The following is a 72,089-nucleotide window of genomic DNA, read 5'->3' as shown; positions in this document are numbered from 1 at the left end:
CCAACTTAGCGCATTATTTTCACAAAAGACTTGCAAAGTTTTCTGTTTTATCTACATTACAACACTCAGATTTTGACAATCTGAACAAAGGTATGTTGTAGCTGTAGACATGAGCCAACCATATAGTTGAACCATGCGCGGTTCCAGGGGGGGGGGGACTTTTTTTGTATTGACTGTAATGAAGTATATAATACTAATCTACATAGTAGTTTCTTATCACACAACGGATTTTTACTAATTTTTAATTTTTCTTGCTTTTTTACGTTATTATTATATATATTTAAAAACAATGCCCCCCCCCCCCCCCCCTAGAACGTAAAAAAGAAGAAAAATTAAAAATTAGTAAAAATCCGTTTTGTGATAAGAAACTACTAAGTATGTAGATTAGTATTATATATTTCATTACAGTCAATACAAAATACAGTTGCCCCCCTGGAACAGCACATGGTTGAACCATGATCAAAATTAAAGCAAAAGGAGGTAAAAATCATTGTAGATAAGTACACATGGTACAATGGTAAACGTTTTAAGATTTTTCATGACCTTCACAGACGACCTAGAAGGTTCAAAGTGGCCTTATCAAATCATTTCCGACATTGTCGAGCTGCGACATTATTGGTACTCGTTCCAAAATACGGCAAAGGACTATCAACACCGAAAGGAATGCTTGTTATCGTTGTTATTTTGACGACATAGGCTCTTCCCATTAGCTTTGGTGTCTCTCTTCCAATCATTCTTAATGAATAATGTGTCAGGCTAAAATCTTCAGGTATAGACAACAACATTTTGCTTAATACCGTCAACGGGGAGGCTCAATTTTTGTTTGGAGCGATCATTGGTCACACCAGGGAGCTTCCATAATTGGGTTCCGATACGAATTCTTCTTTCGCATAACATGACCTAGCCAGCATAGCCGCTCTCAATGTGAATTAAGACCCGAAATTATAAGGTACCTATTAAGTTGACCTCGTGATTTTATAGTTCGCTGTAACCCTTACATAAGGGGCTAGAATGATGTTGTGCTGTTCCTTTAGTACATATGTCAACTAGTAGCAAATATAGTCTGCTTGCACAGGGTTCATGAACTCTACCTTCAAACCCTAAACTCTTTTTCGATCCCTCTTTTGTGATCTCATCAAGATTCTTTCATTCACCAGTTATGCTTAATTATTATACTAGGTCTTTAGGATTTAATTTGAGAAATTACATAGTAGCTGGTACACATTGGACCTCATATATGTAGAGGGGTGGCCAAATGGCTGAACGAACCGGCTAAGTCATCGTGATACAGGCTACGCGCTGGCTTCGTGAGATATGAAGTATGCTCCAGCTATTAAATGGGGAACAACTATCAAATGCAAGTATGATAGGTCTCAAAAAGCGTTTCAGTAGTTGCTATGAGGGCAGAGTTGTTTGACAATATACATTCAAGTCCTTGAAACCGTTTTTCAGTTTTTAAGTTGAACAGACTACTGAGAAAAATATGGATAGATACTTTCAGTCAACAAAAGGCCAGGTGCTTACGAACCAGACAGATCAGTCTCACCAATACCTTGTCCCATTTCGTGCATCATAGTAGTCCATTTTTTCTGAAGTTAAATCCAAACCTATTCTTGTAACTAATTTGTTAGTTGCTTACACGAATGCTTGGATCAATCCAAATTCTATGAAAAACGTAAAGCGATTCAATTGTTCAAAAGAAACAATCGATGGCGTAAGCGGGGCATCTCCTTAGTGCCGACCAAATATGGTATTGCGTTTGAAACTATGCACTTAAATCAATCCGGTGCCCTTGTTAATATCTACCTCGATGGTTCAGTGTTGCTCACACATGGAGGTGTTGAAATGGGACAAGGTCTTCATACCAAAATGATCCAATGTTGTGCGCGCACATTAAATATTCCACCAGAACTGGTACATATATCCGAAACACCTACCGATAGAGTACCTAACACATCACCAACAGCAGCTAGTGTGGGCCCAGATTTGAATGGTATGGCTGTGCTAAATGCCTGTGAAAAATTAAATCAACGTCTGAAACCCATCAAAGAGGCTAATCCGCAGTGTACTTGGAAAGAATGGATCAATAAAGCATATTTTGAGCGAATAAGTCTTTCTGCAGCAGGCTCTTATAAAATACCCGATCTCGGTTACCATCCCATAACGAATCCATATGCACGCCAATATAATTAATATACAAATGGTGTTGGTGTTTCGGTAGTTGAAATTGATTGCCTTACTGGAGATCATCAAGTTTTGAGTACAGACATTGTTATGGATATTGGAGTTTGAATCCAGCAATCGATATTGGCCAAATTGAAGGCGCATTTTTGCAAGGTTATGGGTTGTTTGTGTTGGAAGAGCTTATTTACTCACCACAAGGCGCACTCTACTCCCGAGGACCTGGAATGTATAAAATACCAGGATTTGCAGATATACCGGGAGAGTTTAATGTTAGTATACTGACCGGTGCACCTAATCCCAGAACTGTTTATTCCTCAAAGGTAGGTATACTTAAATATTTTCTGTAATAACCTCGTATTTGTGAGTCAAAACTCCTGAAGAACTCTTGTATGTTTACTTCCTCTCTATATCGCTCATTTTACTTCTCAGGCAGTTGGAGAACCGCCGTTATTCATTGGTAGTGCCGTCTTTTTTGCTATTAAAGAAGTGATAGCTGCTGCTTGTGCCGAACGTGGTTTGAGCTCTAATTTCAAACTGGAAGCTCCGGCAACGGCTGCAAGAATCCGCATGGCATGTGAAGATGAATTTACAGAATTGGTAATAGTCATTAGTACTTTATTGCAATTATTATAATATTAATAATAATTATTAAATGAATTGACATATTATTTCAGATCGATCAACCACCGCCTCATACTTTTACTCCCTGGAACGTTGTGCCATGATTGTACCAGAATGTATTGGAAAAATTAAACTCAGAATTTTTGTTAAGATCTTAACAGCTCATTTTCTTCATTAATTAGCTCTAAGTTTAATTAGGCTTATGGAATCTCCACAGCAATAAATTGTAGAAGTCCGACCATAGATTAGGCTGGCTGAAACCTCACATAAACTGTATGAGCTCATAGCGTTACCGGACGTATGCTCAACGACAATACAAAAAAACCAGGACCTATGAAATAATTGCTTCCTCTTGACAAATACTAAACGCGTTCTAGGCTCTATGCTACTTACTAATTCTAATAGGCGAGTCACTCCAAATAGCTGGAGTCTTATCCTGGCGAGCGCAGGACACGAGCACAGAACGTGTTCGACCGGTTCGTCCTGCAGCCCGCATTTCCTGCATCTTATATCACTGACAAAGTTTAATTTAAAAGCATGTGATGCAAGAACCCAGTGTCCACTCAGAGTACTCATCATGAAAAGGTTGTGCACACATCCCCATTCTCATTGCTGTTCTTGTAATAAGCAGTGGAAACGATCTGGATAGTCCGTTGCCGGATTTAGATCCGAACTCTTCGGTACAAGCCCGACTATCTTGATTTAATGTTTCAAAACACACAGTGCATTAAAATTTAAATACCACAACCTGCAAATGTTTAGTGGTGCTCAGCTATGCTAGGAAAATGCCATTGCCGAGTTGAAATAAAGTTTTGAAAATTAAGTACGCTGTTCCCAGCTACGCCAACGAGTTGTATAGGTAGGTGAGGTTAGGTTAGGTTGAAGTGGCTGCCTCCACTGTCCAAGCGGAGACTCACGTAGGCCGTTGTGGCCCGTTGTGCTACCACGCGGAGGGCCCCTATTTGAGTTGTATAGTTATGTCTAAGATTGCTTTTGAGTGCAACTTCTTATTTTTTGCACTGAGGCGAGTGCGCAGTTCCCATTAGGAGCTCTAAAGATATGGGCGTGTTCGGACATTCACCACGCTCGGTGGTCCAGAAAAAGACAGCCATTATTATCTATCCGACTGTCGTAGTAGCGTGCTCCGGGAAAACTACATAACAATTTAGAAAACAAGTTGTTTTCAATTATTAAACAGTTTTTCTAAAGGGGGTGATTTGGTAAACACTCCCAGTGTATTTCTGCGATGAAAAGCTTCACAGTGTCTATAAACAGTTAGGTACCCCAGCGGGTTATGGGGCTTAGTATATACCCACGGTAGGTATGCCTGCCGTAAGAGGAGACTAAAATACCAAATTGATTCAAGGGGTTGCTAGCGCAATATATAGCTTCTCCAACCCAATTGTCAATCTTACCTACCCGTGGCGAATCCCGTTTCTTTAACAGGTGAGGCTTTGGCAACCCCAAACTCCTCATGGATCTAGGGGGTGGGAGGGCGTTATAGCCTAGAAGGTTTCATGTGTCATATCAAATCGTTCCCGAGATGGTCGTGCTAGTACAGTAATTGTGGCTCCCTAACGTACCGGATCTGCATCGGGCAAACGACTATCAACATCGATAACACTCCCCAAGATCTTCGGGGAGTGTCCTTATCGCTACAACAACAACAACATTAAACATGTGGGTCCAATCTCGTGGGAAAAATTAAAAAGAAGCACCACGTGAATTGAAAGCTCTTTGACCTAAATATCCTAGGAGGTAAAACACCCCAAGTATTTCTTTTTATAATTTTTTTTAAGTTTATATCAGCTTCCAGATGTTTCAGAGGCACATTCGTTGTGGACTTTAACTTAAAGTCACCTAGAACAATATTGTCCTCAAAAGGTCTCTATCACTGCTGATTTCCCTAAGGACAAGGGATAAGAGATTTGTAAGGGAGGCCTAGAAGGATCAATGCTGTTACATAGAAACTTAATAAAGTGGAATACCAAATGCACCCTACCTTACTTAGTAAGGATTTTACGGAAGTACATACATAAGTAATATCATTCCCAGCATGCCACGCACATAATTGGACTTGTTCGGAGCCTCAATCACTGCAGAAATACTGCCAAAAAAAAGTGTTATTCCTGAGTCGAATAGGATGAAACATTTGAGTCATATCAAAACGCTCTCGAGATGGTCGGGCTAGTATCTTACTGGTGCTTGTTACCGCAACATATCGGTCGATAACACTGCCTAGCAGCTCGCAAAATTTACCTATTTTCTGCCAACACGTAAAAATTTCCAGAGTTTAGTTCAGCACTAGCGAAATTAAAGCGAAATGTTTTTTTTCAAATATTTAAATAGAGACCAGCTTTTTATTTTCATCAATTCCTTAAGTTCAAGCAACTAAAGAAATATTTAATCCGATTAAACGATTTTCCGTCATCCCTTGTCAAATTTGGTTTCGAGACAATCCGGTTTCGGCGTTGTGCCATCATCAGTGTCGATTTTCGTTCTGATATGTTGTTGGCGTTTTTCCTGTATTTATAGTTCGTAAGTACATGGACAGGTATTGTCAAAATTGATGCTTGTGTATATTTAGGTATGTGTATGTGCTGTGTGCTCATTCACAACCGAGGGTGGGTTATACTGATCGATTTGTGTGGCTGACTGAGGCAGGTAAAAGTCCGTGATTTTAGTCATTTGACCTTCTTCAACAACAAATAAACACAAAACAATAAACACTTAAAAACAACAAACCCACAAAGAATACTCACACATACACACGCATATAACTCAATTACCAAGGCCTCAATTACGAGGCCACAGAGAGAATAAAAGCAGCGCAAGCTAAGGAATGACTATTCAGTTTGATTTTAACACGCTATCAGTTGCGAAGTGAAGTATAATTGTACTACTTCCGAAGTAGTCTAATGAAGACCATTTTGCAATACAGAATAATGGAGTGATTTATTCAACAGATTAGCGATTCGAACGTTAGCAGAAGGTTTGAAATAAGCGAAATTTCGCTAAATTCCTTACAATATTGACACATCGAAGGTTCCTCGCCCAAATCGATGATAAGCACATTGCGTTCTCCTTTCAAATTCTTGTCTAAACCGTACCCTAGTGCTGCCGCTGTTGGTTCATTTATAATACGTAGAACATTTAAACCAGCTATGGCACCAGCATTTATGATTAAAGTGGCAGGTGATACAGTTAATACCCTTTATAAGGTTCCAACATGAAATAAGGGCACCTTTTATACAAAAATTTACTTGTAGTGTTTCTACAGAACATCGAGGAGCTCAATGAATAAATCGCAAAGAGACTACATTTGAACGGAATTTCGTATTATTATCCAGGCATGCTTAACCAACGAACCGATATCATTTCGTTACGATAATTAACGTTAATAAACGAAACAAAGTCATTTCGTTTCGTTTATTAACGTTAAGAACGTCAAATTAACCAAATGATTTCGTTTCGTTTTCTACCATATCAAAACGAAATCAAATCGTTTATGTTGATTATTAATTTCAAACTATGCTGGCAAAGCTGATTGATGGCGGAGTCATTAAAGCTGAAAGCATTAGCCAAGCTGATTGCAACTTTTCTCATGAATTTTGACAGTACGAACATTTCTCAGAGTATTTTTGACATTACCACCAACGAATTACACAAACAAACTACATGGAGTTTGTGTGTGTATGTCTGCTCGCTGTTAGCACCTTACGGCTTCACCACGGCTATAGCATTGCCAGCACAATTCAAACATAAAGTATCACGTTTTTGTTAACGTTTTTAACGTTAACGAAAGCTTTTCGTTTCGGTTAAAAACGAGATACAATTTATCTTGGTAATTTTTTTATCGATAATATTTCGAAGTGTTTCAACGGAAACGGTGGAAATTTTTTGATAAACGATTAGCTTAACGTTAAGGTGCATCCCTGTTATTATCATTTATTTGCAATCTAAATTTAAACATACATATGTAGGTATGTAGGTATAGTTTGTATATCGAAGTCTAGAAGCCTACGTCATACTTATAAAGTACACAAGTAGACGATTTGAAATTCACTGACACAGATGACTTCACTGAGATAATAAGAGAGTGCTTGCAGCAGTGTTTGGCAAGCGCTCCGAGTGTATTTCTGCCATGAAAAGCTCTCAGTGAAAACCACTAATGACCTGATATGAAACTTCTCGCTCTCTGAGAGCGCGTGAAAATGTGCATTTTTTATAACGTTGGCCATAGATGCCATCATGCTCAAAATCAAATTTGGGCATTTCAGAAAAACTTTGGGGTATTTTAGATGGTAAAGGTTTAATTTATGATTTTCACCGAAAATTTACTCAAGATTGTCAAATGGAATATCAAAAAACTTGAATTTTTGTCAGTATTACAAATCTGAAGAAAAAAATAACTCTTTTTCATCCAGGGAAAATTTATCAGTGACAACACCTTTCAGCGAAGGGCTGCACACGAAACGGGTTTTGGTAGCAACTTTCGATTGGTGAAAAAGTCAGCTTCTTAGTCTTCGCATTGATGTAAATGGATGCATAAAGGCCATGTTTTTGAGGAGCGTTGCGACATTCCATTTTTGACAGCTGAGATAAATTGCAGGTATACGTATAGGTTAACGCAACATGTTTAATTAACAGTCTTTTGCGGACGACAACGCAGATACTTCATCAAGTGATATAATTTCGTAATTTCTTATACATTTTTTGCGTTTTTTATTGTATGTGGATATACATATGTATGTACATAAACGTTTTGGTCGCATCAAAGTGAAAAAAGGGACTAGCCGCTTATTGTTATCTTATGGCGGTGCCAGAGCAACAAAGCAAAGCAACGCAATTGAAATATATAATTTCATATTTTTTCACTTATCTACCACAAATTATTTCTACAAAACATATATTTTAAAATTTTTGAGCTGAAGGCCAATTTAAATAAAAACACAACTTTTTGTATTATAGTTGTATAATTTATTCTTGTCGATCGACCATATTTATATGATCCCGAAGATGGCTTTAGAATAAAGCCGAAATATCGACAAGAATAAATTATACAACTATAATACAAAAAGTTGTGTTTTTATTTAAATTGGCCTTCAGCTCAAAAATTTAAAAATATATTATTTAATATAAAGGCTATTAATTCTTATCAAAATTTCTACAAAACTTTACCTTTTTTATAAATTTTAATAAGTTTTTATCAGCTTACTTGCTGATTTATTTGAAAATAATGAAACCGAACGGATTTCTTGGAGAATTTTTTTTGCGGATTTAAGACAACTCTATAGCCATCTGACTTCAGACCCCATTCTTGGAAACGAATGAACTTTTGTTTACAAATGAATGAACAGACAGCTGATTTCAAGCCCCTTTCCTGGAAACAAATTGAGAGAGAATGAAAGTTTCGTATCAGGTCATCAGTGGCAATGATGACATGATACGAAACATTAATTCTCTCTCAATTCGTTTCCAGGAATGGGTCTTAAAGTTCATTCAATTGTAAACATTGGTTCATTCGATTGTAAACAAACTTCATTCGTTTCCAAGAATGGGTCTTGAAGATCAGAGTTTCGTAAACCGCGCAAAAAAAATTCCAAGAAAATCGGTGCGTTTTCATTATTTTTCATTTTAAGTGTATTCAACTACATAAGCGGATCAAAAATTTGTAAAAAAGGGACAAGAAATAACAAAATTAAATGAGCTGTTATATTAACGCACGAAAAGAGATAAGTACATTTTATCTTAGCTATCAAAAAATTAAATTTCACGTGTTGTCACGGAAAAATTTTTAACGGGTAAAATAAGCTTTTTTTTGTATTTGTGATCCTGAAAAAGTTCGAGTTTTTTGATATCCCATTTGACAATCTTGAGTAAGTTTTCGGTGAAAATCATAAATTAAACCTTTACCATGTAAAATACCCCAAAGTTATTCCGAAATGCCCAAATTTGATTTTAGGGTTATGGCATCTATGGTCAATGTTATAAAAAATGCACATTTTCACGCGCTCTCAGAGAGCGAGAAGTTTCATATCATGTCATCATTGATCAGTGATGAAAACTCATCTGCCTTGAAGATGCCGTTCAGAGTCGGCATAAAATATGTAGGTCCAGTCCGGCCAATTTGTAGGGAAAATCAAGAGGAGCACGACGCAAATTGGAAGAGAAGCTCGGCCATAGATCTCTTCGGAGGTTATCGCGCCTTACATTTATGTATTTATTTATTATGAGAGTTGGGTTCATTTAATGCTCTCATCTGTCAGCATCGGCAATTCAAAAGATGTCGGGATAGCAATGTGAAATGTTTCAAGTTTCTACATATATACCTACATTAGGACAGTTCTTACAAATAGTATGGACGATATTTTTCAGGCTTACTCCTTAAAACGGCAATACCACGTTCAAAGATATAACATATAAGTTTTAATTTCGTTTGGGTATGATAAATGCCGCACAGGGCTAGAAGCTTAGATTACAGTACGCGAACGCGGTTTAAAGTTAGAGCCTATGCATGTAAAATTTTAAGCTTGAAGTTGTTTTCATGGTTTCAAATATAAAATTTGATTGTAGCATACGACATACGTTGAATAGGAGACCTTGTGAATTGTATTAGAATTTACTACTACATTTTTAAACTCAGAGTGCTTTGCACACAGAGTATATTAACTTTGATTGGATAACAGTTGGTTGTACAGGTATAAAGGAATCGAGATAGATATAGGCTTCCATATATTAAAATCATCAGTATCGAAAAAAAATTTGATTGAGCCATGTCCGTCCGTCCGTCTGTCCGTTAACACGATAACTTGAGTAAATATTAAGGTATCTTCACCAAATTTGGTACACGAACTTATGTATATGGACCCAGAACAAATTGGTATTGAAAATGAGCGAAATCGGATGATAACCACGCCCACTTTTTATATATATAACATTTCGGAAAACACAAAAAAGCTGATTATTTCATGAATAATTCACCTAGAATGTTGAAATTTGACGTGTGGACTTAATATTGAGACTCTTGATAAAATTGTGAAAACATTTTTTAAAATGGGCGTGGCACCACCCACTTGTGATTAAATCAATTTTACAAATATTATTATTCATAAATCAAAAATCGTTAAACCTATCGTAACGACATTCGGCAGAGAGGTTGCCTTTACTATAAGGAATGCTTTGAAGAAAAATTAACGAAATCGGTTAAGGACCACGCCCTCTTTTGTATAAAAGATTTTTAAAAGGGTCGTGGACGAATAAAGTAAGCTACATCTTTGCAAAAAAGAGCTTTATATCAAATTCAAATTTAAAAAATGGGCGTGGCACCGCCGCTTTTATGACTAAGCAATTTTCTATGTTTCGGGAGCCATAACTCGAAGGAACATTAACATATCGTAATGAAATTGTGTACACATATTTTCCTTATAGCAGAAAATATTTCTAGTAAAAATGGACGGGATCGGTTAAAGACCATGGCAACTTAGTAGATATAAAGCAAGTTTAAAAGGGTCGTAGGCTAGAATAATAAGCTATAACTTAGCAAAAAATAGTTTTGAATCAATGATATTTCACTTATCAAGTTTTATTGTAAGAGGAAATGGGGAGAGATTTTTCTTCTAAACGGGCGGTGCCACGTGTTATGTAGAAAAGTAATTTATCTGAAATGAAATGTACACTTGAAGCTCACGCTGGGTATATAATGTTCGGTTACATCCGAACTTAGACACCTTTACTTGTTTTAAATTTTATTCGGTTTAAAATATAAGCTTAACTGAGCAGTTAGTATAAATTTTTAAAATGGTTTTAATAAAAAAACCCAAAAAAATTAAAATAGACAAAAATAGAAACTTGAAGAAATTTCCGGTTTTGAAAGGAAACCAAACCTTTTCAAATATCTTAAGTTAAAAAACAATTGTTTTTATTTCATTTGCCTATTGATAAATGATTCAAGGTTCGATTCAAGCTCAACACCTGAACAATAATTTTTATGATAATTATGGTTTTTTTAATTTTTCTATAATTGTATTTTGTTTTTGGAATAGTAGGTAGACAATTTTTCAGACAACCTGACATAACTATGCAGATAGATCCATTTCGAAGGGTGCTAAGCTTTCATCATCAGTGCGCTTTAGGTAAAGTAAAGAAATTGTATACAGTTCACGTTTTAAAACAAAACCCGAAAGTTCTAGCTTACAGCGGAAAATCTAAAAACGAAAAATCTCCTATGTGAAAATTGTTCCAAGTCAGAAATTCTATTTCACCTTTCTTAAGTTAAAAAACAATTGTTTTTATTTCATTTGCCTATTGATAAATGATTCAAGGTTCGATTCGAGCTCAACACCTGAACAATAATTTTTATGATAATTATGGTTTTTTTAATTTTTCTATAATTGTATTTTGTTTTTGGAATAGTAGGTAGACAATTTTTCAGACAACCTGACATAACTACGCAGATAGATCCATTTCGAAGGGTGCTAAGCTTTCATCATCAGTGCGCTTTAGGTAAAGTAAAGGAATTGTATACAGTTCACGTTTTAAAACAAAACCCGAAAGTTCTAGCTTACAGCGGAAAATCTAAAAGCGAAAATCTCCTATGTGAAAATTGTTGCAAGTCAGAAATTCTATTTCACCTTTTTTTGTTTAGATACGGACTGCTACATATGCTATATTTTGTAACACAGATGTAATAGCTCAGTGGGTAGAGCAAAGTACTAGAGCACCGCCCACTACTCTTTTTTTTTTATAACTGCAAGTCGAAACTTGGCTGGTTTAGAATTGAAACGCAGCTCTGTGCACTTATTAAACGGTTTTATTTAGCTTGAGTTGACAGGCCTCATGGCCGCATGCACTGCTACACGGCCCTTGTGAACGAATCTTGTAATTGAAATTTAAGTAACTTCCCGATAAGCTACAAACATGAAACTTGGAATATAGTTCAGAACCCGATGACATTGCAATAATAAGAAAAAAATCGCCGCTAGGTGGCGCATGGATCTAGATATTCACAACAATCGTATTTGTGGCCCGATTTGGCTCATATTTGGAACAAATATTGCATACAGTCCGGTAAAGTGGCATCAAGATATGTTGGAGTTGGAGGAGGGACAAGCACACGTGGCGCAGAGTCGAGTAAAGTCTTTGGAAGGATTATGTATTGAGGACTTAGGTTGTAATAAATTGTCAGGAAAGAGTCCTTGTAATAATGAGTCACTAAATGAACTAAATAGAATGAGAAATAATAGGCAGTTAAATAAAGACTAAAAACTTGAAAATAAAATAATTAAAAAAAATTTTTTAACTTAAACGGTTTTATTGAAAACAATACTTACATGAAGTAATAATAATACAAACAGCTAGAAAATAATTAGGTAGGTCCTAGGTAATAGTCATCACACTCCTTATCAATCTATGGCGTTGATCAGACAATTAAATAAAAGCGTTGGACGCGTCATATTTCTACTGATAGTCATAAGTAAAACTAACTGAACCTTAATCAGTCACATTTTTAGAAATTTCACGCACCCAACGCTTTTATTTAATTGTCTGATCAACGTCATAGATTGAGAAGGAGTGTGATGACTAGTACCTAGGACCTACCTAATTATTTTCTAGCTTTTCGTATTATTATTACTTCATGTAAGTATTGTTTTCAATAAAACCGTTTAACTTAAAAAATTTTTTTTAATTATTTTATTTTATATAATTTAATTTTAAACCAAATTTGGTTTGGTCATATACATATGTACCACAAAGCAAATTCAGATTTAGGCTAAAACTTTTAGCCGTGTATCTTTCTAGAAAGCAAAATGGTATATAGAGTTTCGTCCGATTCTCGAAAACTATTTGTTTTTAATTTAATCTTTTGCCAAAAATTGATAATGGCATAGTTGAAGATATCACATATTAATTTGGATCTCTATTGAAGACAGTTAAGATGACTTCTACAGCGATTCAAGTTCTGACTAACTTATGAAAACACACCTAAACCGTCTCCATATGGACCATGATTTACAAGTGACCGATTAATCTATAGTATTATTAATTTCGTATAAAATTGTAAAAAAAAAACAGTCCTCACTATTCGACACGCTTTAACCGCCTCCAATCGGATCAGAACCTAGTATATTTGACCGTGTTATTACCATTTGAAGGGGTGCGAATGAAAAAAATAAGCAGTTGATTTTAAAGGACCTCCCTAAAGTTCACACAGTAAAGTGATATTGACCACGCATCATAATTCACTTTACGGTTAATTTCCTGACTGTAACAAAACTAGTGCCCCATTGCATATAAAAAAACTGCTGTCAAATGATAGCACAATGTTGGATCCTATTTGCGGGATCAAATAAAGGTATGTATTCCTAACGTTAAGATTCTATACATGAGGGAGTTAAAGCGGGAGACTGAGTGGGTGTGGAACAGAGACTGGAATTGGGACTGGTTCTGAGTTTGAGACTGGGACTGTGAGTAGGAGTTGAAGTGCGTGTGAGACTTGGAGAAATCCAAACACAAAATACCTACCAAATATGAATATTATTTTAGGAAATTCCTTTAGATTTCATCCTTCGCTATGCTATGTTTTTTTAATTCAGAATTTCGTCTGGATTGTGTCTTGTGGTGATTTAAAGTTGTGGTTTGTCGAGTTTTACGAAAGTTGTGGAGATTATTAGCCAGGATTATAAAGTTGCAATTAAATCTAAATGCGTGCAGACAATATGGGTATCACCGCCTCCTTAGGCATAATTTTATGTTGGATTGGTTTTCGTTTCTTTAGATATCTTAAGTTTGATGTGAGTTATAATTCAAAATTTCAGAAGTAAGTTTTTGCAAAAGTGAAACTTTCCTTTATCTTATTTGCTCTACTTCATCCTATTTTCGTATTCATTTACCGAATGTAAGGACCTGGACAGTCTCGTCCTCACTTGCTGTGATCAAAGTTCAAATGTCCGTATATTAAACTCCTTTTTTTTCTCTAGCAGCCCAATTTAAATATTCCATCATAAGAGATTACATACTGCTTCCAAACGAACTAGTTCTACTTAGTTCGGAGTCTGTTTATGTTACTGTAGGGTATTTACATATGGCAAATGTATTCACATTGGCGAGCCCCTGTAATCAGAAACATGAACTCAGATCAACTGTGACATTCTAGCTTGATGGTCGCTCGAAATTTTGTTGCTTGTTGAATTTAAAGTTGACTTAGTTATATGTGAACAATTTAATTGTTTGTTTTTATAAGGGCCTATGTGTGTACATACATATGTATATATGTACATCTATTTTTTTAAGTTTATTAAGTGCAATAAAAAAAACGAAAACAAAAGACTTAGAAACACGTGCCAAATGATAATACATAATAATAAATGCTTTACAAATTTACAATAAATAGTTAACGAAGTGTCAATAAATGATAAATTGAAACAAAGAAATAATGGCAGCTGATAGAAGTTCATTAGAGATGCCGGTTGAAAAAGAATCATCACTAATATTTTTTGTGAATGGAAAAAAGGTGTGTGTTTTCTTTTGTTTTTAGAAATTTTGTTGAAAAGTGTACTTAAGTAACGGCAACAAAAGCAAAAGTGATCTTAGAGGGTGTAAAGTGAAGAGCTCAATCAACCACCAACTAATCAAGGTGTTTTACACAAACTGATAAGCCATATATTATGTTGCTCATTCTCAATTGGATAAAGATTTGAGAAATAACGTAATGTTCAAATCTCAAAGGTTTGATCTCAAACACTTCACATAAGTATAACCTCTGATCGCATTTACAAGCATTTTTAAAATGTAATTTCCGCTAAAAATATCTCACCGAAACGGAATGGAATCAAAATGGAATTTTCAAATGCATCTCAACTCAAACGCAAGTTGGAAAAAATGTTTGCAAAAATTTTGAGAAAACGTTAAGGACCAAACTTCAGAAAAGCTCTTTAATCCAAATTGAAAATTAACATTCTCTCAAACCTTTTTAGCTTTTTTTTCAAATGTTTATTGGTTATACATACAATTACACATGCAATGTTGGTATTATATAGAAATGATGTATGTATCTCGTATTTTTCAAAGTTCAAAGGGAGCGAAAGAACTTTATATAATTGTAAAGTGTTTACGTAAACGACTTTTTTTAATTTAATTGTCAATCACTTCGCAATTGTTTATCAATTGTTACTGGAGAGTGTATTCGAGTGAAAGCACCGAAATGGCGCAAAAAAATGAACTTATATGTGTACATAATATCACCGTTTGCCGTAGTATAGAGCCAGTGTGCTTTCCCCACATACACACGCTTCCAGATGCAAATCCAAGGGCAGGTATCAAAATACTTCGTAAAAATGTTCATAAACGGGGTCGCTTATCGGTAGTGATCGGTAAATGTGTGCGCTATGAAAAGCTTCTAAGTAAAAATTTGTCGGCATTAACAGATACCCTAGGTTGTTGTTGATGTTGTTGTTGTAGCGATAAAGACACTCCTCGAAGATTTTGAGAAGTGTTTTCAATGAAGATGGTCCATTGCCGGATATAGATCCGGTACGTTCCGGTAACAAGCACCGTAAAGGTACAAGCCCGACCACCTTGGGAACGATTTAATCTGACCACATTGATCCTTCTAGGCCAACCCGCCCCTAACAGCTAGATCCCACCACCCAGATTGTATTTACTATAAGAAATACTTCGAAGAAGAATTTACGAAATCGGTTAAGGGCCACGCACACTTTTATATAAAAGTATTTAAAAGGGTCGTGGGCGAATAAGAAAAAAGCTATATCTTTGCAAAGGTGAGCTTAATATGAATAGTATTTCTTTTCCCAAGTGGAATTATAACAAGAAATAGAAAAAAATGAAATTTTTGAAAATGGGTGTGGCATCGCCCGTTTTATAACTAAGCAATTTTTTTAAGTTTCGGGAGCCATAACTTGAAGAAAAATTACGCACAGATTTATATAAAAGATTTTTAGACGTAGACGATTATAATATGCTATACCTTTGCGAAAAAGAGCTTAATATACGTTTTTAATAGAAAAATTTTCTGCTATAAAGAAAGTATGTATTCCCAATTTTATTACGATATGTTAATTTTTCCTCGACTTACGGCTCCCGAAACCTAGAAAATTGCTTAGTCAAAAAAGGGGCAGCGCCACGCCCATTTTCAAAATTTTTTATATTTTCTAACTTTTTGGTTATAGTTGCATTAAGAGAGTAAAATGCAATTATAACAAAAAGTTAGAAAATTTAAAAATTTTTAACAATGGTCGTGGCGCTGCCCCTTTTTTGAAAGAAAATTTTCTATGTTTCGGGAGCCGTAACTCGAGCAAAAGTTAACATATCGTAATAAAATTGGGAATACATACTTTCTTTATAGCAGACAATTTTCTATTAAAAACGGAAGGGGTCGGTTAAGGACCACGCCCACTTTTATATACAAGTGAAATGAACTGTACAATTGAAAATCACGCTGAGTATTTAATGTTCAGTTACACCCGAGCTTACTTGTTAAAAACAATATTGTCTGCCGTTTTTTCATTCAACTGCAAAATTTTCCTAAAAAGTATTATTTTGCCTCTTTATTTGTTATGATGTCTTATTGCTGCATATTTGTTTTGACGTCGTACTATCAAATTAAAAAAAATGAGTACTTCAAAACATGATAATGAAATTTGTTTGACTGTTGACGTATGTGAACGGTCCATATTCATTATCAGTAGAATAATTTGATATAAATTTATAAATTTATACATTACACATCTATTCAACTGTGTAAAGCGCAAGTACTCAAAAATGAAAACAACTATTACTCAAGGAAGGGAGAGAGAGGAGAAGGACTGCTAACACCGTTTTAACTCTTATTTTCTATCTCTCGTTATACCGAAATTTTAACGCCAAGCATATTTTTGGAGAACGGAAAGAAATAGGTGAAACCATTAAGAAACTTTTTCCATTACCATATGGGAATTTTTTGACTATTGAAACAACAACCTCCGAGGAGATTTGGGCCGAGTTTCTCTTTGAATTTGCGTTGTTTTTGTAGCGATAAGGACACTCCCCGAAGATCTTGGGGAGTGTTATAGATGTTGATGGTCCGTTGCCGGATATTGATCCGTTACGTTCCGGTAACAAGCAACATTAAGGTGCTAGCCCAACCATCTCGGGAACGATTTAATTGGACCACATTGAACCATCTGGCTTTCTATGGCGGGATATGCACTTGGAATGTTTGCCACTTGTTTGTTACTTGAACCCAGGGCCATCGCATGCGTTGCGACTATTTTCGGAAAGTAATGTCAGATTATTAAAATAAAAGCCCAGAGTTAGGTATATAATGTTCGGTTTTACCCGAACTATATTTCCTTACTTATTCGAATTTGTGCATTGCGTTTGCCAGAATCCGAAAAGGTAAAGTAAAGACGTCGCGACGCGTCGGTACTCAATACCGATAGTCAATGGTATACAACGAAAAGTCACTACACCAGTGAATATTTTATTAGTATGTACCAAGAAAATATTTATTTTTGATAGATTCAGTGCGGCCTTGAATATAAAATAAATTTACATACATAAAACGATATCTACAACTGATACACGTTTTAACTCAGCAAGCTGATTATGTTTGTGAATTCGTATGGCTTCTGATAGATATTTAATAATAATTACACTAAATAAAATAATTAAAAAAAAATTGTTAAGTTAAACAGTTTTATTGAAAACAATACTTATAGTAGGAGAGCTGGTAAGCATTTTTGAGCAGGTATTTGATGCACAATGAAAATTATGTACAACGCTTTTTTAATGGTATCTAAGTATAGAAATGCAGAACTGGCTAAGGGGTGGCGGGGCTGAGACTGCCCTTGAATTTAACAAAAAAATTAATTTTTGCATTCTAAAAATGTTTTTGAGGCACTTTGAAAATTAGATATGTTAAAATTTAATATTTGAAAAATATAAAAAGAAATAAGCCAGATTATTAGGCTGGGTCTAAAACTTTGCCAGGTCATTGCGAAATAATTTTTTTTTAATTGAAAAAATATTCTTGAGGCACTTTGGAAATTAAATATGTTAAAGTTTTATATCTGAAAAATATAAAAAGAAATAAGCCAGATTATGAGGTTGGGTCTAAAATTTTGCCAGGTCATTTCAAAATATTTTTTTATTTTTAAATTGGAAAAAATATTCTTGAGGCACTTTGAAAATTAAATATGTTAAAATTTAATAGCTGAAAATATAAAAAGAAATAAGCTAGATTATTAGGTGGGGTCTAAAACTTTGCCAGGTCATTGCAAAATATTTTTTTATTTTTAAATTGGAAAAAATATTCTTGAGGCACTTTGAAAATTAAATATGTTAAAATTTAATATTTGAAAAATATAAAAAGAAATAAGCCAGAATATTAGGTTGGGTCTAAAACTTTCCCAGGTCACTGCAAAATATTTTTTTTTTTTTTTATTGAAAAAATGTATAATCTAAGTATTTGTAAAAGTAAAAAACATATTGATTTTTTTATTCAGAATCTGAATTTGTATCTTCATCGTTCTGTTCGTCACAGCTTGAATACTCGTCTTCTTCGAAGTCATCGGAATTATCTGTGAATAATAATAAATGTATATTTAATATTTATTAACTGATAAACTATATAAATTATGTTATAAAAAAATTCTTGCTGCTCACCTGCTTTGCTGTTTTCATCGACAGTATTCGCTTCGTCTATAATAGCATTAATTACTGAATTTGGAGCACAATCTCCATCAAACCAATGAAATTCCAGTGAATCAGCACTCTGTTCCCATCCGTTTCTGTCTGGTGTTAAAGAAGTAGGAAAACGTAAATACGCATTACGCCAAATACTAATTATGTATTGTGATCTTAATAGGTGTTCGTATAATTCGGATTTACACGGAGGCAATCCAGAAGGGTCACAGTTTTTTAATAATTTTTTGAACGGCTCGTCTTTTTTATTGGCTTTGAAAACAGCACAAAATTTTCTTCTGGAAGCCGTAAATTTCACAAACGTATTTTTCTAGAGATTCAAATATTTCCTCTCGCGAACCGGATATGTGGGCAACTCCAAGATTTATTAATGCTGTTTGATAATCCTGATTTTTCTGTAAGATTTTCAACGGTTTTATCTTTTTTTTTGCAATGACCTGGCAAAGTTTTAGACCCAGCCTAATAATCTGGCTTATTTCTTTTTATATTTTTCAAATATTAAATTTTAACATATCTAATTTTCAAAGTGCCTCAAAAACATTTTTTCAATTAAAAAAAAATTATTTTGCAGTGACCTGGGAAAGTTTTAGACCCGACCTAATATTGTGGCTTATTTCTTTTTATATTTTTCAAATATTAGATTTTAACATATTTAATTTTCAAAGTGCCTCAAGATTATTTTTTCCAATTTAAAAAAAAAAATTAATTTGCAATGACCTGGCAAAGTTTTAGGCCCAACTTAATAATCTGGCTTATTTCTTTTTATATTTTTCAAATATTAAATTTTAACATATTTAATTTTCAAAGTGCCTTAAGAATATTTTTTCCAATTTAAAAATAAAAAAATATTTTGCAATGTCCTGGCAAAGTTTTAGACCCAACTTAATAATCTGGCTTATTTCTTTTTATATTTTTTAAATATTAAATTTTAACATATTTAATTTTCAAATTGCCTCAAGAATATTTTTTCCAATTTAAAAATAAAAAAATATTTTGCAATGACCTGGCAAAGTTTTAGACCCAACTTAATAATCTGGCTTATTTCTTTTTATATTTTTCAAATATTAGATTTTAACATATTTAATTTTCAAAGTGCCTCAAGAATACTTTTTCCAATTTAAAAAAAAATTATTTTGCAATGACCTGGCAAAGTTTTAGACCCAGCCTAATAATCTAGCTTATTTCTTTTTATATTTTTCAAATATTCAATTTTAACATATCTAATTTTCAAAGTGCCTCAAACACATTTTTAGAATGCAAAAATTAATTTTTTTGTTAAATTCAAGGGCAGTCTTAGCCCCACCACCCCTTAGCCGGTTCTGCATTTCTATACTTAGATACCATTAAAAAAGCATTGTACATAATTTTCATTGTGCCTCAAATACCTGCTCAAAAATGCTTACCAGCTCTTAGACTATTACATTAAGTAATAATATTACTAAAAGCTAGATAATAATTAGGTAGGTCCTAGGTACTAGTCATCACACTCCTCATCAATGTAGGACGTTGATCAGACAACTAAATAAAAGCGTTGTGCGCATGAAATTCCTAAAAATGTGAGGCGTAGCATAACCTGATTAAAATTCAGTTGGTCTTATATATGACTATCAATAGAAATTTGACGCGTCCAACGCTTTTATTTAATTGTCTGATCAACGACCTAGATTGATGAGGAGTGTGATGACTAGTACCTAGGGCCTACCTAATTATTTTCTAGCTTTTAGTAATATTATTACTTAATGTAAGTATTGTTTTCATTAAAACCGTTTAACTTAAAATTTTTTTTTTTTTATTATTTTATTTTCAAGTTTTTAGTCTTTATTTAATTGCCTATTATTTCTTATTCTATTTAGTTCATTTAGTGACTCATTGTTACAAGGACTCTTTCCTGATAATTTGTTACAATATAAGTCCTCAATACATAATCCTTCCAAATACTTTACTCGACTTTGCGCCACGTATGCTTGTCCCTCCTCCAACTCCAAAATATTTTGATGTCACTTCTACCGGACTGTATGTAATATATGTTCCAAATATGAGTCAAATCGGACATCATAGGTCGCTTTCTATTCATGTATGTATTATGTGTTCTAAATATGAGCCAAATCGGACCACAAATACGATTTTTGTGAATATCTCGATCCTTGCGCCACCTAGCGGCGATTTTTTTCATAGGTCGATTTCTATTCTTGTATGTATTATGTTCCGAATTGAGCCAGATCGGATCACAAATACGATTTTTGTGAATATCTCGATCCTTGCGCCACCTAGCGGCGATTTTTTTCATAGGTCGCTTTCTATTCTTGTATGTATTATGTTCCGAATTGAGCCAGATCGGATCACAAATACGATTTTTGTGAATATCTCGATCCATGCGCCACCTATCGGCAATTGTTTTCTTATTATTGCATTGTCATCGGATTCTGAACTATATTCCAAGTTTCAACCTTGTAGCTTAGTTGTAGGTCGCTTTCTATTCTTGTATGTATCATGTGTTCCAAATATGAGCCAGATCGGTCACAAATACGATTTTTGTGAATATCTCGATCCTTGCGCAACCTGGCGGCGATTTTTTTCTTATTATTGCATTGTCATCGGATTCTGAACTATATTCCAAGTTTCAACCTTGTAGCTTATCGGGAAGTTACTTAAATTTCAATTACAAAATTCGTGCCACCCAGCCAACCAGCCTGTCAAGTCAAGCTAAATAAAACCGTTTAAAAAACAACCAAAACTAGGTACGTGCTCCACCTATGCATGAAAAAACTACTCCAAAATTAACTATAACTCATGCAAAAAAATTGTGTTTCAATTAATATAGAAATTCTTTAGAGCAATAATTATAAACAAGGATTCTGGTTTGTACCAAAACAAAAAGTATCAAGATTTCAGGGGAAATGGAAGGAAGTGGCTATTCGTCAGGAAAATCACAAAAATTGGTATAGACGAAAAAGAAGTATAATGAAGAAATAGGTCGAAAAATCGCTTACGAAAAAAATTCGAAAATTTGTGTACTAAAATTTCCGGGCCGAATGTGGACAGCCAAGTTTTAAATCACGAGAGTTTTACCTTGCCGCTATGGCCGCTTAAACTTAGAGGAGCAGTAAAATTTTACGTTATTGATCGAAGTGGCAGGGTTACACTGCAGTCAACTTTGACTGAAATTTTAACTAGCACTTAAAACCGGGCCTAAGTCGCTAGGATTAGATTATGGAGGGAACACTTCTCTGTTCTCCTAAATGGAGGCAGCAATTCACCGCGCAGAGATGAAGAACCCGATCCCGCAATCGATGATGATGGAATATATGTCCCCCCGCCCGATTATGACGAAGTTAGAATAGCAATAACCAGATTGAAAAACAACAAGGCCGTGGGCGCTGATGGATTTCCTGCGAAGCTATTCAAGTTCGGCGGCGAGGAGTTGGTAAGGCGCATGCAGCAGCTTCTTAGCAAAATATGGGCGGACGAAAGCATGCCCGACGGTTGGAATCTAAGTGTTCTTTGCCCAGTCCACAAGAAGGGGGATACTGCAAAATGCACCAACTATCGTGGAATCAGCCTTCTTAATATCGCATATAAGGTCCTTTCAAGTGTATTGTGCGAAAGATTGAAGCCCACCGTGAACCGGCTGATTGGACCTTATCAGTGCGGCTTCAGACCTGGTAAATCTACCATCGACCAGATTTTCACAATGCGCCAAATCTTGGAAAAAACCCGTGAAAAGAGAATCGACACACACCACCTCTTCGTCGACTTTAAAGCCGCCTTCGACAGCACGAAAAGGAGCTGCCTATATGCCGCTATGTCTGAATTTGGTTTCCCCGCAAAACTTATACGGCTGTGCAAAATGACGTTGAGCAACGCCATCAGCTCAGTCAGAATTGGGAAGGACCTCTCTGAGCCGTTCGAAACTAAACGAGGTTTCAGACAGGGTGACCCCCTATCGTGCGATTTCTTTAATTTGATGCTGGAGAAAATTATACTAGCTGCAGAACTTAACCGCACTGGAACAATATACTATAAAAGCGTGCAATTAGTGGCATATGCTGATGACATTGATATCATCGGCCTAAACACCCGCGCTGTTAGTTCTGCTTACTTCAAGCTGGAAAAAGAAGCGGTAAAGATGGGTTTGATGGTGAATGAGGACAAAACGAAGTACCTGCTGTCATCGAGCAAAGAGTCAGCGTATATGCGCCTTGGCAACCACGCTACTGTTGGCAGCCATAATTTCGAAATAGTAAAAGACTTCGTTTATTTGGGAACCAGCATCAACATTAGCAACAACATCAGCACTGAAATCCAACGAAGAATCAATCTTGCCAATAAATGCTACTTTGGACTAGGTAGGCAATTGAAAAGTAAAGTCCTCTCTCGGCGAACGAAAATCATACTCTACAAGTCACTTATCGTACCCGTCCTGCTATATGGGGCAGAAGCATGGACCATGACAACAGCAGATGAAGCGGCTTTGGGAGTGTTCGAGAGAAAAGTTCTTCGAAAGATTTATGGACCTCTACGCGTTGGCGATGGCGAGTACCGAAGAAGATTTAATGATGAGCTGTACGAGCTATACGCAGACATCAACATAGTCCAGCGAATTAAAACGCAGCGGCTGCGCTGGCTAGGCCATGTTATGCGAATGAAAGATGATGCTCCGGCCAAGAAAGTGTTTCTATCGGAACCCGCCTATGGAAGCAGAGGTAGAGGGCGGCCCCCACTCCGTTGGAAGGACCAGGTGGAAAACGATTTAAACTCCCTTGGTGTGACCAATTGGCGCCGGTTGGCGGAGCGAAGGAGCGACTGGCGCGCCTTGTTGGACGGCCATAACCGTTTAGACGGTTAAGCGCCAATTAAGTAAGTAAGTAAGTAAGTCGCTAGGTTATTCGATTTAATACATACGGATGTGTAGCACTTTGGTCAAATTAATCTTTTTTCAAGTCAAATGAAAATTTCCTTAAATTAAATGAAAGTTTTTTCAAGTCAAATTAAACTATTTCATTATGAGATCTACCGGTTTTGAATATTGCTTTTACGCCCCAAAGCTATTGTGCTTTTAAAAGTATACTGTGGTAGCTTCATATCTCGATTAAATAAAAAATAAATGTAAGACGCGATAACCTCCGAAGAGATTTTAGGCTGAGCTTCTCACTTCCAATTTGCGTCGTGCTCCTTTTAATTTTTCCTACAAATTGGCTTGTTTTATTATGCAGACTTCGAATGGCATCTGCAAGGCAGATGAGTTTTCACTGAGAAGCTTTTCATGACAGAAATACACCCGGAGTGCTTGCCAAACATTGCCGAGGAGCAACCCCGCTTAGAAAAATTTTCTTCTAATTGAAAAAACGTGTTTATAAAATTGTGATGTTAGTTTGTCCGGTTTGGTAGGCGGAGCACGCCACCATCACACCATGGCGGCCGATTGCTGAGTGGAATATCCCCTTATCTCGGGGACTGATTCGAAAACACCCTATCTCAGTTAATTTATGAAAAACGACTTATTTCGTGTTTTGTTTGAAGATGAAGATTTGAAGAACTTACTTAAAACTTTTATAAAAAAATTCTTAACTCAATATATTTTCAAAATCCCTCGATCTGAGCACAAATTGAATACATTTGAAGTGAGATAAGGCGGTTATTACATACATACATTCGTTAGCTTAATGTGAAAATGTGCTAAGTCACTCTGTTTTTTAAATTGTATTTTAATGCAGTTTTAAAACTGAATTCAAAATACATCGATCACAAAAAAAAAAATATGTATATTTTTCATTTTTACGTGCTGCGGGCAATGATGTGTAAATGTGCTAAGTCATCAGATGTTAAAAGGAATGTGCTAAGTCAAGCTATCAATAATATCAATCTGAATTACTAGTCATTTCATTGTGCGTTCATTTTATTTATTTATTTAATTCATTCAGTCTAAAAGTACTTGTTTTGTTGTTGTTGTTGTTGTATTAACGATAAAGACACTCCCCGAAGGCTTTGATTGATGTTGATGGTACTTTGCCGGATAAAGCACTATTAAGGTACTAGCCCGACCATCTCGGGAACGATTTATATGACCACATTAAACTCTAGACCATCCCGCCCTACCCAACCCCTAGTTCCATTAGGAACTTGGGGACGCCAGAGCCTCGGCTGTCAATGAAACAGGATTCGCCACGGGTAGGTGAGGTTGACAATTGGGTTGGAAAAGCTATATATTGCGCTGACAACCCCTTGAGAGGGTTGCGCAACACAACCCCTTGAAATTGGATTCACCCAATTGAGACATGCCTTTGGTGTTTGATAAATGCTTTGCGCTGACCATAATCTACTTCAATTCTTACATGTCGATAACTACATGCTTTCTTACAGACTAGTTAAAAATAGAAAACAATTCAAGCTAAAACTTATATAAGCTGTTATTAAAATTAATAACACTACTGAATCGATTTGCTAGATGTATACCCTGCAAAAATCGCGAGTACTCCATGCATGCATGTATGGAGTACTCGCTATGGACCAACCGAGTGCTTCAAAATTAACCAGAATTCATACAAAAAATATGGTCCAATTAACATTGCGATGTCCTAGGACTGGACCATATACTCCAGCTCCGCATTACATCAGAGTAATCCATGGAGTACCCACAGTCCAATAAACATCCCTGCAAAAATCGTTGGATCATGTGGTCCACTGGAGTACTTACCATTATACTCCACTGTAATGCATCAATGGACGCACTCATGTTTCTACACGAACACATTGTAAGCCGATCATTGCTCGTTTTTAACGATTGTAATGACAACACGATGTTTATTGGACTGTGGGTACTCCATGGATTGCTCTGATATAATGCGGAGCTGGAGTATATGGTCCAGTCCTAGGACATCGCAATGTTAATTGGACCATATTTTTTGTATGAATTGTGGTTAAATTTGAAGTACTCGGTTGGTCAATACCGAGTACTCCATACATGCATGCATGTCCTAGTTTTAGGTTCATTCATAGCATAATTCGTTTTATGAGTTATTTCGATAAATAATTTGTTATGCCGAAGATTACGCAGTGGAGTATATGGAATGAACAAATTAGATAAATCAGAGCAATTCCCGCTAAAGTTTAATACATTATAGGCAAGCATGAGTGAGATAAAAGTTCTTCTGTCATGCAAAGCCTGAAGGCCAAGTAATTTGTACTTGCTGGTATATGATGGGAGGCCGTCTGGCCAGTTAAGCATACGTAAAGCAATTTTTGTAAAAATTGTTTGAAGTTTCTCAATTTTATAGGAGTTAGATTCATAGAAAGGATTCCATATTATTGAGCAATATTCAAGACCCTTTCTGACCAAGGATATATAAAGTGCCTTCAACGTCATAGGGTCCTTAAATTCCCTGGTGTTACGTCTACTGAACCCAACCATTGCAACAAATTTTGAAACAAAGAAGTCAATGTGACTAGAAAAGAGACTTTGCAGTCAAAAATTACACCCAAGTCTTTACTCTTTCGGCAACGATTAAGAGATTTAGCATTTAATTTGTAGATAAAGCATGTGGCAGTTGTCTTTGTGGAATAAGACACAAAACAGCATTTGTTTGAATTTAAAAATAAATTATTGTCTGCACACCATCCGGCAAAAGAGTCCAAATCAGAACCGTTAGAAATAGTTTGACAAATAAATAGTATTTTTTGTGAAATATATAGTTTTAATGTTATATTTCAATCATTAAAGGTGAGGAGTGATGGGGAAACATTCTGAGTAAAAAGTGCTAAGGCAGGAGAAAAATTTTGTTTTGAGCCTTTACTTGTTATTTATTTTTAGAGATTTTTTTTAAAGATTATTTTTCAAAGATTCTACATTCAAAAGTATTGTAACTAAGGTATCCTCATTCACAGTTTTGAAAAAGAAGTTATTTCAAATTTTATTCATTTTTTTTTCGTCTCCTGTAAAATTCGTAAAAGTTGACTTAGCACATTTTCACATTAAGCTAACGATGTGTAATACTCCTTATATTGCTAATAGAAAATGCTCGCAATGTGCATGGTGGAATAACCAGGTGAAGTAAGCCGTCAATTGTCTCGCTCTAAATTCTTCTTTGATCTGTCATTCGGCTATCTGAAAATTTTGCTTTTTGCACTTTTAGTACTTTTTTCACATAAACTATTAGGTGAACATCGATGGACCTTTACTGGATTTAATTTCAGAGATTCTTCATTTGGTGCTGGCTTCCATTAGTAAGGCCGTGCTAAACTAATATGTCCATATTTTTGATGTTTTCATTATATATGTTTAATTTGTTCCCAAAAAAATCGAAACAGGTCTTTGTTTAAACACACTAACAACAAGGATCTTCAGCTGTGCAGCGCTACTGAAGAAAAATGCTTCTGTCATTCCTACATCAAGAACACCAAAACTGTCGTATTATACCTTATTTTGAAAATACTTCGCTAAAACAGTATTATTCTAAATATACAAAAAATTGTAACTCACTGTTGCTGGTTTGTCCTAAAACTCAGACAACTAAGATAGGATTGTAAATTAGAATATATGAATCCAGATCGCTTCGGATCAGCATCTTCTGCGGCGAAATGGCCTAGAAGGATTAATGTGGTCATATTTGTTAATCGTTCCTGAGATGGTCGGGTTAGTACTTTAATGGTGCTTTGTTACTGGAACGTGCCGGATATATATCAGGCAAAGGCCATCAACATCGATAACACTCCCCAAAATCTTCGGGGAGTGTCTTTATCTTTAATGCAACAACAACAACAACAACATCTTCTGGTTCTAGGCAGACTGCCGCTGGGCTAGTATATGCCCTGACATATTTTGGTAAACAATAACTTGGTAACATAACTAATACATCATGAATACAACTGTCAAGAAATTTTGGGGCATCTTTTGATTAACTTTGTTATTTTTATTTGGAAGAGCATATGTTTTTCTCCCGACTCTCAACGACAAATCAACAAAGCAGATGAACATGTCAATGAATTTTAAGGGATGAAAACACATTTAAGAGTATCACGATCACTTCCAAGTGTGACTGTAAAACCGAAACCGGAAAAGTTCAACTAAATATCTGACGTATATACCTACAATATATGACTAACACATGTTTCTTTTATGCCCGGTTTTTCAATGAAAGTTTCAACTGCAGTTGAAGTTGCGGTCAGTTTACTTTGGCCGCATTCATCGAATTTTACTGCTCATTACAGCTAAAGTGGCCAAATTGAATTCTTTACTTTTATTCGATCCTAAAAGTAATGTAAACTCGCACTGGTCCTTTGTATTAAATTTTACATTTACGGTAGGTTGCACTGATATGCTGAAAAAAGCAGTTTCTGTAATGGCTTTCGTAGCAAGGTATTTATTTTTCTACACCTATTTTTTCAAAGCGGGTAAAAATTTTACCCTCTTCTCACCGTTTCAGATAGCATACATCTTCGGTTCTTTTTTATTTACTTCACCTGGTGATTCCACCATGGCAATGTGTTTTCGAAATTAAAAAAAGACAGCCTATAAAATGTTTTTGATTGTAGCAGAATAAGTGTGACAAGAAAAAATTAAAATTTAGGTACATTCGATTATTGAATACAAAAACAAAAACGTTTAAACAGCAATATATCGGCACTCTGATGTTTGGGTATGTACTAAGCCTTTTGCAGCAATATAGGAGTATTACATATATGGGTTATTATAAAAATTCTGAGGCCAAATTCGGCAACCGAATTCTCAGATAGGACGTTTTTTAAACAACTCCTGAGATGGGCCTTTTTGAAAAAATTTCTATCTGAGAACTGCCATCCAGCGTAGGGTGATATTCCACTCAGCAGTCGATACGTAAATGTACAGGTGTGGGCCGAATAAAAAATCGCTTTGATGTTGTGAAAATATTAGGGGGATTCATGAAAGCATATAAACTTATAAGGTGTAAAATTATATCCATTTACACACGCGGTTATATGAACGCACCTAGTAATACTCTTGATAAACTTGATTGTTTATCAGCTGTATTATTGCCAAACAAAATTTTTTTGATTGTTATACAAATTAAAAAATGCCAAGATTAAGTGAAAAATCAAAACTAAAACGCCTTAAATTGCTGATGTTGGAGATTTCTGATGAAATTGCCTGCTGTAATGTCTGCAAGGTTGCATTCCTTTGAGTTTATTGCGTTTACACAATGAAATATGCGCGTAAATTTATACAAATTAGGGGGACTCATGTAACCGTATAAATGCCTTATAAAGTGTGTAAACGTATAAATTTATCTAGTGCGTAAACGAGCTGCCAAATTTTGTATGAAAAATCATTTACACAATTTGTATAAATTTACGCGCATATTTCATTAGGGGGACTCATGAAAGCATATAAACTTATAAGGTGTAAAATTATATCCATTTACACACGCTGTTATATGAACGCACCTAGAAATACTCTTGATAAACTTGATTGTTCATCAGCTGCATTATTGCCAAGCAAAAATTTTTTGATTGTTATACAAATTAAAAAATGCTAAGATTAAGTGAAAAATCAAAACTAAAACGTCTTTACTAAGATATTCTTGTAAATGACTTGCTGATGTTGGATATTACTGACGAAAATGCCTGATGTAATGTCTGCAAGGTTGCATTCCTTTTGAGGTTACCGCGTTTACACAATGAAATGTGCGCGTAAATTTACACAAATTTATACGTTTACACACTTTATAAGGCATTTATACGGTTACATGAGTCCCCCTATTGTGTAAACGCAATAAACTCAAAGGAATGCAACCTTGCAGACATTACAGCAGGCATTATCAGAAATCTCCAACATCAGCAAGTAAAGGCGTTCTAGTTTTGATTTTTCAATTAATCTTGGCATTTTTTTAATTTGTATAACAATCAAAAAATTTTGTTTGGCAATAATACAGCTGATGAACAATCAAGTTTATCAAGAGTATTACTAGGTGCGTTCATATAACAGCGTGTGTAAATGGATATAATTTTACACCTTTTAAGTTTATATGCTTTCATGAGTCCCCTATTGTGTGAATGATTTTTCATACAAAATTTGACAGCTCGTTTACGCACTAGATAAATTTATACGTTTACACACTTTATAAGGCATTTATACGGTTACATGAGTCCCCCTATTGTTCACGTTATGTTAAAAGTTGTTTCATGACGATTTTCGTTTTCCCATGCAAAGTAGCGGGTGTAATTTTGTATAAGTACTTTAAATAATATTACCAGAATGAAGAAATTACAAATGCTTATAAGAAATTGAGGAATATCCAGAAAAAATCTAAAATGATGCTCTGCTCTGCTCACTCGTTCTTAGGTAATCTATGCATCGCTCGTTTTATTGTCAACAGAAGTAATCCAAAATTTGAATTTTTTGGAAAAACGCATATGAAGTTTTATTATACTCAATTGAGCAGAGCTCACAGAGTATATTAACTTTGAGTGGATAACGGTTGGTTGTACAGGTATAAAGGAATCGAGATAGATATAGACTTCCATATATCAAAATCATCAGTATCGAAAAAAAATTGAATCAAGCCATGTCCGCCCGTCCGTCCGTCTGTCCGTTAACACGATAACTTGAGTAAATTTTGAGATATCTTGACGAAATTTTGTATGTAGATTCCTGGGCGCTCGTCTCAGATCGCTATTTAAAACGAACGATATCGAAAATTTCGAAAAATCGAAAAATTACAATAATTCATTACCAAAGAGGGATAAAGCGATGAAACTTGGTAGGTGCGATGAGCTTATGACGCAGAATAAAAAATAAGTAAAATTTTGGACAATGGGCGTGGCACCGCCCACTTTTAAAAGAAGGTAATTTAGAAGTTTTTCAAGCTGTAATTTGGCAGTCGTTGAAGATATCTTGATGAAATTTGGCAGGAACGTTACTCCTATTACTATATGTATGCTTAATAAAAATTAGCAAAATCGGAGAACGACCACGCCCACTTTTAAAAAAATTTTTTTTTAAAGTGAAATTTTTACAAAAAATTTAATATCTTTACAGTATATAAGTAAATTATGTCAACATTCAACTCCAGTAATGATATGGTGCAACAAAATACAAAAATAAAAGAAAATTTCAAAATGGGCGTGGCTCCGCCCTTTTAATTTGATTGGTCTAGGATACATTTAATGCCATAAGTCGAACAAAAATTTACCAATCCTTGTGAAATTTGGTAGCGGCTTAGACCCTAAGACGATAACTGTTTTGTGTGAAAAAGGGCGAAATCGGTTGAAGCCACGCCCAGTTTTTATACACAGTCGACCGTCTGTCCTTCCGCTCGGCCATTAACACGATAACTTGAGCAAAAATCGATATATCTTTACTAAACGCAGTTCACATAATTATCTGAACTCACTTTCTATTGGTAAAAAAAATGGCCGAAATCTGACTATGACCACGCCCACTTTTTCGATATCGAAAATTACGAAAAATGAAAAAAGTGCCATAATTCTATACCAAATACGAAAAAATGGTTGAAACATGGTAATTGGATTGGTTTATTGACGCAAAATATAACTTTAGAAAAAAACTTTGTAAAATAGGTGTGACACCTACGATATTAAGTAAAAGAAAATGAAAAAGTTCTGCAGGGCGAAATCAAAAGCCCTTGGAATCATGGCAGGAATACTGTTCGTGGTATTACATATATAAATAAATTAGCGGTACCCGACAGATGATGTTCTGGGTCACCCTGGTCCACATTTTGGTCGATATCTCGAAAACGCCTTCACATATACAACTACCACCACTCCCTTTTAAAATTCTTATTAATACCTTTAATTTGACACCCATATTGTACAAACATATTATAGAGTCACCCCTGGTCCACCTTTTTGGCGATATATCGAAAAGGCGTCCACCTATAGAATTAAGGCCCACTCCCTTTTAAAATACTCGTTAACACCTTTCATTTGATACCCATATCGTAAAAAAATTCTAAATCACCCCTGGTCCACCTTTATGGCGATATCTCGAAAAGGCGTCCACGTATAGAACTAAAGCCCACTCCCTTTCAAAATACTCATTAACACCTTTCATTTGATACCCATATCGTACAAACAAATTCTAGAGTCATCCCTGGTCCACCTTTATGGCGATATCTCGAAAAGGCGTCCACCCATAGAACTAAGACCCACCCACTTTTAAAATACTCATTGACACCTTTCATTTGATACCCATATCGTACAAATTAATTCTAGAGTCCCCCCTGGTCCACCTTTATGGCGATATCTCGAAAAGGCGTCCACCCATAGAACTAAGCCCACTCCCTTTTAAAATACTCATTAACACCTTTTATTTGGTACCCATATCGTACAAACTAATTCTAGAGTCACCCCTGGTCCACCTTTATAACGATATCCCGAAAAGGCGTCCACCTATAGAACTAAGGCCCACTCCCTTTTAAAATACTCATTAACACCTTTCATTTGATACCCATATCGTACAAACAAATTCTAGAGTCACCCCTGGTCCACCTTTATGGCGATATGTCGAAAAGGCGTCCACCTATAGAACTAAGCCCCACTCCCTTTTAAAATACTCATTAACACCTTTCATTTGATACCCATATCGTACAAACAAATTCTAGAGTCATCCCTGGTCCACCTTTATGGCGATATCTCGAAAAGGCGTCCACCCATAGAACTAAGACCCACCCACTTTTAAAATACTCATTGACACCTTTCATTTGATACCCATATCGTACAAATTAATTCTAGAGTCCCCCCTGGTCCACCTTTATGGCGATATCTCGAAAAGGCGTCCACCCATAGAACTAAGCCCACTCCCTTTTAAAATACTCATTAACACCTTTTATTTGGTACCCATATCGTACAAACTAATTCTAGAGTCACCCCTGGTCCACCTTTATAACGATATCCCGAAAAGGCGTCCACCTATAGAACTAAGGCCCACTCCCTTTTAAAATACTCATTAACACCTTTCATTTGATACCCATATCGTACAAACAAATTCTAGAGTCAGCCCTGGTCCACCTTTATGGCGATATCTCGAAAAGGTGTCCACCTATAGAACACTCCCTCTTTAAATACTCTTTAATACCTTCCATTTGATACACATGTCATAAAAACACATTCCAGGGTTACACTAGGTTCATTTTCCTACGTGGTGATTTTCCCTTATTTTGTCTCCATAGCTCTCAACTGAGTATGTAATGTTCGGTTACACCCGAACTTAGCCTTCCTTACTTGTTTTTTCATACAGTTTCATTCAAAAATTTAATTCAAAGAAAGGAATGGCGGTATATTTTGGCCTTTCAAGTACTCTTTATATATGACAAAAATCTCCCTAGACGGCTATTTGACTTAACCAACCAAATGATCCGACTAGTGAGTGACAGGACAACTACAATCAAAATACAGTGGCTTGGCAAGTTCTATAATTAAAAAAACTTTTATTAGGGTTATAGTTGCGTCCCCTACTTTTAACTGTGCATATTAATTTGTAGATGAGCTTTGTGTCTATTTGAATTCCTTGATGCTTGAAATAAGAGGATCATTCTTTACATAAAGAGATTATAAAACCGATTTTAAACCGATTTTGGCAAGCTCACATTTTCACTTTTATAACATGATACTAATAATATCGATCTAGAGTAAAAAAACTTTAGTATACTATCGGTGGCATTGTTGACGCTTTGATGTAAGCCAAAAATTAATATTTTTTCCGGGTTCGATTAAAAGATGAACACAGTTGGTTTTGCAGTGAAATAGGCGATTTAAAGTCCTCTTCATCCACTCGCATAACGAGACCCCGACAACGAAACCTTCAAGCTTATGTTCCTTAAACTAATTTTAGCTACGGCCATCATTAACCTTTCATCAAAACACGGCTTTGGTAAGACGGGAAATAGCATAAATCTTCTTGACACTTTCCTCCCGAATACTTCTTTCGAAACAATCCGTGTTTCTGAGCAATACATCAGCACGGGTATGATGGGAGACTTATAAAGTGTAATTTTAGTTAGTTGAAATAGATCCTAACTTTTCGATTACCTGCTAACTCCAATGGGAGTACTTACTGATAACCGAAAGTATATCGTCGGCCATTTTATGCAAAACAAACTTTAGCTGCCGTTTTATCCAGGCCAGTGAAGGCAAAACTTGCTTAAGTTCTACTGCGCGAATAATAATCTGCAGCGTCAACTAAAGAAAATCGATTAATAAGAAGTCGTTTTGTCTGGTTCGTCAAAGAGATGGTATGTGTCGTCTTTTATCTTGGGTAACCCCCAGGATATTTCAAGTCGTATAGATCTGACCGATGGTGTGCTTAATTATTTAGAACGAAACGCTAGACAGAAGATTAAACGAGATATGAAGTGAGCTAATTCCGCCGAAATTGAAGCGATTTGTGGGTTCGACTACTAAGTAGGCAATGATAGATACAACCAAAACAATTTGACAGTACGAAAAATATGGTGAAATCACATTTCGCTGTTGTTGTAGTAATAAATATTTAATATGAAAACATTGAACCTTCTAGGTGATCCCCCCACATTCTAGTTCCATAAGAAACTTGGAGTCGCCAGTGTATCGACTCTTAAATATAGGTATGATACATTTATATTTGTTACGGGCTTTCCCTCGCGTAGGCGAGGTTGACAATTGGGTTTCGGAAGTTGTGAAACGATAAAGCTTTGAATTGAGCTTTTCAACCCCTTGAATCCCTGGAGAAGTCACATCGATTGTTGTATTGTAGGCACTATAAGTATGACTTCATGTAATCAAGAAGTTCCCGGACACCGCATTTCTCCGCTAGCCAAGTGGGTTGGGTCTTATACCAAATCCATTAGTATTCGTTGAAGTTAAAACAGGAAAATATTGCTGTAAATATATATGAGTTAATCTTTCATTTATTTCTTTAATTTTAAACCCAGTGCTTTTGCGGTGCGTAACAATGCGTCTGTAAATCTGGTTAAAGAAAATACGCATTTAATTTTTAAGCCCACATTTAGGTAAGAATTGATACGACCGCGTAAACTTTTATCGGAAAGCAAAGTCAACTTCATATAAGTTCAAGCAAGAATAATCTTCATTTCATTTGATTAATTCTCATATAAAGCTTTGCTTATTTTCATTTCCAGGTCACTGAGCCATCACCAGATCCAGAATGTACGCTGCTAACATATTTACGACAAAAGTTGCGCCTTTGCGGCACGAAACTCGGTTGCGGCGAAGGAGGCTGTGGCGCATGTACAGTTATGCTTTCACGCTTTGATCGAGCCACCAACAGCTTCAAACATTTGGCGGTGAATGCCTGCCTGATGCCAGTGTGCGCCATGCACGGTTGCGCAGTTACCACCATAGAAGGAATTGGCAGCACACGCACCCGCTTACATCCAGTGCAGGAACGTCTTGCAAAAGCACATGGAAGTCAATGCGGTTTCTGTACGCCCGGCATTGTCATGTCTATGTACGCACTATTGAGAAGTATGCCATTACCGTCGATGAAAGATCTAGAAATTGCTTTTCAAGGTAATCTATGCCGCTGTACAGGCTATCGTCCCATTTTGGAAGGTTACAAGACATTCACTAAAGAATTTAGCTGCGGTATGGGTGATAAATGTTGTAAGTTGAAATCGAAAGAAAATGGTAATGGATGCGGAGCTGACATAAATGTTGATGATCAACTATTTGAAAGAAGTAAATTTCTGCCTTTCGATCCAAGTCAGGAACCCATTTTTCCGCCAGAGTTGCATTTAAATTCACAATATGATGTTGATAATTTGGTTTTTATTGGGCCGCGCTCCATATGGTATCGACCGGTAGACTTGGTAGATTTGTTAAAATTAAAATCCGAACATCCTCATGGTAAAATTATTGTCGGGAATACCGAAGTTGGCGTTGAAATGAAATTTAAGCAGTTCTTATATACCGTACACATAAACCCCATTAAAGTTCCTGAATTGAATGAGATACGCGAATTGAAGGATAGCATATTATTTGGTTCGGCTGTTACCTTAATGGATATTGAAGACTATTTACGCGAACGCATAGAAAAATTACCCGAGCAGGAGACACGTTTCTTTCGCTGTGCTGTGAAAATGCTTCACTATTTCGCTGGCAAACAAATACGAAATGTTGCTTCATTGGGTGGCAACATCATGACAGGCAGTCCGATTTCCGATATGAATCCTATATTGACAGCAGCTTGTGCTCAACTCAAAGTATGTAGCCTGATTGATGGGCAAATCCAAACGCGTGAAGTGCAAATGGGACCGGGCTTCTTTATCAGCTATCGTAAGAATATCATCGCGCCACACGAGGTATTGGTGGGAATTTACTTCCCGAAGAGTATGAAAGATCAATATTTTGTGGCATTCAAGCAAGCACGCAGAAGAGATGATGATATAGCAATCGTGAATACAGCCATAAATGTGACCTTTGAACCGCACACGAATGTGATTGGAAATATATACATGGCATTTGGCGGAATGGCGCCCATAACTGTAATGACACCAAAAACATCGCAAATAATGTTGAAACAGAAATGGAACCGCATCTTGGTTGAGCGTGTGGCAGAAAGTTTATGCGCCGAATTACCCTTAGAGCCATCCGCTCCGGGCGGCATGATAGCCTATCGTCGTTCACTGGTAATTAGTCTATTCTATAAAGCTTACCTAGCTATAAGTCAGGAATTGATAAAATCTGGTATTATGCAATTTGATGACATACCAGAGCGGGAGTTGAGTGGGGCCAATACTTTTCATACACCAATTTTAAAGAGTGCACAACTCTTCGAGAAAGTATGCAGTGAACAATCGATTTGCGATCCCATTGGTAGACCACAAGTACATGCCTCAGCTTTGAAACAAGCAACGGGTGAAGCAATTTATTGTGACGATATACCACCACAAGTGAATGAACTTTATTTAGCACTCGTTCTAAGTACTAAAGCGCATGCTAATATCATATCTATTGATGCATCAGAGGCGCTACGGCAACAAGGTGTTCACGCCTTCTTCTCTAGCAAAGATTTAAGTGAGCATGAAAACGCAGTTGGTTCGTTTCTACATGATGAAGAAGTTTTTGCTGCTGGCAAAGTTAATTGCCAAGGACAAGTGATTGGTGCCATTGTTGCGGACAGTCAAGTTTTGGCACAACGTGCAGCTCGTCTAGTGCATATCAAGTATGAGGAGTTATCTCCCGTTATTATAACAATTGAACAAGCCATCGAGCATAAATCATATTTTGACCACTATCCACAATTCATTGAGAAAGGTAATTTAGAACAAGCGTTTAGCGTGTCTGATCACGTTTATGAAGGTAGCTGTCGCATGGGTGGGCAAGAGCATTTCTATTTAGAGACTAATGTTTGTGTAGCGACCCCACGTGATTCTGATGAAATTGAATTGTTTTGTTCTACACAAAATCCTTCGGAAATACAAAGGTTGGCTGCGCACGTTTTAGCGCTGCCCTGCCATAAGGTCGTTTGTCGTGCGAAACGTTTGGGTGGCGGTTTCGGTGGTAAAGAGTCACGCTCTCTTATTCTAGCACTTCCAGTTGCTCTAGCTTGCCATCGTCTGCGGAGACCAGTGCGTTGCATGTTGGATCGTGATGAAGATATGATGTCAACTGGAACACGGCATCCATCCCTATTCAAATATAAACTGGGTTTCACAAAAGAGGGACTCATAACCGCATGTGATATTGAATGTTATGCTAATGCTGGCTTGTCAATGGATTTGTCATTTTCGGTAAGTCTTAAATCGACGACTGCTAGAAATATCACCCTATCTCGGCTGCCAGTTCAGAAATGCTCTATATCAGAATAATGTAACGAATTTAGTGTAATTCCTCTTATTTGCAACCTTCTACTAACGTTCGTATCGCTAAACTGTTGAATAAATAATTCTAATATTCAATAATTCACAATAACACTGATGCTTCACAACTTATAGCTTGCTTAAATCAAACTGATTGATCGTGCCTCAGCTGGTGCTGCGTTTATACTCTTAGGTTTCCTCGTTGGCATATTTCTAGGCGTTTCTATTTCTAGAATTTACTACTTGTTTACCAGCTATAAATTTCTCAGCTATAACCACAGATGCACGATTATAGCTTCTCGCATAGCCATATGCCCGTATATATGTGAGTGATACTTCCACCGATGATTGCCTACTTTTGGAAGTATCTCAGATATATGCATGTGTTTGCGCGTTTCTCTCCGCTGCTTGTATGGACATATATGCAGACATAATGATTAATTTGTTTACGTACATACAAGTGTGGCAGCTCGCTTTATTGTTGTTGTGGCTTTATTTACTGAGTATCAGATTAGTGATGTGAGTATCACTTAGTATCACTAATATTCGTCACAATATAATCCCTGGGTCATATGCAATAATCCAGTAAACGCATTTTACACAGCAATCACTTGAAGTTCCAATATAATTTTTAGGTGATTACTATTAAAAATAGACTTCACTACTTTTATGCATATGGCCCCCTATATCAGGATTAGTTTTAAAAACGCTCTATTCCAAAAGTAACCTGTTCCAAAAAAATTACCAATTCTAAAAAATAACCGTTTCCAAAAAAGGAACTTGGTAAAAAGAAGGAATTGGTGCCGAAAAAGGAACCGGTTCCAAGAAGCTTACTGGTTTCAAAATAGTAATAGGTACTAAAAAGTCAAAGGTTTCATGCAAGTAACCGATTACAAAAAAATTGCCGGTTTTCAGTAACTGATTCCAAAAAAGTAACTGGTGCCAACAAAGTAGCCTGTTCTAAAAAAGTAATAGGCATCAAAAAAGGACCTGATTTCAAAAATATAAATGGTTCCAGAATAGTAACCGGTTTCCAGAAAAGTAACCCGTTGAATCTAGTTCCAAAATAGAAGCCCAAATAACCAAACAACTAATCAGTTCCCAATTTGAGTTCCCAAAAGATAACTGGTTTTAAAAAACTAGCCGGTTTAGAATTTTTTAATTACCGTTATATTTCACGTCAAAGTGTATTAAATAAGTTCTCAAATGGCGCGTTTTTGAAACAAATGCTCAAGAAGGGGGTTTTTCAAAAGCTTTTCTTGTGATAGGACGTTTTCGAAATGGCATCAGAGATAGGGTGATAGTATTCCACTCAGCAGTCAAAACGTTATACACATTTCAAGCCAACTCACATTAAAACTAAATCCTGTTTTACTTGCAAAGTCTTTAGATCGCACTATGAAACATTTTGAAAATTGTTATCGCATTCCAAATGTCAAAGTCGGTGGTTGGCTTTGTAAAACGAATTTACCATCCAATACAGCATTTAGAGGTTTTGGTGGTCCACAGGGCATGTTTGCTGCGGAGCATATAATAAGAGATGTCGCACATATTGTCGGAAAAGATTTAGTGGATGTGATGAAATTGAATTTTTATAAAACTGGTGATCGCACACATTATAATCAACAATTGGAATACTTTCCCATTGAGAGGTAAGACATTGTTTACATGAGCTCTTATCCGATCCTCTTCTTAATTATGTGACACTGCTTGTGGCCTTACCCTACCAAATTTCAAAAATTTTAGAAAAAAATTAAGTGGTCATGTAAAATTTTGATTCAAAATTAAAGTCATTGTGAATTCATACAAGTGAAAAATCTTTCTATTCATTCATTCCCATACCTACCTGTCAAATAATAGTTGACAGCGAGAACGGCTGTTGCGAATGGCCAGAGGATGGAAGAAAGGTTTGTTTTTTGAGCGCGATAAATAAATTGAAGCGTCCTGAACTGCGTATTTGTGTTTCAAACCAGCTTTTCTTTTAAATGTATCTGCAGAAAATCAGACTACATATTATTGTTAATTTTTGAAATTTAGTTAATAGAGAAAATATGGGCAGGCAGTTAAGCAAACATTTTAAAATATGTAAATAATGCAATATACCAGTCGTCTAAAAAACTGTTTGAAAAACTTTATTGAACAAATGATTTAAGTAATCGAACAGCGATTTAACAGGTGATCCAGGCTGTTTACTATTGTGAAGGTTTTTTTTTTTCAAATATTCGCCACTTGTATGAATTCACAATGATTAAAGCAAATGGAGGTATACATTTAAAGATTTTTCTTATTCTTCACGGACGACCTAGAAGGTTGAAAGTGGCCATATTAAATCGTTTCCGACATTGTCGAGCTAGGACCTTATTGGTACTCATAACTGAAAAGTACCGAATCTACATATATCCGGCAAAAGACTATCAACACCGGGGTTTTTTTTTTTTAAATATTCGCCACTTGTATGAATTCACAATGATTAAAGCAAATGGAGGTATACATTTAAAGATTTTTCTTATTCTTCACGGACGACCTAGAAGGTTGAAAGTGGCCATATTAAATCGTTTCCGACATTGTCGAGCTAGGACCTTATTGGTACTCATAACTGAAAAGTACCGAATCTACATATATCCGGCAAAAGACTATCAACACCGAAGGAATGATTGGAAGAGAGACATCTTTGTTATCATTGTTACTTTAACGATGTAGGCTCTTTGGTGTCTCTCTTCCAATTATTCTTATTGAATAATGTCTCAGGCTAAAATATTCAGGTATAGACAACCAGATTAATACCGTTAACGGAGAGGCTCAATTTTTTTTGGAGGCATTGTGGTCATCGCTCCTTTGTTTGGGATTTCAGCCAGTAATTGTTTCTCCCAATAACTGATGTGTTTTGAACAAAGTTCACATCAAGATACTTTATACGTGAAAATGCAAGACAAAACAACAAGGGAAACGTATAGCAGACCGTTATTTTTATACTCAGTTGAGCCGAGCTCACAGAGTATATTAACTTTGATTGGATAACGGTTGGTTGTACAGGTGTAAAGGAATCGAGATAGATATAGACTTCCATATATCAAAATCATCAGGATCGAAAAAAATTGTGATTGAGCCATGTCCGTCCGTCCTTTAACACGATAACTTGAGTAAATTTTGAGGTATCTTAATGAAATTTGGTACGTAGGTTCCTGGGCTATTTAAAATGAACAATATCGGACTATAACGACGCCCACTTTTTCGATATCGAAAATTTAGAAAAACCGAAAAAGTGCGATAATTCATTACCAAAGACGGATAAAGCAATGAAGCTTGGTAGGTGGGTTGAACTTATGAGGCACAATAGAAAATTAGTAAAATTTTGGACAAGGGACGTGGCACCGCCCACTTTTAAAAGAAGGTAATTTAAAATTTTGCAAGCTGTAATTTGGCAGTCGTTGAAGATATCATAATGAAATTTGACAGGAACGTTACTACTATTACTATATGTATGCTTAATGAAAATTAGCAAAATCGGAGAACGACCACGCCCACTATTAAAAAAATTTTTTTTTAAGTCAAATTTTAACAAAAATTTAATATATTTACAGTATATAAGTAACTTATGTCAACATTCAACTCCAGTAATGATATGGTGCAACAAAATACAAAAATAAAAGAAAATTTCAAAATGGGCGTGGCTCCGCCCTTTTTCATTTCATTTGTCTAGGATACTTTTAATGCCATAAGTCGAACAAAAATTTACCAATCCTTGTGAAATTGGTAGGGCTTAGATTCTAGGACGATAACTGTTTTCTGTGAAAAAGGCCGAAATCGGTTGAAGCCACGCCCAGTTTTTATACACAGTCGACGTCTGTCCTTCCGCTCGGCCGTTAACACGATAACTTGAGCAAAAACTGATATATCTTTACTAACTCAGTTCCCGTACTTATCTGAACTCACTTTGTATTGGTATAAAAAATTGCCGAAATTCGACTGTGACCTCGCCCACTTTTTCGATATCTAAAATTACGAAAAATGAAAAAAAAAATGTCATAATTCTATACGAAATACGAAAAAAGGGATGAAACATAGTAATTGGATTGGTTTATTGACGTAAAATATAACTTTAGAAAAAACTTTCTAAAATGGTTGTGACACCTACCATATTAAGTAGAAGAAAATGAAAAATTTCTGCAGGGCGAAATCAAAAGCCCTTGGAATTTTGGCAGGAATACTATTCGTGGTATTATATATATAAATAAATTAGCGGTACCCGACCGATGATGTTCTGGGTCACCCTGGTCCACATTTTGGTCTATATCTCGTAAACGCCTTCACATATACAACTACCACCACTACCTTTTAAAACCCTTTATTCCTTTAATTTGATACCCATGTCGTACAAACGCATTCCAGAGTCACCCCTGGTCCACCTTTATGGCGATATCTCGAAAAGGCTTCCACCTATAGAACTAAGGTCCACTCCCTTTTAAAATACTCATTAACACCTTTCATTTGATACCCATATCGTACAAAAAAATTCTAGAGTCAGCCCTGGTCAACCTTTATGGCGATATCCCTAAATGGCGTCCACCTATAGAACTATGGTCCACTCCCTCTTTAAATACTCTTTAATACCTTCCATTTGATACACATGTCATACAAACACATTCCAGGGTTACACTAGGTTCATTTTCCTACGTGGTGATTTTCCCTTATTTTGTCTCCATAGCTCTCAACTGAGTATGTAATGTTCGGTTACACCCGATCTTAGCCTTCCTAAATTGTTTAGGGGTAAATTTATTAGTATTTTTTTTACATTGTTTAGTAATTTCATAAACATATTTGGTTTCATTTAGTTATTCAAATTAACAATAGTACATCCAATTTTTTGACATCATTTTTATCTTCTGCATAGTTCATATTCTGGGACATTGTGGACCGTAACCACGTTTTCAACCGGCGAAGTGTCGAAAAACTCCTTTCAGCACAAGCATTGCTAGCTGGAAGCGTGGCCAGAATTTTGATAAGAGCATTTATTGATGGAAACGCATATTCATTGCAATCATTTAAAACTTTTTCAGCTGATAGTGGAATTGATTTTTTGTGTTGCTTGTCAGACCAGCGTTCTAACCACACTTCGTACTCTCCATCTAGATTAATTTTATTTCCTCCAATAAGAGATGCGTATCGTTTACCAAGATCTTGGACAAGCTCTTTAGACAAATTATTTTTTTGCAGTGTATTATCTTTGAGGATTCGCGATGGGAGTAGCAAATTAATATTAAAAACTTGCAATGTATCTTCAGGTAATCTACCTTGTAAATCAAGAATGATATGATTAAGAAAAGGTTTATAAATTGCTTTTCGATAATACTCTTCAGCGTCTGATGAAGTGTAATTCGCTCGATGTATTTGCTTTTTAGCAATTCGTGGGAGGACAATATCAAACTTCAACGCATCTGCTAAAGCGAATATTTTTGTGTAAAGTCCCGAAAATCGACTTCCTGCTTCAAGTCAATGGTTTTTTAATGTTCGCAAAAGTAAGCTTAGTGGTCGTGTAACAGAAATACATTGCTCAAACAAATCAACTATGTCTCGCAAATAGATTTCAACATAGAACGGGCCTCAGAACTTGTTGTTGAATCTTGCCAAGTAGAAATTTCTTGAAACGAAGCAACAATTTTTGTGATGTTTTCTTCAAACTGCATTATACCATCATGTGTTTCAGACCCCCCCCCCCCCCCCCCCCCCCCCAAACCCTCTACTGCGACATGTGCCGCATCATGGATCGAAATATTTCAAAAAATCGTTTTTTATGGTCCGACTTGGCTCATATTTGGAACACATACTACATACATACATAAATAGAAAGCGACCTATGAAAAAATCGCGGCTAGGTGGCACAGGTACCGAGATATTCAAAAAAATCGTATTTGTTCTCCGATTAGGCTCATATTTGGAACACATATTACATACGTGAATAGAAAACGACATATGAAAAGAAAATCGCCGTCAGGTGGCGTAAGGATCGAGATATTAAATAAACTCGTATCTGTGGTCCGATTTGGCTCATATTTGGAACAAATATTACATACAGTCCGGTAGAAGTGACGTCAAAATATTTTGGAAATGAACTAAATAGAATGAAAAATAATAGGCAATTAAGACTAAAAACCTGAAAATAAAATAATTAAAACAAAATGTTTAAGTTAAACGGTTTTATTGAAAACAATACTTACATTAAGTAATAATAATACTAAAAGCTAAAAAATAATTAGGTACGTCCTAGGTACTAGTCATCACACTCCTCATCAATATAGGGCGTTGATCAGACAATAACAGCGTTAGGAGCGTGAAATTTCTATTGACAGTCATATATATGGAAATCCGCCAAACTTTGGTTTTTTTGGAGAAAAAAAATTTGTTTGAAACATGGTAGCACGCAAATATCTTTTTGTTAGGAACATCGAGGGGTAAATTGGAGCTATAGTGCATCGCCGTTACTCGTCTTACATAATGCCTCAAAAAGATATAGTCAAAAGATCGAGCAAAATATATATAAATTTGGGTCGCAATGTTAAATATACATTTATTTCAACACTTCTGTACCGATTATATCGAAATTTTAACAAAATATGGAGATATATGCAACTGTTAGTTATGTAAAATTTTTTTTAAACGCGAGACCCGGTTTTGTAGATATCGGTAAAAATGTAAAACCGAATAACGCCAAATATTTTTTACTGAAAAATTGCAACACATTTATTTTAACACCTTTCTACCGATTCTTTTGAAACTTTAAAAACATATAGATATGTGAACGAAGTAAGTTTAGGTAAAAAAGTTTTAATATCCGAGATCCGGTTTTGGAGATATTGATAAAAATATAAACCCGGAAAACCTTAATTTTTTTTTACTTGTTTAAACACTTCTTAACAGATTCTGTTGAAATTTTATCAGCATATACATATCTATGTGGGGTATATTTAGGTAAAATGTTGTTGATACCCGAAACCCGGTTTTAGAGATATCGGCAAAAACATGAAACCGGGTAACCGTCAAAAATTTTTTTACCTGCAATATTGATATCCATAGGTATCAGGAGGTATTTTAAAGACATTTAACTTACTGTAGTTGTCATATCGATATTCCCACATCTTAAGAGGTGTCATCCGATTTATAGACCCAGGGACCCATAAAACATGTTTGAAATATATGGGTATTAAACGAGAGGTAGATGCGATAAACATAATATAGGTGGAGTATATGATGGAAAAATTACTATGAAAAATTAAACGAAGGTTTTTATATTTTAAACAAACAAGTTATTTTTTAAAAAATCTACATTATATTCATATAACAATTAATGTATGTACATAAGTGTATTTAATATATTCATTCAATGACCAGCAAAATATCTTTTAGAATGTTTATAGTCAATATTGTATCAAACTACAATTTTGCATAAACAAAAAAATTGATATATATTGCTAAAAATATTATGCTTATCGTCGAAATTTTATAAAATTTACAATATGGAAAAACAAAAACAAAAAAATAAATAAAAGAAACTACTAATCCTGCAAAGACTTTTTAATGATATCAATATTTTTGCTACTACTACAATAGTTATACATAACCATTATTTTTTCTTTTTACTAGCATAACTTTTTTTATCAATGCTTTTGCAAATTTTTCTTTTGGTAGCTACTTTTTCATAACCCCAACTTTTTGGTTCTAAAGAAAAATGTAGACAAGGCTGGTGAAAAAAACTACCTGATATGCAATATGAGCATAACAACTGGGCTCGAATCGTAACATACGATCACGGATCGGCAACCATACGAAAGAAAATTACGTGATACGTCAAACGTATAAACAAAATGGGATTATAACATACGATAGCAAACGGAACGTAATTTCTTTTCAATTCACAATAAATTTTACGATCCACATTAGATTGAATTGTGTTTTAGCTCACAATAGATTTTGAACTGACAAATTGGTTGTCAAAATTATAAAAAAAGTTAATAATTGCGATGGACCCAATTTTATTGTTTTGTTTGAGCTCCAGTATTAGCGAACGCGATGAAGAGATAGTCCAAAGGCGGTTAAGGCGGAGTGTAGTAACTCTTTGGACTTATGAACAAAGCATAAGCATATGAACAAAGCGTAAGCATATCATTTATGTATTATTTCTTTTGTAATAAAAAATTGTTGCAATTTCTTGAAGAGATTTCGCTTAACTTAAGAAGCTTTATGTTACTTTCTGAAGAAGCTAAATTTGAAGCAATCCGATACCAAAGCGGGTGTCTCGGCATGAATTCCGCCAATATTTCCTTTTGGCTTGGGTTAAGCTTGTTTGAATTTGACCTTTATTAATTATAAGAGTTTGAAATTTTTTTTTTTTATTCATCTATTTTAAAATTTTCTTACATTTTCAATGAAATTTTTGTGTATACGATCGCCAGTTTGTGTTCGAAAGAAAGTGGAACGTAAAGTGTACGTTCAGTCACTCGTCACGTATGTTGCTTTCCAAAATTACGATCGAAGTAGTACGTTCACGTATGTCATAATCCGAAAATCATGTTTTTACGTGACGAGTTATACGATCACGGATGTTACCATTTGGTCCCTGGTTCAAAAATAACTTATCCATGTTTTTATTTGACCATGTTATTTGGAACATTTTTTGCGTGTCTGGAATTGGCTTTAATGAAGCGGGAATATTAGATTCAATGTTATCAATAGCTGTGTGAAGTATTAGAAATGCTTTTATTTTCGAGCTACTCGAATTAATAACATTGACCATGTAATATCGGATCCTTGTGCTACCAATCGATCGCATAATCCTTTCGTTGTTCCGCCTAAACCATCTGCTACACTTTTCCCGTGCCCTGGAGATGTAAAATTCCAAGTTGCTTGATGCAGACCTTCACTGCAGCAATATTTTTGATAATATTTTTCCTTTCTAAAAAACTGTATGCAAAGAACACCTTTCAATGACGTCTATAGACTGACTGTGACGGCGGCGAAGGTGGGAATCATGTACAAATAATTTTTTCTGGCTCAATTGCTCAATTAGAGTTACGAGATAGTCGGAAGTATTATACTCACGTGACCTCTATTCTCCGACTCTTTGTTAAGTTTTTGTATAAAGAAAAGAACAGAACACTTGGAATCTCTTCAGTAAAGGCCCAATTATAAAAACTTTAGTTAACTTTGTTAACTTATTCATTAAAAATATGAACTGCTTATAAAGCTTTTTAAAATGACGTTTCCATACAAATTTCCAATTATAAGAGCTTAATAAAATTATTTTATTTTTTATGAGTAAGGGGGTAAGGCTATTACATGAAAAAAGTAATGTAAGCACAGAACTTCATTAAAAGATTAATATTGTACACAGAACAAAGTTAATTGATTGTTTTTTTTTTTTGAATTCTTGTACCAAATTTGTGTTTGTTTTCATTTACTTTCAACTAAAACCTGGTTAAAAAAAAAAAAAAAATTCTACACTTTCTGCCGATTGTCAATTTTTGTCGAAAATTTCGTAAATTTGCCCCATGTACAAACTTTCCTTGTGTGAATATTCCAAGATGAGGCAATTGGTGGTATACTACTGTGGTGTAGAGAAAAAATTAACAAACGGGTATGAAGTGATAAAAGTAAAATTGTAGCTGTGCCCACAAAAAACATGCTCCTGAAAAAAATTTACGCAACCAAGCGCTTCCACTTTTCTGCCTCTACTTTCAAAACTGAAAGGGGCACATCGAATTTGATGCCCTAGGTATTTTTAGTCCCTGATAGGCTATTATCGTGCATAATCCAAATTTCAATACTCAGTTGCCTCAAAAAGCTATAAGCAAAAAACTTTCAATATTGAAAGTGACAAAAAAAAGTATAGCTACTTTGATTGATGATAGTTTTGACTATTTGAGGGGCATATTAATTTTGCTCATATTTAGAATCTCCGTCTCAAAAACAACATTCAGTTTAAATTTCATAGCGTTTCAACGATGCCTCAAAATTTTATCGAAAAAATTCAAAAAAAAAAAAAAAAAAAACAATTGTATCGATTGAAGAAGTGCAAAAATCGACGTTTTTACGTTGTGAAGTTCTGTAAAAACATACTATCAACTTTCTTGATTTTTAAAATCATCAGATCGGATAGTCAAAAGGTCAAACTTAATGTCCTTTTACTTTTTTCTGGCCTTCAGTTATTTGGCCGTGTGTAAAACCCGAGTATCCAAAAAAGGAAAAGTTTTTGGGATTTGCCCATATAAGACCAACTGAACCTTAATAAGGTTATGCTACGCCTCACATTTTTAGAAATTTCACGCGCCCAACGCTTATATTTAATTGTCTGATCAACGCCCTCGATTGATGAGGAGGGTGATGACTAGTACCTAGGACGTACTTAATTATTTTCTAGCTTTTAGTATTATTATTACTTAATGTAAGTATTGTTTTCAAAAAAACCGTTTAACTAAAAAAATTTTTTTTTAATTATTTTATTCTGAAGTTACCTTCAAACCTATTCTTGTAACTAATTTTTTAGATGCTTACATGAGTGCTTGGATCAATCCAAATTCTATGAAAAACGTAAAGAAATTCAAGTGTTCAACGGAAACAACCGATGGGCGTAAGCGGGGCATCTCCTTAGTGCCGACCAAATATGGCATTGCCTTTGGAGGTATGCACTTAAATCAATCCGGTGCCCTTGTTAATATCTACCTCGATGGTTCAGTGTTGCTCACACATGGAGGTGTCGAAATTGGACAAGGTCTGCATACTAAAATGATTCAATGTTGTGCGCGCGCATTAAATATTCCACCAGAACTGGTACATATATCCGAAACAGCTACCGATAGAGTACCTAACACATCACCAACAGCAGCTAGTGTAGGCTCAGATTTGAATGGTATGGCTGTGCTAAATGCCTGTGAAAAATTAAATCACCGTCTGAAACCCATCAAAGAGGCTAATCCGCAGTGTACTTGGAAAGAATGGATCAAAAAAGCATATTTTGAGCGAATAAGTCTCTCTGCAACAGGCTTTTATAAAATACCCGATCTCGGTTACCATCCCATCACGGATCCTTATGCACGCCAATATAATTACTATACAAATGGTGTTGGTGTTTCGGTAGTTGAAATTGATTGCCTTACTGGAGATCATCAAGTTTTGAGTACAGACATTGTTATGGATATTGGATCTAGTTTGAATCCAGCAATCGATATTGGCCAAATTGAAGGCGCATTTATGCAAGGTTATGGGTTGTTTGTGTTGGAAGAGCTTATTTACTCACCACAAGGCGCACTCTACTCCCGAGGACCTGGAATGTATAAAATACCAGGATTTGCAGATATACCGGGAGAGTTTAATGTTAGTCTACTGACCGGTGCACCTAATCCCAGAGCTGTTTATTCCTCAAAGGTAGGTATACTTAAATATTTTCTGTGATAACCTCGTTTTTGTGAGTCAAAACACCTGAGGTACTCTTGTATGTTTACTTCCTCTCTATATCTCTCTCTTTGTTTCTCAGGCAGTTGGAGAACCGCCGTTATTCATTGGTAGTGCCGTCTTTTTTGCTATTAAAGAAGCGATAGCTGCTGCTCGTGCCGAACGTGGTTTGAGCTCTAATTTCAGACTGGAAGCTCCGGCAGCGGCTGCAAGAATCCGCATGGCATGTGAAGATGAATTTACAGAATTGGTAATAGTCATGAGTATTTTATTGCCATTATTATAATTATTATTATTAAATGAATTGACACATTGTTTCAGATCGATCAACCACCGCCTCATACTTTTACTCCCTGGAACGTTGTGCCATAATTGTACCAGAATGTTTTGGGAAAACTATAAATCTATTTTGAAATAAACAACTCATACATATACAACAGAACCAAGAATTGTTGTTAAGATCTTACAAGCTCATTATCTTCATTAATTAGCTCTACGCTTAATTAGGCTTATGGGATCTCTACTTCTATAGATTGTAGAAAATCAGACTTAATTTCAATGTTGGGTATATGTACGTACGTCCGACCATAGATTAGGCTGGCTGAAACCTCACATAAACTGAATGAGTTCAGAGCGTTACCGGAAGTTTGCTCAACGACAATACAAAAAAATCAGGACCCGATATGGTCCCCAAGCCTAAAGGTTACTCACTAGAAGAAAATACAGGCCTGCTAAAATACTGCCCTCAGAACCGCTACGGGGTGTCTTCTTATGTCCCCAGAACACCACCTACACAATGAGGCCAGAGTACTCCCCTTTAGGGAGTGAAATGAAGTGCTGAACAAGCAGTTTCTGTTGAATACTCTGAAACCTGGACATCTCAACAGTCATCTGATTGATGAGGGAGACTTCCCAGGGGCCTAAGGGGTAATATCCGTAAGCATTATGAGGAAATATGGCACCTGTGAACACAGCTGTATGAAACAAAAAAGCAAAAGCAGGTCCTCAGTGATATCCACAAACAGGCGTCGGACCTCTATGTCGGGAATTGCCTGGGAATCCAATTCATAAAAAAAAATGCCCAGAACTCGCAAAAGGGGAACGCATTCTCCCTAGGGAAACGCGCGTCACTCTAGCTCAACTTCGGTCTGGGCACTGTAACAGGTTAAACTCTTACCTATCCAGAATCAACCCCGACATACAAAATGTATATCCTGCTTGCAATCTGTTCCCAGATTACACCAACCAATTGGTATGTGGAACCAACGCCTCTAACACCCCTCTCACTATAGTTCACCCCTGTTTAAAGTGCAAGTTTCCTTGGACTCCCGTTAGAGGACATTGATGACAATTTGTGATCGGTCGCACCTATTGTATGGGGCGAAGCACTGCTACATCAACAACAATAACAGGACCTATACAATAACTGGGCTGTTGTTGATGTAGCGATAAGGTTGCTCCCCGAAGGCTTTGGGGAGTGTTATCGATGTGATGATCCTTTGCCGGATACAGATCCGGTAGGCTCCGATAACACAGCACCATTAAGGTGCTAGCCCGACCATCTCGGGAACGATTTATATGGCCACATTAAACCTTCAGGCCATCCCTCCCTCCCCACCCCAAGTTCCATAAGGAGCTTATACAAATACTTTTTAAGAATAAATAATGTGCGAGACAGAGACTCAAAAAGCGGAATCAGAAGTTGGTTTCAAGAATATTATACCAACGTTAAAATGGAAAATCCGTGTACTATATCACTCACCAAGTAGCAGTGACTCCACCTTTATTACTTATATAAATGAAATCATCACTGAACATCTCAAGGAGGCGGATAATAATTTAATAATTGGTGATTTTAATATCAATGTAAATGTATCGCCAACATACTCAAACCAGCTAACAAGTTTATTTGCACAAATGGCAATGATACAAAGGATAAACTTCGACACGAGGATAACAGAGTACTCGTCTACAAGAATTGATTTGCTATTAAGTAACAATGATAATGTTAAAGCAGTGAATATAGGTGAACATCGCATTTCTGACCATGAGACAATCCACATCGAAGTGCCAACAACAAAGCTTTGTAAAATGAGAAGATATGCTACTGTTATATGTTGGGAATACTATAGTGCTGAAAATCTTTTAACTTTGATACGAACATGCGATTTCAGCTCTATGTCAATTTCCGGAGTAGAAACTAAAACTAAAGCCCTGAACGAAGTTTTAACTAAGGCTATGCAAGCACTGACTTATATAAAGAGGACCCAAATACGGATAAGAAATAAGTGGTACTGTGTCTTCACATGACACCAACCATCTATTTAATTGTAATGTGGAACCAACGCCTCTAACACCCCTTTCCTTATGGTCCACCCCTGTTGAAACGGCAAGTTTCCTTGGACTCCCGTTAGAGGATATTGATGACAATTTGTGATCGGTCGCGGCTATTAGGTGGGGCGAGCATTGCTACAACAACAACAACAACAAGTGGTACGACCGAGAATTAACAAACCTGCATAAAAGAAAAATAGAATCTTATAAAACTGCTCGAAATACTGGATTTTGGGACGAATATAACTTCATTAAGGAAATATATAAAAGAACCACAATTTATAAAAAAAAAGAAATACATGGAAGATAGAGTAATAACAATGGCGATATGAAACGTATGTGGAAGTGTCTAAAAGACCTCGTCGAGCTTAATGATGTTAAAAAACATATCACTAAAATTGTAATTAACGGCGAATGCCTGGAAAATGAATATGATATGGCTAATGCCCTAAATAACTTTTTTATACAAAGTATTGTTGAAATTAATGATAGCATCGAAGAAATTGTATATTGGGATGAAATAAGCGCAAATCACAGTAATCCATTTGGGACATTTAAATTTACTGATATTGTAGTGGACGATATTATCATTATCACAAAATCAATTTAAAACAAATATGGCAGCGACAAGCTTTTATCGGAGGGTGTCTTTAAAGATGCCATGATATATACTGCTAATTTCTACAAAAATATAATTAACGAGTCCTTAAACAGCGGTATTGTACCTAGTTACTGGAAAGTTTCAACAATAATATGTATCTGTGGAAAAAGTAAAAAATACAATGAAACCTGAGGAACTACGCCCAATTAACACGTTACCTACAGATGAAAAAATTATAGAGACAGTGGTGAAGAATCAACTTGTGGCATACTTAGAGAAGCACAATGTGATTATCCCAGAACAATCGGGATTCAGGAAGAGCAACATAGCGGACAAAAAATTTACGGTGTCTGTCTTCTTTGACTTAAAACTGTCGATACATCTGAGTTATTGAACGTTATGTTTAAAATTGGTATAAGAGGAAAGGCGTTGGAATGGTTCCGGAGTTATTTAAGCGAGAAAAAACAGAGAACGATAATTGGAAAGGAAGTTTATTCAGTGATGGATGTTAACATTGGTTTGCCACAAGGCTCGGTCTTGGCGCCAATATTGTTTGCATTGTATATCCATGATATCAAAATATGCTTAAAATAATGTAAAATACGTCTATTTGCGGATGATTCATTGCTTATCATAAGTGAAAAATATACAGAATGTGCCATGCTGAAATTACAAGAAGACCTGGACTCGCTATACAAATGGTTATGCCTTAGAAAACTCAAATTAAATTTCGAAAAAACTAAGTTCATGTTATTTTGTAAAAACACTAATACCATAGGTAACAATAGTTTAAATAATATTACGCTGAAGGTAAAAAACATGGAAATCCAAAGAGGAGACAAAATTAAGTATTTAGGAGTTCCGATTGATGATAATCTAAATTTTGGAGAGCATGTAACTTATCTGGAAAGGAAAATTGCACAGAAAATAGGCTTCATGTATAGAACATGTAAACATATCAGTGAAAGTCATAAAATATTGGTTTATCGTTCAATTATTGAACCAAAATTTATTTATTGTTTATTGTCCTACTATTCTGCTATTAAGTAATGATATATGTATATATTAAGAAACTTCAAATACAGCAAAACAAGGCAATGCGATTTATTTTAAAATGTCCTCCAAGAACGCCAAAAATTGTAATGGTCAATAGATTAAACTGGCTTAGTATTAAACAGTCAGTTAGTTAGTATGATTTTAATAATCGGGGATTGCCCATATTGCTTTTCTAAATGTATGAAAACATTTATTTGAAGCAATTTTTTAATTTTATAATTTATTTAATAATTTGGGAAAAATTTAAACAACGTGACATCAGGACGGACAAGGCGACAGCTGTTTCGATTATACCTTGTAAATCTCTTCAAAGCCTTTTCTCCCGGGAGTGGGAGTCGAACTCGCACTCCTACTATAGTTGAAATGGTTGTAAACGCATTCAGCTACGTCATGCCTGTTGTAAAATCATACAAACAGACAAAATTGGTTAATTCGTTGTAGTTCTATAAATAGAACGAAAACAGCAACAAAAGCCAAAGTTTCTTTGAAAACCGCCGTACCAAGCATAGCTTTAACACATAATTGCATACGAAGTATGCAATGTGTAAAAGATTAAAATATGCAAAAAAGAAGGCAATTGGGAAGAACTTTACAACAGGCATGACGTAGCTGAATGCGTTTACAACCATTTCAACTATCGTAGGAGTGCGAGTTCGACTCCCACTCCCGGGAGAAAAGGCTTTGAAGAGATTTACAAGGTATAATCGAAACAGCTGTCGCCTTGTCCGTCCTGATGTCACGTTGTTTAAATTTTTCCCAAATTATTAAAAAAAAAGTCAGTTATTTCACATTGAAATTTATACACCAACTTAGGTTAGGATTGTTACCGAATTAGGGTAGAGGGGGGAGGCTTCGACAGGTTAAGAGAAAATGATTTTTTTAGAGAAACTAGAATGAGAAATAGATAACTCCTTTCATAATTACTGATGCCATGTATGTTTATGACACTTTGGATTTGTAGTTAATATTCCACATGTTTTTTTTTTTTAAGTTATAATCAAATAACCAGAAACAAAAAATATGACGAAACCTCCCTTTCTCAGGGAGGCTTCGTCAGTCATCTGGGTGGCTTCGACATTGGGTGGGAGGTTTCGACATTTATCAAATAGAGCAATTTAACCAGCAAAATAAAAAAAGGATGTTGGAAAAAACTCTAAATACGATTTTTAATTCATATTTGATTTTATTTATTTCAATACAGTAACAAATTTTTCGAACAAAAACATAAAAAATGTAAGCATAAAATAAAGTATAACTGTACTCTTAACGAACATCTAAATTTGAAAAATCAAAGTTAAAAATAAACTTGCTTTGCGTGCGGGCAATATGCGTATTATATCCTTCTTTGAAACCAAGTGTATGTCTTCTACAATCGGAGGAATTTCGCGACGCACGTTGAATTTTCAACTTCCACGACTACACCAGTGTAAAAGAAATGTCCTTTGTCAGTTAACATAAAAACAAAACAAAAACGAATCGTCTAGCCAAGTCATACGTCAATTCATGATGGAGATTTGAACATTTCTTGAAGTAAACCGTTAATTCTTTTTCTTGGGCAGCTGTAAGTACTTGATTGGAAGAAAACTTCGACTGAAAATCTTTAACAGTTCCAAGATTTGTTTGCTATTTTGAAATTCGAAATATTAGTGTTGTCCGCTTCAAGTTATATTTCCGAGCAGCGCTTGATGGTGTTTCTTTTTTTTTCTCCTCGAAGGCTTTTTTCATTTTGTCTTCGTTGATGATCTTTTCAGGGAACTTTCTTTTGTAGATATTTGGCATCTTGATGGCTGTAAAATATTACTTGCTAAGTAAAAAAACTAGAAGGGAGGCTTCGACAATTTGTCGAACCCTCCCCCGTGCACTTATTTCAGATTTTTCGCTCCAAAAAATATATTTTAGTGTTATTGAAAAAGTCTTTAAAAGCAATAAATCTTAATTTTATTGCAATATTAAGGGGTAGAAAACTCATGTTGTATATTCTATATTGTACACTTTACACGCGAATACTTACCAGCAATTTTTACATCAACACTTTTCAAAAATAAAAAATCTCGTCTACATACTATCGCCGTTGAACAAGCACTGAATAAAGCTGGAGTCATTGGTGCCGTTTGTCGTATCGCTGTATTCGTATCCCTAACGTAATCAGCTGTTTATCGTTACGACGGTAAACCAAAACCCAATTGGTTGGCTGGCTGGTTGGCTGCGATACGATTACGACCTTAGCGGCACCAATAATCGATTGCATTGATTCTCATAAGGTTGGTCGAATCAGCTGTTAAAAGGTTACCGATACGGTTACCGATAAAGCACCAATGTCTCCAGCTTAACTTTCATGACAGCGTCACACTCAATTTGGTTACTGTTTATTGGTGGAATAAGAACAATGGCAGTAATAACGGCGGCCAAATTTGAAAAAGTCGAAGCCTCCCTCATGTCGAAGCCTCCCCCTTCTACCCTACCTGAGAAGTAAAATACATTATAATCATGATATCCACAATTATGGAACTAGAAATTGCAATAATATAAGGCTGCCTAGAATAAGAACTGAGTTCGCCAAAAGGTCCCTAGAATATTTAGGGTATAAAATGTACAATGAGTTACCTTCTGAGTTAAAAGACTGTGAAAATATTAGTATGTTCAAAGAAAAACTGTTTTTATATTGTACGTCACTAGATGTGACATGAGTATTTATGTTAATCTTTTAATTTTAACCTAAACTAAGTTTTAAAGACCGTAATAATAAATAAATAAATAAATAATAGCTGGAGTCTCATCCTGGCGAACTCAGGACACGAGCACAGAACGTGTTCGACCGCAGCCCGCATTTCCTGCATCTGATTTCACTGACAATGCTTAATTTAAAAGCATGTGATGCAATAACAGTGTCGACTCAGAGTACTCATCCCCATTGCTGTTCTTGTAATAAGTAGTGGAAACGATCTTGATAGTCTTTTGCCGAATTTAGGTGTGAATTCTTCGGTACAAGCCCGACTATCTTGATTTAATGTTTCAAAATACACCTTTGTTTTTCCTGGCGTTGAGGTCGACAATCACAATTTGTATGTTGTTGTTGTTGTAGCGACAAGGTTACTCCCCGAAGGCTTTGGGGAGTGTTATCGATGTGATGGTCCTTTGCCGGATACAGATCCGGTACGCTCCGGTAACACAGCTCCATTAAGGTGATAGCCCGACCATCTCGGGAACGATTTATATGGCCACATTAAACCTTCAGGTCATCCCTCCCTCCCCACCCCCAAGTTCCAAGAGGAGCTTGGGGTCGCCAGAGCCTCGTCTGTTAGTAAAACGGTATTCGCCGCTCGAAGGTGGAGCTATATATTGCGCTGGCAACCTGTAAAGGTTGCGCTACACAACCCCTTGAATCTGGTATCTTTGTCGCCTCTTACGACAGGCATACCTACCGCGGGTATATTCTAACCCCCTAAACCGCTGGGTAAACAATTTGTATGTCATGGCAGGGAGCACTGGCATGCCTTTCTGGTATTTATGCTTAAGTTGTTACAACAACAATAATCGTTACTATTCCAAAATTATCGATATTGATATAGCAAGTGCAAAATAGGCGAACTACCTTCCTGCGAGGAATGCTCCCGCGGTTACAACAAAAGTGAGCTCATAAGAATCATTGGCAAGATTCATCACGCGGCTATGCAAAACGAATATTCGTTATATAAGCGCAAAATACACAAGTTAAATACACAGATGACTAGGGTTACCAGATGCCTGATATATGAATCGGGGACACTTCCAACAAAAAAGATAATCATTACTACATCATTTTTTCTTACTTCTAATTTCAAGAATCTGGTGCTCTTTTTCTCTCAGCACTTCCCGACATATTTCCGGGAATTGCTGATTTTTTTCAAAAGTTCAGCATTCTCAGGAAGGGTTAAAATTTTTTGGAACTCGAGACATGTAAAATCTGAAGAATTAAACTTCACTGGAAGGATGTGCCCAACATTTTCAACAGTCAAACGATTTCTTTCTTTTGTCCATTCCGAGCTCATTAAGAAGAAAATTCTTTCGCAGTTCGCATTGTGACATGGTATTGAATAGAAAAATTTAGCAATTTTGAGCACTTCTGATTATCCTTCGAGATCTTTATTAGCCGAACAAAACGCAGCCATTTTGGCACTTGCAGATTTTTGTGCACAAAAATCTTGATGATCGGCTTTGGATTCCAAAATTTTCTCAAATTTACTATTGGATCATGTAACAAAGAATCATTGATGGTCACTTTTTTTCAAGCAAATAAAAGAGGCATGGTTCTACTTCACTATATTGCAAGTTTTGATCTGTTTTGAAATCCAACCATTTGAAAACTCTGAATTCCAAAAATCCTGACGTCGAAAGTTTCAGATATTCTAATGTTTCACAATAAACAATATCGATTTTTGCCAAAAATTCGTCGCAAGCATGGTCCTTTCCATCTTTTCTTAATTGTGCCCAATTCGTTGTTGTTGTTGTTGTAGCAATGCTCGCCCCACCTAATAGCCGCGACCGATCACAAATTGACATCAATATCCTCTAACGGGAGTCCAAGGAAACTTGCCGTTTCAACAGGGGTGGACCATAAGGAAAGGGGTGTTAGAGGCGTTGGTTCCACATTACAATTAAAGAGATGGTTGGTGTCATGTGGGGACACATTGCAAGCCGGGCATACAAATTGTATGTCGGGGTTGATTCTGGATAGGTAAGAGTTTAACCTGTTACAGTATCCAGAACGAAGTTGAGCAAGAGTGACACGCGTTTCCCTGGGGAGTATGCGTTCCTCTTCCGCGAGTTCTGGATATTTTTCTTCAAGTACTGGATTCACCGGGCAATTCCCGACATAAAGGTCCGACGCCTGTCTATGGAGTTCACCAAGGACCTGCTTGTGTTTTTTCGCTTTATAGGGCTGGGTTCTCAGGTGCCGTATTTCCTCAAAATGCTTACGGAGATGACTCCTTAGGCCCCTAGGCGGTGCTGGTTCGTCAATCAGATGTCTGTTGGGATGCTCAGGTTTCTGGGTATTCAACAGAAACTGTTTGGTCAGCCAAATTCGTCCTTACAGCTAATGGAATAAAATTCGCAGAAAGGTGTTCTGCATAAAAATACTATGGATACCACCCCGGTTTCGGAGGGACCCGCGGGTCATTTTTCGGATTTTCGCTAATACCTTTTGAACGAGTTAAATTTTTTATTTTCCGCCTTCGGATTATTAATACTGATGTCAAGACGCGTCGTTTGACACCTCTCTCGATATTTTTGGTAGCGTATTAGCAGTCGACCCCTCAAATAGACTTTTACCGTCTTTCACTGAGGCGGGTGCGCAGTTCACATTCCGTGCTCTAAAGATATGGGCGTGTTCGGACATTCAGCACGATCGGTGATCCAGAAAAAGAAAGCCGTATTTATTATCTATCCGACTGTCGTAGTAGCCTGCTCCGCCTACACACCAAAGGTCCTGGGTTCAAATCACGGACAAGCTACATAAAAATTTAGAAACAAGTTGTTTTCAATTAGAAAACAATTTTTGTAAGTGGCGTGATTTGGCAAACACTCCCAGTGTATTTCTGTAAAAGCAGTGTATTTTTGAAGAAAAGCTACAGGGTGTCATTAAACACGTAGGTCCAATCTCGTGGGAAAAATTAAAAAGGAGCACCGGGCGAATTAAAAGATATTTTTTTAACTTTCTATCAGCATCTAGATGTTTCAAAGGCACCTTCGTTGTGGACCGTGCTTTAAAGTTCCCTAGAACAATATTGTCATCCAAAGGTCTCTATCACTGCTGCTTTCCCTAAGGAGAAGGGATAAGCAAAGTGAGATCTAGAAGGATCAACATAAAAACTTAATGAAGTCGAATACCAAATGCACCCTACCTTGCTTAGTAAGGATTTTCCGCAAGTACATACATGGGTAATTTCATTCGCAGCATGTCACGCTCACCATTGGATTTGTTCGGAGCTGCAATCAATGCCGAAATACTGCCAAAAAAGTTGTATCCTGAGTCGAAAAGGCTGAAAATTTTGAGATCAAAACGTTCCCGAGATGGTAGGGCTAGTACCTTACAGGCACTTGTTACCGGAACGTGCCGGATCTATGTATATACAGACCAGCAACATCGATAACACTGCCCAAAACCTTCGGGAGTGCCCTTACCACTACAACAACATATCCAAAAAATCGAAAACAAACTTTCAGCTCGCAAAATTTACCATCTTCTGCCAATACGTAAAACTTTCCAGATGCTTTTTTTTCAAATATTTACAGGCCGGCTTTTTATTTGCAACAATTCTTAAAGTACAAGCAACTAAACAATTCTTATTTGTACATTTTAAACTAAAACTACAAATTAATTAAGCAGTCTTCAATATTTATAATTATATTTCTATTTTATACTTAACATTTCCCTTAGTCAACTTCTTCTACAGTTGGTCCACCATAATTGCCACCACCAAAACCACCAGATTGCTGACCACAATTACTACCAGTTTGTGGTCCACTGCCGCCCGCTTGCTGATGCATCTTTGTCATGATCGGACTGCAGATCTTTGTTATTTCTTCTAATTTGTATTCAAACTCTTCCTTTTCAGCTGTGGTATTAGCATCTAGCCATTTAATTGCCTCGCTACACTTCTCCAATACTTTGTCCTTATCCGACTGACTTATTTTAGTACCAGCTTCCTCGGCTGCTTGCTTTACGCCAAACACATAACTCTCGAATTGATTACGAGCAGCTATACGTTGACGATGCTTCTCATCTTCGTCAGCATATTTTTCAGCTTCATTTACCATACGATCGATATCGGCCTGAGATAGACGTCCTTTGTCATTTTTTATGGTAATATTCTTGGCATTACCAGTGCTCATCTCCTTCGCAGTTACATTCAAAATACCATTTGCATCCAAATCGAATGTGACATCTACCTTGGGCACACCTCTAGGTGCTGGTGGAATGCCGGTCAAATTGAATGTACCCAATAGATTGTTGTCTTTGGTCATGGCACGTTCACCCTCAAATACTTGAATAGTAACAGCTGGTTGGTTGTCCGCATAGGTTGTGAACGTTTTCGACTGTTTGCATGGAATTCGACTATTTCTCTCAATCAATTTGGTCATAACTCCACCAGCTGTTTCAATACCAAGTGACAAAGGCGCCACATCAACTAAAAGCACATCCTGGATTTCGCTACTCGTATCACCGCTTAATATAGCTGCCTGAATTGCTGCACCATATGCCACTGCTTCGTCTGGATTTATAGAAAGATTCAAACTCTTTCCATTAAAGAATGATTGCAACAAGCTTTGTACTTTGGGAATGCGAGTTGAACCACCAACGAGCACAATATCGTGTATCTGACCTTTATCCATTTTGGCATCGTTCAGAGCTTTTTCCACTGGATCCAAAGTGCTTCTAAATAAATCATTGCACAGCTCCTCAAATCTCGCTCGACTTATTTTCGTGTAAAAATCGATACCTTCATATAATGCATCAATTTCGATGCTGGCTTCTGTGCTCGATGACAATGTGCGTTTTGCTCGCTCAGCTGCTGTTCGTAAACGACGCAACGCTCTGGGATTCACACGCAAATCTTTTTTATACTTTCGTTTAAATTCTTCAGCAAAATGATTAACTAGACGGTTATCGAAGTCCTCTCCACCCAAATGTGTATCACCAGCAGTTGCACGCACTTCGAATAACGAACCTTGATCGATAGTTAATATTGACACATCGAAGGTTCCTCCGCCCAAATCGAATATAAGCACATTGCGTTCACCTTTCAAATTCTTGTCCAAGCCGTACGCTAGAGCTGCGGCTGTTGGTTCATTTATAATACGTAGAACATTTAAGCCAGCTATGGCACCAGCATCTTTTGTGGCTTGCCGTTGGGAATCGTTGAAGTAAGCAGGAACTGTGATGACAGCATCTCTTATCGATTTACCCAAATATGCTTCAGCGGTTTCTTTCATTTTTGTCAGCACCATTGAACTGATTTCTTCGGGAGCAAACCGCTTCTGTTCGCCTTTGAATTCGACACTAATCTTTGGTTTGCCACAATCGTTGACAACAGTGAATGGCCAATGCTTCATATCAGCCTGTATTTTTTGATCATCAAACTTTCGTCCAATCAATCGTTTTGCATCAAAGACTGTGTTCTTTGGATTCATGGCCACTTGGTTCTTCGCTGCATCGCCAATTAGCCGCTCAGAATCGGTGAATGCTACATAGCTGGGCGTTGTCCGATTGCCTTGGTCATTTGCAATAATTTCCACTTTGCCATGTTGGAAAACTCCAACGCATGAGTATGTTGTACCCAAGTCAATTCCAATTGCTACCATTTTAATTTGTAATATTGTCCAACTTTAATCAAAATATTTATTTTTGTTATTATTTGCACTTTTGTTTTGCTAAACAACTTTAGCCAACTCTTCTCACTTATTCGCTTTGATTTTCAAAATTCAACTATGCGGAGGAGAAATTTGCTGCCGCTATTTATACAGAAATCAAGAATGGGAGAAAAACCGAGAACACATTTCTTGACGTTTCTTGAACTTTCCATAACTCGCTCGTTCATAAAAACACTAGTATACGAAATAGAGAGCAAAGAATTTTTTTTAGAGAAGAAGTCGTAAAATTGTTGGGAGAGATAAGTGATGCCATATTGGAAATAGGTAAGGAATTTTGGTGGAATTCAAATGTTGGTAAGTAATTGTGCAATTGAAGAGAATTTGAGTAAAAATATCTCGATAGAAAACTTTAGCCACAAAAAGAGTTGCATATTATTGTTGTAATGCATTATCAAGTGACGAGGATTGCTCGAAATTTACCCACTAGTTATTGAAACAACGGAAGTTAGGCCGTGCTATACTAACTTCAATGAATTGGTTTACTGCGCCAAACTTTATGCAAATACCATTTCTTGGAACAAATGCAAACTTAGCTGAATATAAATCTAGCATAATTTTGATGCATTTAGTTGGTGTGCCTGTATTACTTCCTAACCACAGAAAAATCTGGGCCCGTATTACGTGTTACTATCCGTGATCGAAGCTCATTTTTTAAATCCCAATAGCTCTGAAATCGTGGATCGGATTAATGGCATGTTTGAACTAGTGACAAATAGTACTCGTTAGATCCATAACTTATTATTATTTTTAAGAAAAGGTTGACAGTTGCATAGTTATGGCTTCAGTGAAAATGGTTTTCAGTCAGTGATCGTAACACGTAATACGGGCCCTGGTTTAGTTTCTGCATTACTCACGTTATTTCAATTTGTACTAGAACACTCGGTGGCCAACTAACTAGCTGAAGGATACTATCTTAAGAGCAAGACAGCCGATGTCAAAATATTTTAGAAAATTAATCTTACAGCGTGGTCACCTCATTGCTGTGGTTGGGCAATACCTCCAAGTATATTTTCTATATGAAAAGTGTCCCTTTAAAGTTAATATTGTAGAAAAAATTAAAAGCACCAGACCTTAAACTAAAGGAGATCCCCTGATTTAATCTTCGGAGGTATATCGTGCCAAGTTATTATAACTAATATTTGCATATTCTAAATACACTCGCTATATATTTATTTGCGACATGAATATTTGCAGAATTCCCCCATCTATATTATAGCGTTTTCTTTTCTGAAATAAATTGTTGCCTAAGTAAAATTGTCAACATTTATAGCGCATACAAAGAACATTTAATCTCACCATATTCACTCATATCACAAATCACACAAGAAGATTGCGCATTGCGCATGTAAACATTAGATCATCTCTTTTTTATGGGCAATTCTTACGTCATTTTCCTTTAGCTCTTGTTTTTTTCTCTCTCTTTCATTCGCTCAAACAGTCAACTGTGACGTAGATGCGCAGAACGAAGCAATTTTGAACTCGTGAACGCGCAATCTAGTAGGTGATCTATGCACTCATATTAACAGAGTATATGTGGAACTGAAGAGCGAATTGAGAGTTTCACAGAGTTGCTCTGCCACACCGCCATTTTATACAGGGTAAAAGTGTAACACTTTTGCGTTGCGAGCAGGCAACAATTTTCACAAAAGAACGAAATACCCCGTAAAGGCGTTGCCTGCTTTTTAGAATAGAACAACAACCCTTGCGCGGCGTACGAAAATCATAACACTATAGCCAGAAAAGATAACGCTATTACAGTTTTTGAACGTTTTAATGGAATCCATTATAAAATTAGGTAAATTTGCAGTTATTTTTAGGAGCTGAATTTATTGGTGCTGGCATCATTCGAAGAGAGCAAGCGGGAGTAGGGGTAAAACTAAGAATATCTGTTCCCAAGAGATACAGTTGTTATACGTATCATTCGAAAAGAGCAAGCTGGAGTAGGGGTAAAGCTCAGTATATCTGTTCCCAAGATATACAGCTGTTATACGCAGTGCTACCAGTGTATTCAATTCAAACTTCAAACTTAATGTCGAAACACAATTGCTACTAACGACGAATTCCGAAGTAATCGGAGCAATTATTTGAGATATTTGTCAAGTATGTTCATATACTTTCTCAAACTAAATTTAATAAAAAAATATTAATTTGAAAACTTCTTTAATATATGTAAGCTCTATAGGCCTTTTGTATTTCTTATTAGTGTAAGGGTTATTTATTAGTGTTGATTTCTTAATTACTTCTTTTAAGGACTGTGTTTTGAAATTTCAGTGCAAGTTTAATGATCATGTCAAAGGTCAAAACACTGAATTGCGTAAATTTTTTATATTTAACCTTTGCAAAAGGATGCCGCTAATGCCCAGGTAAAGTGCAATTAAAGTTGACGTGAGTATAAACACGTTCTGAAAACCCGGGCCTTATACTGTTTTCACACAGAAACTTAATGATCTCATTTCACCTGCTAATGAAATCGTAAGTTTTTTGCTTTCACACAGAAGTAACTGCTCGATTAGTATGAAGGATGAGACAGACAATCATGGCGGAACGATACAAGGTGGGAGCATGTTGACATACCTACAAACAAAAAAAATTCCATGTACTTGTAAATTCGATGGACAAATGTCAAAATCGTACTGCGCCGGTAGTTAATGTATCAAATCAAATAAAAAAGGTTATAATCAGCTGTTCGATGCGGCCACCTTGTATCGTTCCGCCATGCAGACAATGACATTTGCTTTGAAAACTAAGAAACGGAAACGGAAGCGGAACGCTGCCAACAGAGTTGCATTGTGCTTTTGACTTCATTAGGCATTCGATTAGCTACTAATGAAATAATAATAGATTCGAATTTTGTAGGGAAGATTGAGCTCAATAAGCGTCTTAATGTAGAAAATTGCCTTTATTATTCAATAAGCCGTCTGTGTGAAATTAGTATTAAGTTTCAAGGTATCATGTTGCGTGAACTCGCTAGCTATAGCATCTTAAACTGATACTGAAGCTTCTATACTACTTAGCTATGAAAGTTTTTAGTTTCCCGCATTTTTAAACGTATATTCGTAATTAGTGCTTTTCTGGACATATGTAAGTGGCACAGGAAAAAACTCACTTTTGGCCGCCATGTAGCAAATTACGTCAGACATCGCTGTTTCACGATAACTGCCGCCAGTCAACAAGGAAGATCAAGTTTTTTTTTTTTTGAACCGGCCTAATGTGCATACATTTATCTATCTTAAGTAATATTTTGCTCTTACCATGACATAAATAATGCACTTACTTCCTCACATGATATTTATTTGCACCCTCTATTTTTAGGCACACATCCGAGCTTTCCGTCTCCACGCTTACAAATGTTACTGCAGTTACAAATTCCACGGAAGTAGCACGGGAAAAAGATGAAGAGCAGCACTATTCATTTTATTTATATAGTACAGTAGAATCGCGAAAAAGTGACCAAAATGTCCCAAGGGTAGTTAACTTTTCCGAAATATTAACTTTTCCAAGCGGTTTTCAAATTTGAAAAAAATGCAGTAATAAACATAGTTTTTGGGATATAACACATTGAGTTTATTTAAATAACTTAGTTTAAATCATTACAGAGCATAAAATTAGATTTAATTTGTACTGGCTGATTTCAAGTTCACAGAACATACATATTAATTTATTCACATTGTAAATATCGACGTGCCATATGAAAAGTAACACTTTAAAATTTTTTTACAAAAAAATCCTATGAAAAAAATTTTGTAAGTGTTACTTTTGGTAAAAGTCTAGTTGAGGGGCCGACTGCTAATACGCTACCAAACATATCGAGAGATGTGTCAAAAGACGCGTATTAATCCCGCCAACAATAATCTGAAGGCGGAAGAGAAAAATTTTATCTCTGGGTTTAAAGAAGCAGTCGAGACTTGTTTGTTTTTTTTTTTTTTTGTGAAATAGCTTTTGACAATTTTCGCCCACATATTAATAAAATCTGATATCTGATTTGTATCATTATTGTTCTGTTGTTGTTGTAGCAGTGCTTCGCCCCACCTAACAGACGCGACCGATCACAAACTGTCATCAATATCCTCTAACGGGAGTCCAAGGAAACTTGCTGTTTCAACAGGGGTGAACCATAGGGAAAGGGGTGTTAGAGAAGTTGGTTCCACATTACAATTAAAGAGATGGTTGGTGTCATGTGGGGACATATTGCAAGCGGGGCATACATTTTGTATGTCGGGGTTGATTCTGGATAGGTAAGAGTTTAACCTGTTACAGTATCCAGAACGAAGTTGAGCCAGAGTGACACGCGTTTCCCTGGGGAGTATGCGTTCCTCCTCCGCAAGTTTTGGAAACTTTACTTTGAGTACTGGATTCACCGGGCAATTCCCGGCATAAAGGTCCGACGCCTGTTTGTGGAGTTCACCAAGGACCTGCTTGTGTTTTTTCGCTTCATACGGCAGGGTTCTCAGGTGCCGTATTTCCTCAAAATGCTTACGGAGATGACTCCTTAAGCCCCTAGGCGGTGCTGGCTCGTCAATCAGATGTCTGTTGGGATGCCCAGGTTTCTGGGTATTCAACAGGAACGGTTTGGTCAGCATCTCGTTTCTTTCCCTGATGGGGAGTATTCTCGCCTCATTATGCAGATGGTGTTCTGGGGACATAAGAAGACAGCCCGTGGCAATTCTGAGAGCAGTATTTTGGCAGGCCTGTAGCTTCTTCCAGTGGGTAATTTTTAGGCTTGGCGACCATATGGGTGACGCGTAGCTCGTAATCGGCTGGCTAATTGCTTTGTATGTAGTCATGAGCGTTTCTTTATCTTTTCCCCAGGTACTGCCAGCAAGGGATTTGAGGATTTTTTTACGGCTCTGAATTCTCGGAACAATTGCGGCTGCGTGCTCACCAAAATGTAGATCCTGATCAAACGTCACACCCAAGATTTTGGGGTGTAGGACAGTCGGTAGCGTAGAGCCATCGACGTGGATGTTCAAAATGGTCGACATTTGGGACGTCCATGTTGTAAATAAGGTCGCGGAAGATTTAGTCGGTGATAATTCCAGGTTTCGCGAGGCGAAAAAACTGGAGAGATCAGGGAGGTAGCCATTTATTTTATTGCATAGCTCATCTATCTGTGGGCCTGGGCTGTAGCCATTACTGTGCAGTCATCGGCGTAGGAAACGGTTGTGATTCCTTCCGGTGGTGAAGGTAGCTTAGATATGTAGAAATTAAACAAAAGTGGGGATAGGACACCACCCTGTGGCACCCCTTGTTTAATTCTCCTTGGCTTTGATGTTTCGTTTCTAAATTGCACCGATGCCTGCCGACCACCCAGATAATTTGCGGTCCACCTTTTAAGACATGGGGGAAGGGTAGACCCTTCCAGGTCTTGCAGTTACGAGCCATGGTTGACCGTATCAAAAGCTTTTGATAGGTCTAGCGCTACGAGTACTGTTCTATGGTGGGGGTTTTGATTTAAACCGCAATTTCTCTGGGTGTTAATGGCATTTAGCGCGGAGGTAGTGCTATGGAGTTTTCTGAAGCCATGTTGATGGGAGGCTAGCTGCAAATTTGCTTGGAAATAAGGGAGCAAAATGGCTTCGAGCGTCTTTGCTACTGGTGATAGGAGAGATATCGGACGATACGGCTCTCCTATTTTAGCTGGATTACCAGACTTTAGTAGCGGGACCACCTTGGCCATTTTCCATTTCTCGGGTATGACAAAGGTGGAAAGAGACAGGTTGAAGACCTACGCTAAATATTTGAAACCCTCTCTCCCTAGGCTTTTAAGCATCGGCATGGCTATGCCGTCTGGGCCCACTGCTTTGGATGGTTTAGCGCGACCAATGGCGTCCTCAACCTCTTTAGCGGTGATGGTGATTGGTGACGCGCTGAATTTGTGTTTATGTGCGTGTCTGTTGGCCCTCCTTCTATCTTTGTCGACCGTAGAATGCATTATATTGTCGGCAGAAAGCGCTCGCGCATTTTTTCGCATCCGACAGCACTTTGTCGCCAAAGGCGATGGAAACTTTGTCTTTGTGCTTAGTCGGATTCGATAGGGACTTTACGGTGGACCAAAGTTTACCCACACCGGTAGAGAGGTTACAACCTCTTAGGTGCTTCTCCCATTTCGCCCGCTTGTGTTCATCCACAAGTAATCTGATGCGTTGGTTTATATCCCTTATTTGGGGGTCGCCTGGATCAAGCTGCCTTATAAGGTCACGTTCTCTCGCTAAGTTTGCGGCCTCCGCCGGGAAGTGGGGCCGTATTTCGGGAATTCTCCCGGCGGGGATGAAACGTGCCGAGACGGATTCAATGACCTTGCGGAAGGCACGCTCCCCTTGGCGGGCATCAGTCGGGATAGGGAGGGCAGCAAAGAGGTTGTCTGTAAAAGATTTATATTCTTCCCACTTTCCTTTTTTAAAGTTTATGAAAGTGCGTTTTTCGGTGACGATGAAGTCGGCGGTACGCTCGAGCGAAATAAGTATAGGCAGGTGGTCGGATGGCAATGATACCATCGGCTGCCAGTTGACGTTCGATATCTGACGATTGAGATATCTGGCGAACTGTGACAGCTTCCTACCATACGTGTGGGGGCGTCTCCGTTTATTGAGCAGAGCGTCGTTTCTTCTATTTGATCCGCCAACATCTCACCCCTACTGTCCGCCCGCAAATTTGAATGCCAAAGATCATGATGGGCATTGAAATCGCCTAAGATAATGCGATTGTTGCCAGTGAGTAAGGCTCTGATATTAGGGCGGTATCCACTGGGGCAACAGGTGGCAGGGGGGATGTAGATGTTGATGATTTCTAGGTTTGCATCGCCTGACCGGACAGATAGGCCTTGACGTTCTAAGACATTGTCCCTGCGGTCGATGCCAGGATCAAATATGTGATATTCCACAGAGTGGTGTATTATAAACGCGAGGCCGCCTCCATTTCCGCTCTCGCGATCTTTTCTGTGGACATTATACCCAGAGCAGGTCTGCAATGCAGATCGTGCTGTGAGTTTAGTCTCTTGAATCGCAGCAATGCGGATGTTGTGCCGCTTCATGAAATTGACTATCTCCGTAACCTCCCCAGTTAGTCCATTACAGTTTAACTGCAGAATTCTGAAGTGCATGGGGGAGACGTCGCCACTCTGGGGGTAAGTGACGGGTGACTACGCCTGGGTTGAGGAAGGCCAGGACGCAATTGCTATTGTGGCCCTGGGACTGGGTGTCCTTGGGCAAGCATTTGGGTACCCGGATGATTTGGGTTTGCGACCTGGCAACATGGCGCGATGAAACCCGTCGGGGGGTTGCCGTCGAGGAGACCAGAACGTCTAGGAAAGTGGCATCACCCAAGGCAGGAGCTGCATTGGGCGGATGTCGCAAACATATATATTCTGTGCTGGCAAACGGTGCAAACGGAGGTAGGGAATAAGAGTCTGTTTCCCTGACCTATACCATTGCTGCCGGAAAATAGGGGGGGAGAAGACGGAGGCAGGGGCTGTTGCTCAGCATAGCTTCCGACTCTACTACGAAGATTGTAGTTATGAGTGGTAGCAGCTGTTTGAGTTGTTGGCGCCGTGGGGCGCGAGCAGCAGCGGGTACTTGTTGTGGCTTGCTGAGCAGCGGGGCTGCTGGAAGGTAGTGGGGGGGGGGGGCGCTTAGACGTAGACTACGTGACGCCCTTGGGCGTGAACAGCAAGGAGCCACAAAAGATTTATAAAAGTTACGTGGACGTCGGGTTTTGGGATCAAGCCCAGAACAACCTGTCCGATGCAACCATCCCTTACACGAGACACACTGAACAGAGTATGACCGTCCTAAAAAGATTCTTTTCCGGCAGATGCAGCAAAACCATTTCTCAGGACCGGGGTCAGGAGACGGACCCGGATTGGATTCGATACCTTCCCGGAGCAAGAGAATATGGAGCAGTCCTGCTGCAAAGAGCTGCTGGGAGGATGACAATTTGTGGGAGGGACGCAACAAATTAAATGGGGTTACACTGAAATGACAGTCCTTGGTCGGGAAAAATACCGAGTCGCTCCGGTACATAGAACCGACTGCCTTGGGATGCGTCATTATTGTTCTCATATCACTTTATCACTGTATTGATGCATCCAACTGCTTCCGAAAAACTCACTTTCTGTTGTTGCATATCTTGCTCGATAGCTGATTCTTCGTTATCGTTATCGAACACTTTGCAATCTTCGTCATCTTCCGTAATTTGAACGTCGTTCCAATTTTCAATGTCTTCAACACCACCAACCTTTGAAAATAACACAGAAATAGAGGAATACCCGCATTTATTTTTATTGCCAAACAAACGGTAACTTTTTAGAGCCCTACGTGGACGCTCAAGCTCGGTAAACTTAGCCGAGCGTTTAACTTTCTCAAGAGTTAATCTTTTCGCGATTCTACTGTACCAACATTTTTGCCATCATCCGGTGGCAAAATCCTGAGCCAGATAAATAATTTTACATGTAAATGCAACAACAACGATTTGAGCCAGATAAATTCAGATAGAAGTCTGGTTCAATTTGTGAGCCAGATAATTTGTTAATTACTTCTTTTTAGTTTGGCAACGCTGCCTTTAAAAAACCTACTTTTTCAAAAATAGATGTCGCTGCTTAGCCTTTCGCCGTATGAGTTAAATGAAAAACAGCGGCGGCATCTGCCTATCGCATATCACGTGTGCTAAATTTCACGACATCTGCTTCTCAAGTCTCTCAATGATCCAGAGCATTCGAATCGCAAAACTGTTGAATAAATAACTCCACTATTCAATAATGCAAAAATAGTTTTTATTAGACTACTTGAAAGTACTTCACAATAACACTTAACTTCACAAACAATAGCGTGCTTAAATCAAACTGATTCCCCATGCATCAGCTGGTGCTGGTCTTATACTCTTCGTTCCCATACTTCTAGGCGTTTCTCCTTCTAGAATTTACTACTTGTTTACCAGCTATAAACTACAAATGCACGTTTATAGCTTCTCATATGCGCGTGTATATGTGAGTGATACTTTGACCCATAGCGGAACGATTCCGCCATGCTTTTACCGATGATTGCATACTTTTGTGAGTATCTCAGATATATGCATGTGTTTGTGCATATCTCTCCGCTTCTTGTATGTACATATATGTAGACATAATGATTGATTTGTTTATGTAGATACAAGTGACTGCTTAGGATCGGCTTAGAGATGATAGTATGCCTAAGTGTTGCTAATATTCGTCACAATAGCCGTGTTTTTTAACACGCGTATATCCGTTTATGCTTAAACTTTATATGGACTGCTAAGCGACAAACTTTAAATACACCTCTGAAATTGCTGCGCATAAATTTTGTCCTACTAAATTTCAATACGCATTATACTCAGATGTAACTGAAGTATGTCTTTGTTTCACGTGTCCACAATTCATCGCAACTGATTCAGCTATATGTTATACCCTATGGCCATCAGAGCGTTGTGTCTCCGCTTTTCGGTACAACCTGTTGCTGTAGCTAGTCGTTTAACCACAGCCGCTAGATGGGTCTCCTAAGCATTATCTAAGCGAGGATAGGCGTTTTTTTCACGCGCAAACGAAACGTGTACGCGTGTAAAAAAACACGGCTAATATATTATAAGTAATTTCGTTTTTGTATATTCACCCCTTTTTTCTGCTATTTGGTACCACACTGCCAAGGGAAAGTTTAGTAGTTACAAACCCAAACCAAACTATAAAAAATCTTGAATTCATTCCGGAAATAATCCCGAAGTTATCCTGTAACTCTCTTGAAATAAACTGCCACGAAACGATCCAGAAGTTGCCCCTAAATTATCCTGAAATGGTTCTAATTGGGTCCCGAAACAGTATCGAAATTTTTCCGGAAATAGTTCACAAGTGATCCTAAATTGTCCCAAATTGGTTTCAAAAGATCGTTAAAAGAGTCCCGAAATGTTCACCAAACGGCACCGTCGTAGGTCCGAAATGGTCCCAAATTATAAAATATAATTCGGTCCTCTTTAAAAATTTAATCGAAGTCCGTCAACCCTTTACTGAATAACATGATATGGACAAATTTTTATTGTATTAGTCGATGTGTCCTCATTTCAAACGATTAGTCCCGTTTTACTGCCCTTTTTTTTAACCGCGCCTTTACGAATATGTTTAATTTAAATCCCGTTTGGAGGTCAAGGGTTGATAGGCGCAATACAAACCTTTATAGCTTCAGAGCTTCCGCAACCGAATTATCAACCTCATCTACGCGAGAGGAATCCTGTTACAAATATGAATACTATATCATACACATATTTAGCAGGCGAGGCTCCAAGTTCGTCATGGAACTAGGGATGAGGTGGGAAGGTTTATTGTGGTCATGTTAATCGTTCCCGAGATGTTACTGAAATGTACCGCATCTATATCAGGAAATGGACCATCAGCCTCGATAACACTCCTCAAAACCTTCGGGGAGTGTCTTAATCGTTAATACAACAATAATATAAATCACGTTTTATCTTAACGTATTTTCAAATCTTTTTTGGCGAATTGGCTAGATTGGCAAAAAACGGCTGAAATAGGCTCAGTTAAATTTCTAGACTAAACTTATTGGCAAAGAAAAAATCGCCAAAGTTCGGCCAAATAATTAACATATTTTATTGAAATGTATCAAAACTATCGGCTAAGTAATTTCATGATTTGTTTTTAAGCTCTTCCAGGAATTTTGCTTTTTTGTAGAATGTATAGTGCTAATCTTTTATAAAATAACAAAACCTTAGAATAGTAATTTCAGTGCAAAGGAAGTTGAGATTTGGTAGATACGATTTTTTTCACATCTGCTAGGATGCGTTTCCTGCAAATAGTAGACTCTTCTAAAAAGCTATGTAACCGAAATGTTACTTTTGTCGTACAAAATCGTACTAACTACATTAATTAATAATTATCAAACTTTTTTATCCTTCAGATCACAAAAATGCAGTTATCAAATCGAAAA

The 72,089-nt window shown here is 36.9% G+C and overlaps 3 protein-coding genes across 3 annotated transcripts in view; 2 read left to right on the top strand and 1 right to left on the bottom strand.

Moving 5' to 3' along the window:
* Positions 1-3,036, top strand: part of LOC137243779 (xanthine dehydrogenase-like) — an 11,828-nt gene extending 8,792 nt beyond the window's left edge. Inside the window, 4 exon segments of the mRNA XM_067771870.1 lie at positions 1,632-2,284; positions 2,287-2,504; positions 2,614-2,781; positions 2,859-3,036. Of these exon segments, the coding sequence (XP_067627971.1) occupies positions 1,632-2,284; positions 2,287-2,504; positions 2,614-2,781; positions 2,859-2,909 (1,090 nt within the window). The 3' untranslated portion in view covers positions 2,910-3,036.
* A 10,918-nt stretch (positions 3,037-13,954) lies between these two features.
* On the top strand, positions 13,955-49,192 carry LOC137237541 (xanthine dehydrogenase-like). Its single transcript, XM_067761286.1, is given in 7 exon segments — positions 13,955-14,317; positions 34,620-37,232; positions 38,685-38,953; positions 47,839-47,920; positions 47,922-48,716; positions 48,826-48,993; positions 49,065-49,192. Coding segments are annotated over 7 exon segments (4,056 nt in total). The 5' UTR covers positions 13,955-14,239; the 3' UTR covers positions 49,116-49,192.
* A 9,794-nt stretch (positions 49,193-58,986) lies between these two features.
* Positions 58,987-61,209, bottom strand: LOC137237540 (heat shock protein 68-like). The gene has a single exon (XM_067761284.1). It carries the CDS (start codon positions 61,075-61,077, stop codon positions 59,149-59,151), a length of 1,929 nt encoding a protein of 642 aa, XP_067617385.1. The 5' UTR covers positions 61,078-61,209; the 3' UTR covers positions 58,987-59,148.
* Positions 61,210-72,089: the final 10,880 nt, after the last annotated feature.

Source organism: Eurosta solidaginis, chromosome 1 (genome assembly GCF_040869045.1).
Source record: "Eurosta solidaginis isolate ZX-2024a chromosome 1, ASM4086904v1, whole genome shotgun sequence".
Taxonomy (NCBI): Eukaryota; Metazoa; Arthropoda; class Insecta; order Diptera; family Tephritidae; genus Eurosta; species Eurosta solidaginis.
The sequence above is the reverse complement of the archived record's forward strand: the minus strand, read 5'-3'. Positions and strand labels throughout refer to the sequence as shown.

Excerpts from the sequence above, each read along its gene's own strand:
- LOC137237540 (XM_067761284.1), bottom strand. The coding sequence starts at position 61,077 with ATGGTAGCAATTGGAATTGACTTGGGTACAACATACTCATGCGTTGGA.